Genomic DNA, 55120 nt, shown 5'->3' on the forward strand with positions numbered 1-55120 from the left:
TATATATCTCACAGGCAACATGACCATTAATTTGTGAATTATAAAGAATGGATAATACGCATGAGTGCTATTCCTAGGCACAGAGGGGAAGCTAACGGAACGGTATGCTACGTACCAGATTTTTATTGTTGTGATGCCCAAATCTTAAAAAGAGTTCCCCAATCATTGCCTGATTACAGTTACGTGTAGAGTCAAGCTCCATCTCTGAACATTAAGCCCATTTTTCTCACCAGAAGCAACATTTGTTTTTTCAGGTCAAAGCTTGTATCTACAGAGAAAATGCCAAGGAGACAAAGCACAGGAGCTTGTTACAGGCTCAGCGTTATCTGACAACTGCCTCTTAACCTGAATAAACTGAGGAATTTATTTTGTCTCTTTCTACCCCTATGACTCCAGCAAAACACTTAATTCTCCTCAAGATTTTGCTTTCAGGAGCTAAATAGAGCCATATTTCCAGGCACTAGCTGTCTGAAATCCACGTAGCCTAATCTTCAAGGGTTAATCTTCACTTCAAAGGTTTAGAAGCTCAGCTGACAGTCCAGTGTCTAATCAATTCAGTTTGCAATCTCAAAAAGTAATCCAAAAGAAAAAAATGAAAAAGATGTCTCATTTTAGGAGGGAAAAAAAGGAAGATTTGATGCAAATTAATTAAAATGTTCCCCCCCCAAAAAGTAATAATAAAATATTCCTTCCTAAAATGGTAGCTTTTTCCAGAAAGACACAAACCTGTCACATCTTTGATGTGGAGAAGTACATTTTCTTCTTAAATGGATCAAAGCCCTTCCAATTTTGAAACATTAGTATTAGAAGACCCTCCTAGATTTGTGTTTCTTTTAAGTTTTGCTTTAATATTTAGATTACAATGTACAATTTATATGAAGTTGAATTAAATAGCAATCACATTTTATATGAGTTGAATGGAAATGAGTGAATGGAAATCTAAAGATGACCTATAGTTTTCACCAGTCTTTTGCATTGTAGAAGCCATTCTTAGAACTCTAGTTACGTATTCTTTCTCCTTTCAGAAGAAAGTACCTCAAAATTGTAAATTCTTACTTGCTATCTATTCAGATTTAGTTCCCAGAGCTCTAGTACAGTGTTTCTCAATCTGGGCAGCTTGAAGATGATTTCGATGCTGGCTGGTGGAATTCTGGGAGTTGAAGTCCATCCATCTTCAAGTTCTATGGCTGAGATACACTGCTCTAGTACAGGGGTTCCCAACCTATGAGCCATGGCCTGGGACCAGGCCGTGGGCTCTTGACCAATGGGCCACAGAAATGGCTGGCCACTGTGCACACACATGGGCACGCATTCACCCCCACTCGTGCTAATGCCTTTGGCTGGCTTTATGCATGCACGTGGGTGTGAATGGGGACACTAACATGGGGTGGGTGTCTGTGGGCCATTTGTGCATGTGCTGCTAGCCTGGTTGGGTTGCTTGGCCCGTTTGCAAATGCGCGAACGGGATGCTAGCTGCTGCATGTGTGAAGGGGGCTGCTAGTGCCACGCCAATATGTGTGGCCCTTGTATGTGCATGCGCACCAATTTTGAAGCTGCTCTCCTTCCCTTTGGTCCATGAGCCTGGAAAGGTTGGAGACCTCTGCTCTAGCACAATTGATGATGATTCGACTAAGGAAGCTCCTTTTAATCTAGGAGAAATTTCAATTTCCAAAATCTATTGGGTGATTCACTTCCATTTTTCTTCCCCTACCATTTCATCTTCTTTGAAATTCTCTATTCCTTTTTTTCAATGTCATAAGAAAAGTTACCTTTATGATTGGCATGTCTGTACTGACAAAACTGTGCAAAATAAGAATAATAAAATCTTATTTGTTATGAGTTTTACCTCAAGGTTCTTTTTGTTCAGTGTTATACATGCTATAACATAATATATATAATTTCAAAATCATTGAAAAAATTACTCTCTCTCTCTCTCTCTCTTTTTTGCAGCATGCCTTCAATATGAATGTGAAACAGTGGTAATGTGGAAGAAAGAGAATTATTTTCATCGGCTGATTTTACAGAATACAGATGGTGCAAAGGAACCAGTGCAGAATTTAAAAATTTTCATTTGAGGAACAAAACCAAAAACAGAAATAGACAAGATTTGAGAGGGGAAAAAAGGGAGAAATCCAAAACACTTAAATTTTGTAGGCCTAGTTACAATTCATAATATTTAAACTTTTTTTGAAAACACTATCAATGAACACCGTGTGCCCCAATTGTTTGGATACTCAAAAGACTGTTTTACCCATGTACACATTAACCTGAAATTACCATTAAAGACATACCATTTATGTTCCTTAAGATCAAAGCAGGTCTTTCAAGTGGCCAGGCCACCTTTGGGAGTGCCCTCCTGAAGGATACCAATCACACCTCACTAGCATATTTCTAGAACATCAGGAAAGTCTTCAATTATATAGTCCTGCTTACTGGTTTATCAACTATTTTTTTAAATTTTAAAAAAATATTGAGGTTTTTTTTGCTGCTGGTTTTTATTTTTTATTTTACTCTTTTAGAATGATTTAGCTTTTATTTGTTGTGAGTTATTCACACCATGAGGTGAGAGATAAATTCCTACATACATCGTGGCCATGGCTAGAGATGCTGCTTGTTTTCTTTATGGGTCTTAAATGCAATTGACTCTTTTCATGTTGACATTAGGCTATTCCAAACATTAAAAAAAATCATGATACAGATTATCGATCCAGTCAATACCATTTTACTAGATTTATTACTTACTCAATGCAGGCAAAGAATAGATTGTGATTTTGGGGTAAGGAGAAAGGTAAGTGCATGATGTGATCAACATGACAAAAGCAATTTTTCACAGTTATGCCTCAAGTCACAACACTTGTACAAAAGGGCAGAATTTACAATAACAATGGTGTGATGCTGCTTTTATTATTTGTGCATCCTCTCCTGCAGATGCTTCTGTAAAGGAGATCTGTCAAGCCCATGTGTGCATTCATTTGGAGGCAAATTCAATTCAGTATAGTAATAATTGATGATAATTGCCACTAAATTTTAACCGAATCCCCTGGCATTCAGTATCCTCTATACTAGAGTCAAGTATAATGATCCTTCAGTGTAACTTCTGCAAATTCCACAGTATTGAGTACTGGCAAATTTCTACAGTAAGACTTAGTAGGCAAAGGTGTTTTTTTTTTCCTACAGTTTTCCACTAGAGGACGAGCTAAGCTAGCTTTAGTTGCATTAGGATTTTTCAAGATATTTCTCCACAGCTTTGGGGGAGGGGAAAATGTTCATAGTGTTTATTGATCTTCAGGTTAAAATTAGACAAGGTGAATAATGACAACTTTTACTGAAGCAACTTATTATTTGCCAGACTGATGGAATTTTCTGCACATCTAATAATTCTCCTCTCAGTAATTTTTAAGAGAAATCCTCTCAAACAGAGCAATAAAACATTGCATTGTGTTCTCAGCTGCTCCAGTTTCCCACCACCCGACTTGGTGGTTTTAATATGCTACTTCTCTACAGATTGGGCCAGGGGGTCTGCAAACTTGGCAACTTTAGGACTAGGCCAGCTGAGAAATTCTGGGAGTTGAAGTCCATAAGTGTTAAAGTTGCCAAGTTTGCAAACCCATGCTATCTTGTTAAGTTCAGTCTCTGTGTTGAAAATCATTGGATCACTTTCTCTCTCTTGGCTTTCTTTCATAGGTATCTCATGCGCTCCAGGGTTTGTTTAGTGAGATACTATTCCACCACAGGGTTAGTTTTGAGACATGTGGCGATGCAAAGATTGACTTCTTTTGCCTTTTGCCTTTAGTGTGGCAGAGTGTGCCAAATAACCCAGATGCTGGAGCAGCTCCAGTGAATTGCCCTCCAGAATTTCCAGCCAAATTCAGTTTTGGCTAGGAATGCTGGGAGCTGCCATCCAACACATGTGGAGAGCCTGAGGCTAGGAAGAACGGCTGTTCTTTGGGGACATTACCTTGAAGGTCACTGTACCCGCTGATCAGCTTGAGAATGTAGGGCCCAACATTTGTTTGCAGCTCTTTTACTTTCTAATGTTGATGCATAGGGGAGTATAGTTTTTAACCATCATTTTAAATATATAACTTCCTGCTACATGAGATGTGTTTTATTCATCTGTGATATGCTTTGTGTCTTGAATCTCTCCAACCCCTTTCTACTTTCCTGGCTGACAACACAACACGCTCACTAAAGTGGCACCTTCTCTTTCGGAAATTGGAGATGTGCTTGATTGTTTTATTTCTGGAAGAGCCACAAATAACTTTAATCATATGAAGTGCATTTCCGATGCCACTGTCAGCACAGCTAAAATAGATATAATGCTTCAGTAAACTCGCTAGATGCTGAGAAGGAAAATATTTGGCCCTTTGTATTAGAGGATGGTCAGGCTTTGGGTTGGAGAGATTCTTGGTGGGTGGTTTACGTGGTTTATTAAATTAAAGAAAGATTTCATATTGTCGGTTACTTCTTTCTTCTCTCCAATTGCTTCAGAAATCAAAGATTTAGATCCTAGTGATGCAGTGACTGAGTAGGCAAACATGACAGCCAATATGTGCTAAGCAATAACTCACTTTGCTTGGATGCTGGAAACTATTTTATTGTGACAGACAATGGGGGAAAATGAATTGCCATTTTCTTTAGGGCCCTATGCGGTGTATATTTTGTTTTCCCTAAGTGAATTTGTTGGTAGGTTCAGCATATTATTTTCTAAAGCTTTGCCACACAGTGAGATCTGGCTTGCAAACTTCACTTGAACAGATGGTAAGAATGGCTGAATTCATATAGCCCAAAGGAAGCCCAAACTGAGTTTGTGTCATCTTCATTGAGGTTACTACTATTCAGTTCTGTTTCCATATTTTATCCTGTTTTAAATCTAATCTTAGCAATGCTTAGCTAAAGTTCAGTCAAATCAAATCTTTATTAGTGATAGACAACATAAGGGCTCAAATCTGCTTTATGACACCATGGAATATGACAGAGTAATAATTATTAAAAAAAACATCTTTGCTTATTTATTTTCTCAGTCTACTCCCTAGAAAACTGGCTGAGGCTTCTAGAAGACATGGCATTAAATCTGGCAACATTAACCACTGGACACATTGGCTGATGTAGAATGAGCAACTTTTAAAAAGTTGTTTGTTTTTATATGTTAAGCTACTTCTCTGTTTTATTCTGTCAACTGTGTAAGGGTGTTTTTGTCATGCATTAGTTCAAATATGTCCTAAAATTATCAACTGTAACTATTTTCTATAAGGCAGATGCATGCTGCACTGTAGCATTGCCCCATGTACTGTATATTGTAGAATACCAAACCAGGGAAATTCCTACTGGATTCTTACCACCTGCTCATTAAAACATAAAGTTGTAGCTTACAGTAATTTATTCTTAGATTTCTGATTAAAGAAAAGTAGACCAAAAAAAAAGTAATGAGACACTCTGCTTCCGACTGAATCAGACAACCCAAATTCTGATTCTGTAAAATATCATTACAATAGGCTGGCTGAAGAAATATCAAGAGTTCATGGAAAACAAGTCTACCAAGGCTAATTCATTTTGAAGTCCCAATATTATTCCAAGTTGGGGAGAGCATGCTTCTAATTACCCATTACAGAGAAACAATCAGATGGTATATTTTTGTCTCCTACTTGCAAGCACCACGAAGTCATCTGTGTGGTATGATTCAACCTATCATAGGTCTGTCTGACTTGTACATATATATCAGATGAATGCATTGCTACATATGGCCAGGTTTTTTTCCTAGTCAGATTTACACCTGTCAAAATAGTGTTAATATTAGTGATAACCAGTATCTATATCTGGAAACATCCCATATGTTAAATGTTGCACTTTGAAAAAAGGGAAAACCATTGGAATAAATTTTATGTTCTTGATTGTTTTGACTTTTCCCTTCAATAATGCTGTCCTTATCTCCTAAATATCACAACCTCATGTAGATATAACAAAAAGTAATTATGTTCATGTTCTTATACCTTTCTAACATAGGGGCTTCATATCAAAGAGTTCAGTTCTATTAATCAAACTTAATGGACTTTGGCATGAACATAAAAGCTTGCTTAAATATGTCCATCTATCTTGAAATGTCTGCCATTGAGAATACAGTCCAGCTGAGATTTTTCTCTCTCCATTTTGTTTGTTTTTCTTTTTGTCAATGATTCACAGTACCAAAGACCATTCTAGACACAAAATACACTCTTTAAAAAAAACACACCCTAGATCACTCCCAAGTAGGTACTCAAAGGTTTTCAAACCAAAAAAATGAAAAGCACTTGGTTTCGCTAAAAGAAAATGAAGATCCACCCAAATAAGATACTTTTTCCTATAATTCTCTCTATAGCTTACTTCCTATTATGTCAGAATACAGATGCGGCACAGAGTAAGCTAACTGGATTGCCTTCCCAGAGGTAAGTCTATCTCCATGCAATTTAAGATATGATCTGTCGTATAGAAATTGCTAACTGGTCAATGCATCAATTCAAACTCACATATGAGCCATGTGGGTACTATTATCTTAAAGCACCTAACAAAAAATGGTTGATACGATTGTCCCATCACTATGGAGCAGTAACACAAATCATTCTGTGAATCTCATAATTACATCTGTTTAAGACATTTCCTTCCGAGCCACAATTTGTTTTTCAGACAATTCTGTTCTTCATTCCGTGCATGCTGCATCAAAACAAACTTGTAGCCATATTATTTAACAATGCATTTGATAGATATTCTATATAATTTTGCAGTGGTTAAAAAAGGGGCACTTATGTTAATATCCTCAAAAGTTAAACTCCATTAAATTCTGTGGAACTTACGGTAGTTCCAAGTAAAAATATATAGGACATTTCCCTTAATTTGAAAGCTTATTCAAGGAATCCTTACTGAATCTAAAGGAAGAACAGAATGTTTTTATGCTAGATAAAGCGATCACATCAAACAAGGGAAAAAGGTAATGAAGGTGACCTTCAGACGTTTTTGGAAAAGAGAAAGCAAGAATACTATGTTTGGATTATTAATATATTTCTAGATTTTCAGGATTTATTTATTTCTGCAATAATTACAGATGGCTTATTTTTGTCGTTGCATTCATCCATTGCACCCCCTTCCCAGCCAAATGTTTAGTAATTTCAACATTTTCTGCTCTGTGCAAGCGATAAGTGGAGAGCAAAAAGTGGAGAGGAGAGAACAAAAATAAGCAATTAGATTTTATTTTTTTAAAATGATCCTCGCTAGCTGCCTGGTTCTGAAATTGAAATTGACCTATAGAAACAGTGATGTATAATCAAGTATAGCCCACTGGTATCTTTACATACATCTCCTGGACTTTAGAGTAACATTTTTTTCCAGCTCTGGAAGAATTCTTCCATTGTTCTAATTATTAGTCTTCCTCCCTACAAAAAATAAACTTTCTATGTAAAATATCTGCTTGCCATCTGAAATTGTGGATTACAGTCTGTCATATTAAATTTGTTGGTCTTCAAGGTGCCGAAGCACCTTACATTCTCCTAGTCTGTCAGTCATAACGATAACAAAAGGTAAGTGATAATGACAGGTTCTTTGTTAGCAATGTGACAATAACAAGCATTGCTCAGAGCTTCTCCTTCAATAAATAATCAAATTGGATGTATCTTATTAAGGAATACATTGGATATAGATCAGCTTCCTATCTCACCCTGTGCTCTTTCTAGAGATCATACCCTAAAGAAATCCACACACCGACTAGGAAGTTTTGAATCATTGAAATATATATATATATATATATATATATATATATATATATATATATATATATATATATATATATATATATATATATATATTGCTAAAAAAAATAAAGGGAACACAAGATAAGACATCCTACTATTAAATACAGTACATTCTGTTGTTTAAGTGTTCCCTTTATTTTTTTGAGCAGTATATATAGAGATCTTTAGCAAGATTGTCTTAACTTTGGAGTTTATGTTATTTTGGATCAAAAGTGACTTTGGAGTAAATGCTCCAAGAAGTATGGGGTTCCAAGTGAAAACCTGGATTTGTTTTCTTTGAATTTATATAAATAAGAGTGTTTTTTTCAAGAGGAATGAGATGCACACAATTCTGAATCAGAGAGGAGCATATATTTGTGTTTAATTAATATACAAGGATGTTTATTTAATCAAATATAAATTAATTCATGTGAGTATAATTATATTTAATTAAGTACAGTATTCAGAAAAACAAAATAAAGGGTAATAGTATGCATCTTATAGTTTCTCTGTTTTAGCACATCAAAATTTATTATTTTGTAGCAACTTTTGAAGGACTCTGAATCCCACAACATTTTCAAGTGATTGCCCACTTCCTTGGGGCCTTTGGCAGTGGTCTTCGATTTGACAGGAAATTCTGAGATCTTCTGTACTGATCTATAGTCCTTCCAATGCCAACTGATTTTTAATTTTTTTTGTCAAAGTATAAAAAGCTGTTGCTTATACAGTGTACAAAGGTAACTGAGAGCTATAATTGTAGCTACTCAAGAAACACAACCATGCAGCTTCATATACATCCACATTCATATGCACATACCCTCACTGTTAAGTAATTAGCTCTAATTTTGAATTCAGTCTGATTGTTACATAACACATGTTTCTTTGGAGAAAATAATAATGGGAATTGGTTATCTATCCAGCTTTCCCAAGGTCGTGCAAGTCCTAATTGGCCTGGATCTGGAGAATGTTGTAGGTTACCATGGCATAGAAAGGCTTAAATAATCATTACTAAAGCATTTTTATGTTAAAATTCCTTTAATTCTGACTAACCTTGAAAACTATGTTAGAGGTCATGTCTAATACTGTAAATAAGTGGACAGGAACAAGACGGAGTGAGAAGTTGGGCTGCCCTGGAAGACCACCCGGAGGCTTCAGCTGGTGCAGAATGCGGCTGCGCAGGTTGTGGTGGGAGCATCCCGATACTCCCATATTACACCCCTCCTGTGTGGGCTGCATTGGTTGCCAGTTGCCCTCCGGGTGAGGTTCAAGGTGCTGGTTCTTACCTATAAAGCCCTAGATGGCTTAGGCCCGGGATATTTACAGGACCGTCTGCTGCCAGGAACGACTTCACATCACCCTGTGCACTCACACAGGGAGGGTCTCCTCAGGGTGCCGTCGGCCAGACAATGTCGGCTGGCGACCCCCAGGGGGAGGGCCTTCTCTATCGGGGCACCTGCCCTTTGGAATCAGCTCCCCCGAGAACTTCGGACGGCCCCAGATCTCTGGTCCTTTCGTCGCGACCTAAAGACATACCTTTTCCAACTGGCCGACCTGGACTGACAATGGGGGTTTTAATTTTGTTTTAATTTTTATTGGTTTTTAGTGGGGCTTTGTAAAATTTAATCTCTTTTAATATTTGTATTCATTGTTTTTATTGTTGTTTTATTGTTGTTAGCCGCCCTGAGTCCTTCGGGAGATAGGGCGGCATACAAGTCCCATAATTAAATTAAGTTAAATTAAATGGTCCATATCAGAGTGGACAATCCAGGAATCACATTTTTAAGAAGTTATTTCTAAGTCTCCAAGAGACACAGAAGCCATGGTGGTGACATGGTGATAAAACCAGAAGGAATATAATAGTTTTTTTTTAAAAAAAATCCTTTCTTAATTATGGGGATATGGTATTTTTGTTTTGTTTCAGTGAAACCACTGTGATAACTTCTTCTGATTTTAGATAGGGCAAACTATGGACATACACCATTACTTCAAATATAACTCAGGTGTAGAGAAAATAAACAAGTATTTTCAAATTAGTTTGAAAATATTTTGGTATTCAATTTTGGTATTATGATGCTGTAAGAAAGTACTTAGAAAAACAATCACATTATTTACTGTAAATTTATTTATTTGCTAATATTTATATCTCACTTTTGCTCCAGGACTTTACAGCACAGTACAGAGCGTACAATCCCTGCTCAACTTAATCCCACAAATACTACCTTGGGAGGTAGTTTATTGAGAAAATGCTTCCAGGCCATAATCATTTAGTGAATTTCTATCACTGAGGCTGAATGTATCTGTTATACTGTATGTTCGCTCTAGTATTGCCACCCTAAAAGGCATAACCAAGATATGAATCTAAAATTTTCTAAAATAAATTTTGCTTGCAATGATGGTAAAATAAATTTTCTTAAACAATGTATATGGCCATTCACTTGTGGTTCAATCAAACACAGACAGATGGAATTCCCTTTCTCCTGAGCATATTTTTGTTGTTGTTAATTGCGAAGTCATGTCTGACCCATCAAGACCCCATGGACAATGTTTCTCCAGGTCTTCCTGTCCTCTACCATCTTCTGGAGTCCATTTAGGCTCATGCCTACTGCTTCAGTGACTCCATCCAGCCACCTCATTCTGTCGTCCCCTTCTTCTCTTGCCCTCAATCTTTCCCAGCATTAGGCTCTTCTCCAGTGAGTCCTTCCTTCTCATTAGGTGGCCAAAGTATTTGAGTTTCAACTTCAGGATCTGGCCTTTTAAAGAGCAGTCAGGGTTGATCTCTTCTAGGACTGGTTTGATCGCCTTGCAAGTATACAGCCTTGTCAGACTCCTTTACAGCATTGGACTTTCCTTTCACCACCAGATACATCCACAGCTGAGCATCCTTTCGGCTTTGGCCCAGTCACTTCATTCTTTCTGACGCTACTAGTACTAGCCCTCTGCTCTTCCCCAGTAACATATTGGACGCCTTCTGACCTGAGGGGCTTATCTTCCAGCGTCATATCTTTTTGCCTTTCGGTACTGTCCATGGGGTTTTCATGGCAAAGATACTGGAGTGGGTTGCCATCTCCTTCTCCAGTGGATCACGTTTTGTCAGAACTCTCTGCTATGACCTGTACATCTTGGGTGGCCCTGCTCAAAGATTCAAGCCCCTTCGCCACAACAAGGCAGTAATCCATGAAGGGGCCTGAGCATAATAGGAGAGTATAAAAGTTTTTTTTTAACTTAACAGAGGTCTTCACTGTTTTCTGTCAGGGTGCAGACAAAACACAAGTCGGCAGCAAGCATCTGCACACATGATTCCTTGAACATTTGAAAACAGTCCTTGAAATTAACTTACCCATGCTTGAGCGTGACACACTTAATAGATATTAAATCTAGCTCCATGTTGCAGTAAAGAGTATATTCTATTGAAACTGCTTTCAACAGAGTAGATGTGCAAAATGGACACTATTGTTCAGTATTGCTAATTATTTTCATTCTATTACAAGATCACAAAGACAAGCTGCGGGACCTCTTCCCATTGATTGTCACCTGAGCACATGGTCACAATGGACACAATGCTTTCCTTGCCAAGAAAAACGAGTAAGAGGTTCCATTCTTATTTATGCAACTGTCTTCTTGCTATATTTTGCTTGCAATGATGGTAAAAATATAGCTTAGTATAGGGACTATATTCAACCCCATGCCCCACCCCAAAAATCCAAAAAACAAAAACCCAGATTTAGACTGAATGAAGGACTTTGAAAATCATGTAATTCTGTTCTGTTTTGGATTAGGTCTTATGTGCTGCTCTGTACAATGAACCAAGATGCCAGAAAAGAATATAGGAAATACTCTGCTGGGTGTGTTTGTGTGTGTGTTTGTATACTTGCTTGCATGCGTGCCTTTGAGTCAATGTTGACTCCTGGCAATTGCCTGAACTAGTCCCTGCAGTTTTCTCAGCAAAATTTCAGAAGTGCTTTGCCATTGCCATTGACTGAGAGAGTCATCCAGTTGGCTTCATGTCAAGGACAGGATTAAAACTTACATTTCCTGGTTTCTAGTCTCATACCTTAACTACTACACTAAAACTGTCTCTCTTTGCTGGATTGATGCACTATATATATATATATTTATGTGCCAGTCATTTCATTTATATTATGCCCAATCTGCCTAGTACTCCTGGCAGTTTATAGCCATGGACAACAGTTAAAATGTCCAGGTAATGTAATAAACAACTAAGTAGTTACAAATCCCTGACAATGCAATTTACATTAATAATAGTGTAAAAACTATTATCATATAAACCAGACATGTCAAACTCACGATGTCACGTGACATCACGCAACGTATTGGGACAGTTTCGCCATTGCCGGCAATGGGGTAGGCACAGCTTCCAGATGATGCATCCGGCCCGTGGGCCAGCAATTTGACACCCCTGATATAAACAATCATAATAATTGTATTGCCATGGAGCAATCATAACCTTAAATAATATATTATGGCAATGTTAGTCACTACTAAATGCAATCAAGAAGACCTCTCTCTTAACTAACCTCTTGTAATGGGGCAAGCTTTACCCCCAAGAAAAAGCTGTTTTGTAAGGCTCAGACTGCAGAAAAGTATGGTTTCATTTCACAAAAATGAAGTATAAGCAGGAATTTCATATGCACCAATTGTTTATATAGAATTCCATGTCATGGAAAACTGATCCCAGTTATTTGTGCATTGTTGATGCAGAGTTATTTTTCCTTCTTGAAACAAGAGAGCAATTGGATTTGAAAAAAGCCCCTACAATTTATGTTGACTGCAATCAAGCTTTACCTCTGTTTTTTTAAAAAAAAATTATCTCTGAATGTTTCATCACCACATACTACAAGCTGTGCTTTAAGTAATTTCCACTGTATTGAGAAACACTCAATTAGTTCTACGTTTTTAATGGCTACATAATTAATGCTTCCCCTTCTTGGGTGAAATTATTTTGTGGGAGTCTAAATGTTTCACTCCACATTTTTAATGGATTTGTATATAACTGTTTTAATGCACTCTACAGTTCAGATCAAGGCAACTGGTACAACCAGCCAAATATAAAGGGAGAATGTGTAATGGTAATATGTGGGACAGAGAAGCATGTGAACCAAGAGTACCATGTGTTGTGGAACAAAGCTGTGGAAATGACTTTCAGTGTCAAGATTCAGGTGAGTCTGGTTTCATTTCAGTCTTTTTCAACCTGATGCTCTTTGCATGTGTTTTGTTTCTATAATTTCCATTAAATGAGGCACTAGTGCCTAGAGGTGACCAGTCTCGAAAAATACAGTGATGGTGAAATGACTTTGAAGACAGATTTTTGCTGTTTGCTGTTGAAATGAGAGCAAAGAATAAAACTTTATATTTCATTTTTGTACACTTCATAATCTAGTTCAGTGATGATGAATTTTTGGGGCCTAAATTGACTCTGCTGATGAAAAATTCAATCCAATTCAGACAATGTTGTCTTTCTGTTGACAATGCCTGTGGCGCCCACTAGAGGCAGCTACAGGTTGAAGGAGGCCTTCATTCTTGAAGCGGCTTTGGAGAATGCTTGCATGGCCTGTGCAGCCTCTGAATACTACACAAAAGCACACCCCATTCTTGTATGATTTTCAGACACTCCGGAGGTTGCACAATTGCAAGGCCCTTGATTTTCAGAGGGTCCAGAGGCCATTTTAGAGCACACTTATTTTCATGTGATTCCTGCAGCCTCCAAAAATCACGCAAAAATGGTGTGCTTTTGAGAATAGTCATATTAGGGTGTTTTAGTCACCCAAAACATTGTGCAGTGTCACTTTTGACACACATGGCATAGCTTCACCATCACTGGTCTAGTTCATTCATAGTACTGAGCCATAATATTACTGGTTTTCTTTTGGCTTAGCATTATATATACATTGTGCAGGCCCATTTATATAAGTGCTAATTTGTTATTAGCATGATATCTAAGTCAGGATATTATGATTTGGTCACAGGCCACAGTTAAACAACCTAGCTTAACATTATGTGCAAAGTCCAATGTTTCTTAGTAACCTAGGTTACCTCTTCCGAAGAGGAGCAGCTATTGCACTTAAGATATTCTTCATAAACACCTTTGGCTTATGTCAAAAGTGTTAAAGTGTAAGGTGAGCAAGAATGTGAAAAATCTGTCCCAAATATATATAGGGGCCGGTGCTCATCTCCGTTTCAAAGCCGAAGAGCCAGTGCTTGTCCGAGGACGTCTCTGTGGTCATGTGGCCGGCATGACTAGATGCCAAAGGCGCACGGAACGCTGTTACCTTCCCACCGGAGTGGTCCCTATTTTTCTACTTGCATTTTTATGTGCTTTCGAACTGCTAGGTTGGCAGAAGCTGGGACGAGTAACAGGCGCTCACTCTGTTATGCGGCACTCAGGATTCGACCCACCAAACTGCCGACCTTTTGATCGACAAGCTCAGCGTCCTAACCCACTGAGCCACCGCGTCCCTACATACATACATACATACATACATACATACATACATACATATATATATATATATATATATATATATATATATATATATATATATATATATATACACATACATATATATATAACAATGTTTGTATTTCAGGGCGCTGCATTAAACGTCACCTAGTATGCAATGGAGAGCCGGACTGCAGGGATGGATCTGATGAAGCTGATTGTGATGATGCTGTAAGTACATGTGAATATCCAGATCCAGTCCCAGGCATTGAACAAATTTCAAGTGGGTAAGTTGAATTTGTTCTCCCTAGATCATGCTTTTTAAAAAAATCAAACAGAACCAAAAATCTTACTTCTGGTTTTGGTAAGTTTGCTTCCAATATGAAAATGTTTTCAGTTTTTCTACATCCTTATCTTGGTGCCTGTGAATTTAGAATTTATTCTGATGCTGTATAAAATAGTTGCAAGGTGGATGCCCAGCCTTTCTGTTATAAAAAAAACTCCAATGGAAGGAATTCCCTTTGTGGGATTTAGTCTGCTGACTGTTTAAGACAGGGTCCCTAACCCCTGGACCATGGACTGCTATTGGCCTGCAGCCCATTGGGAACCAAAGTGGTGGGTGATCATGCAAAGCTTCTTTTCCACATGCACAGGATTTATGTTGTGTGTGTGTGTGAAACCATTCCTTCCTCCATACCACCGAAGCCACTTCTGCTACCAGTCTGTTGGAACTAAGAGATTGGAGACCCCTGATTGAAGAGATGACTGCATAAGGAAAAACAATACATTCAAATATGCCATTTGGCCACTTCCCAGCTATACACAAGATCTCTTATCCCACCCATCAACATTTCCATGGCAAGCCAAAAGGTTGTTCCTCAAATTAAGAAGTAGTTGAAAAATTTCAGATTTTTTTTTAATAGAACAGCATTATAGCACACACTAATTTGTGCCAAATGGAAAACATTTCAAAACTATGCTTGAAAATGTATCCACCCTATGACACATACTTCAAATGCATTATCAAATATATTCATACAACTGCACCCCAAAGACAATAATGCTATAAAAGTGTGCAAAGAATAAAAAAAAGTAAATATGAACAATTGACACACTTCATCCACTCAGTATTAAAAAGGCCTTCATTCTAATCTGCTTTAGTGCAAACTGAGAACTTTTACAACTTGTACCAGTTTATTGTGTTATCATCTATGACAAGGATGAGCAGAGCAACTCTTGAGCGAAAGAGAGCTTGCACAAAAAAGAGGATACTGAGAGTAGTTAAGTTTACACAGCAACCACACAGATACACTGAGGTGTGTACAAAGGTTTTACTTGTGGGATAAGACAATAGCACAGTCCAGTGAAAAACAGTCCAGGCCATACACAAGTAATGAAAAAAATAGCAGATAACAACAGTCCAAGGATTATCCGATACAGAGTCTTCTTACCAGTCCGTAAGTCAAACACAGTTCTACAGGTTTAGCAAAAACAGTAGCAAACCCACAAACCACAATAAACAGCAAGTAACAGCAAGCGAGAGTTAACGTAATAGAAAGAGAGAGAAGCTATGTCTCTAGCTCCCTCTTATGGCCATAGGAAACAGCGCTGGCCAATCATTAGAAGGTATAATGCAATGCATTACATAGTTAAAGTGATACATTACAGTTCTATAACAATGATAGAATCGTAGTTCATATATATTGCCAACCCAACCAGTTAGGCCACAGACATATACCTAACAATCTATGTGTCTAGTCAGAAGTAAAAACCAATTACACATATTTAGAAGTAAGGAAATAGAGAATCACAGCTTTAATTGGCTTGCCTCTGAATCACTCCCCAGATTTATTTATTTTTTAGACAGTTTCTAGGATGCTTAAGAAGTGGAACACTCTTTGCCACAGAACACACCAACCCTGCTTACCTATCTGCCTTTCTTCTTTTTCTTTATTAAAGATTCAACATCCTTACACAAAAGCCAGCACTACTAGTCTATGATCCTAAGTACTTTGGAGGCCAGTGTGAAACTGTTTATAATGGAGAATGGCGAGAGCTGAAGTATGATTCGACGTGTGAACATTTGTATTATGGGGATGATGAGAAATATTTTCGAAAGTCCTATAATGTTCACTTCTATCAATTTCTAGTAAGTATGTGGGCGTATGTGTGTGCTTAATGGTAATGATGCAATAGCACTGGATCTAGGCAAGGAAAGATCTAATGCAGTAGAGTTATACGTTGAATGGTATTAGGCAAGTTAATTGCTTGGAGTTATATAAAAAAGCATCATCAATGTCATCCAAGAGACTAAGAAGAAGACCTATTCTGGATGGAACAATTGATTTTAAGTGAGATAATGATCTATTCATGAGTATTTGTTTGCTTCTAATGTGGTAACTGAGGCCAGGGTTTGGTCCCCTACTGCTGAGGCCAGAATGGAAACTCTGAATGGTCTATTGCAGGAATTATGTGAGTTTTCTGCCTTGTGCAATTTCACTTAGAGTACTGCAAAGTCTAGCCTATTAGCACCGTTGTGGCATTGTGTACTATTAGATCCAGGTGCAGTATAGTATCACTATATTCTGCACTTGGAATACTGCATCTAGTTTTGGTCACCACAGTACAAAAAAAGATGTTGAGACTCTAGAAAGTGCATGGAGAAGTGCAACAAAGATAATTAGGGGATTGGAGGCTAAACCATACGATGAACAGTTGTTAGAACTGGGAATGTCTAATGAAGAGAAGGACTAAGAGGTGACATGATAGCAGTCTTCCAATATTTGAGAGGCTGTCACAGAAAGGAAGAGGTCAACATATTCTCCAAAGCACCTCAGGATAAGTAAGGGATGGAAGCTCAACAAAGAGAGGTCCAACCTAGAATTAAGGATAAATTTCCTGACAGTGAAGACAAAATCAGTGGAACAGCTTGCCTACAGAGGTTGTGGGTGCTGCATCACTGGGTGGGGGGATTTTAAGAAAAGATTGGACAACCATCTGTCTGAAGTGGTATAAAGCTCCCTGGCTGAGCAGGGGGTTAGACCATGGTTCCTTCCAACTCTGTTATTCTATATTCTCATCAATATATCACCCAGGTTTGTAGATGTGTGAATGTGCAACGGGCCTTTAATTTTAATTCCAAGTTCAGTGGAAGATTAACAGTATATATAGAGACTGGGAATGAGATGGGGCAGGGGCATCTACAATAAGGATAAAAATGTAAAAATTACAACCTCTCTCTCTCTCTTTCTCTCTCACACACATACATAAACACACATCTATCTATCTATCTATCTATCTATCTATCTATCTATCTATCTATCATCTATCTATCTATCTATCTATCTATCTATCTATCTATCTATCTATCTTCATCATCATCGTCTATCTAACTATCTATAAAATTTATTTGCCACCTAGTTTATATCCAACAACTCTGGGTGGCTTACAATATAAAAACTTTGAAAAACATTAAAACCATCCATTGTAAAAAACACAGCTGATAAAAACATTAACAGATAAAATCATAACACAAGTTGGCAAAGAAGGGAGCTGGACACAAGGAGGAGGGAGGTGGCATAGAATTTTAATTAGTTAACCACTTCCAGTATTAAGCTCTCCCATTGAATCCCCAACCCATCGGGCAGAGCCAGGTCTTAAGGTTCTTAAGAAACATCAGGAGGGTCCTGCACAGCCATTTTTATGGGGCTTTGATCATGTAGCTGCTACCACTATCTTGAGTCCTGGTGGCGCAGTGGTTAGAATGCAGCATTGCAGACAAACTCTGTCCTCAGTTTGGAGTTTGATCCTGATGGGCTCAAGATTGACTCAGCTTTTCATCCTTTATAAGCTGACATTGTAAACCTCCCAGAGAGTGCATAAAGCACTATGAGGAGGTATCTAAATCTTAGGGCTACTCCAGATATTACCCCTCCAGAGGTCCCAACGAACCCCATAGTAGTTTGCATGCATATGTGTTCATTTAACAAAGGACTCTCACTCATCAAAGATTAATTCCAGAGCGGCCCGACATCATCTGAATAACATTAAGGCAATATCACATTGGCTGGCAGAAGCTAAAAAAAATGAAAGGGGTTGCCTTTTTGTTTATTCTGTCCCAAAATAGCTTAGAAATTGACCCTGCAAAGATTTCAGAGAGGATAAATTATTTATTTATTTTTTATTTATTTTAATAATATTTCTATACCGCCCTTCTCCCGCAGGACTCAGGGCGGTGAACAGGGCAAGAATTAGGTGTGCATATGCTGAAATTTGGAGCTTCTAGCTAGGACAGGGGTGGGGAACTATGGCCCCTTTATGACCTGTGGACTTCAACTCCCAGAACTCCTAAGTCAGGTCCTAAAGGGGCCATAATTCTCCACCCCTCTTCAAGGGCAAAAGAGAATCCATTGATGTTAATCCAACATATTATCTTTTCATTTCAGGCTCAGGCTGATACTGGTGTCTCTTCAGAATATTATGATGATTCTACAGAGTTATTGAGGGCCATCAAAAAAGACACCTCTAGAAATGGTGGTTTTACAGTTGGCATAGGACCTGCTAAAGTTCCTGTGTCTCTGGAACTGGGCTTAACTTTATCAAAGGCTTCAGGGACCCTGAACAATTTTACTCAATACAAAGAAAAGGTAATACAACAGCAAAGCTCATCTTTCTCGGTCCTTGTTATTATTACTTTTTTACTCAAATCACTCGCATGTCCCTCTTGAACCAGGAATGCTCATATCTTAATTTATGTGTGTAATTGCACATGTGAGATGATCAACATTGCTATTGCTCTTCTTGCACTGGAGTAAAAAGCATTATAATGGAGAATAAAATTGTGAAAAATGTTGCCTACTACCTCCCTCCAATCCTCCTTCCTTGATCTTAAATATATAAATGATAATGGTTGAAAAATATTTAGAATTATTCATCAGGCAGCAGTTGTCAGAGAAAGTGTTCCAACAGCAAATCTGTCTTTCCTACATTAATTTAAGAAAACCGGAGTTGCAGGAAGCCACTATTATGCTTATGATTTAGGAAAGCTTGGAAATCAAGAAATGTGAACAGCTTGGGGTTGATCAGTTTTTAGCAGGCTTGTATAGGAACTGCTTACAACCCAGGACTTTGGAATAATTTGCTGAGGTTAGAGAAACAACGAAAGAGGGAATTTTTGCCAATGGGCCTGGGGATCCCAAAGTGGGATGGCCCTGTCAAGTAGCTCATTTGATTGTTGACACTAAGGAGGTGGGTGGTAATGATTTTTATATTGTATTTGTGTTGTTGTTGTATTTTTGTAAGCTGCCTGGAATCACTGAGAGTAAGTTGGGCAGCCATATAAATTGTCATAAATAAATAAATAGATAGATAGATAAATAAATAAATTGAACTTTACATCTGATTATAAGACCATGTTTCAAAAACTCAGTTTAACTTGTTTCTGACTGCTAACTAGCTTTCTACTTACCTCCTAGAGAAAAACTGAGTATAATTTGTCACTGTCTGCTAACTAACTAGTTACTTATCTCCCATGCAAAAACTGGATATACAGGTAGTCCTTGACTTATAACAGTGACTGTTCAAAGTTACAACCGCACTGAAAAAGTGATTTGTAACTATTTTTCATACCTACAACCGTTGCAGCAACCCCAAGGTCATGCAATCAAAATTAACACGCTTGGCAACTGATTCATATTTAGGATGGTTACAGTCAATAGGGAAGTCAGATTCACTTAACAACCATGTTATTAACTGAACAACTGCAGTGATTCACTTAACAATGGTGGCAAGGAAGGTCATAAAATGGGGCAAAACTCACTTCACAAATGTCTCAACTTAGCAAACAGAAATTTTGAGCTCAATTGGGGTCGTAAGTTGAGTACTATCTGTAACTTCTGTCTGTCTGCTAACTAGCTATCTAATTACCTCCCAGAATGTAGGATTTATTAGAGTCAAAACCAAAGTACAAACAGCACGTTTCAAGATGAGACGTGATAATATATACTTGGATGAAGACATGTTGCAGTCTCTGATAGAGCTCCCAGAGGAATACAATTATGGGATGTACAGCAGATTTATTGATGATTATGGCACCCATTTCATGACATCTGGAACCATTGGAGGCATCTTTGAATACATCCTTGTTGTGAACAAAGACAAGATGACGAGCTCAGGTTTGCACGTTTATTTTATATACTGTTCAGTGAGGGAACTTTATATATCAAGCCACACCTCTAGGCTTAAAGCCATTGGTTCAGGATTGGTATCTTATATTTCTGTCTGAAAATGCTCCCCGCCCTCCGATTTACTATTAAAAAAGATGCTAAAATGAAGGAATGGAGGACTGGGAAAGAAAAAGAAAATACAGATATAAGGTCTTAATATTTGATGGGCAGTCTGACTAGTACTAGGGAAGACACTTGTTCTGCAGATCTATGTATGGAAATGTAATGCACATGGATAGCTGTACTAATGATTTTTATCTTTGCCAAAAGAGAAGCAGTGTTTCCAGGGATCTCACAGTGCAAAGTGCTCACCTGTCCTGTTTCATTATGTGTGGGAGAAGAGAACCCTTATTTACTTACGTAATCTAGGCCACTACATTTCTTTCCCTGAGACTGTCTTGCCTCCATGAACCCAGAAGGCCTCGGAGTTGGCAGTCCAATAATTGTCTGCCTCCCTTTATTCTTGGAATTGTTCTGACCAGCTGCAGACCTAAGCAACATTTTTTTTCGGGGGGTGGGGGGACATAAACCCCATAGATTCTGTCTGAATGCATTATGCCATGGCCATCAATTGCAGATCTGAAGTCTTTGTACCTCTAAACTTTTACAGATTAATTCAAGGCAATCCAGATTTGAATTACAGCATTTTAGTATAGATTATATTTACAAGGGCTGTTAAATATGCTGATGATACCCAACTTTTTATTTCGACCCCAAACCACCCCAGTGATGCCCTCGCTGTGATGTCCCGTTGCCTGGAGGCGGTTCGGGTCTGGATGGGGAGGAACAGACTTCAACTCAACCCTGACAAGACTGAGTGGCTGTACATTCCGGCTTCCCGAGACACCTGGGATGTTCCACCTCTTTCTATGGGGGGTGAGCTTTTACCCCCTGTGGATAGGGCTCGCAACTTGGGAGTCCTCCTAGATTCACGACTCACTTTGGAGGATCACATAGTGGCCGTGACTAGGGGGGCTTTTGCCCAGGTTCGCCTGGTGCGCCAGTTGCGGCCCTATCTGGACTGGGAGGCCTTGTGTACGGTCACTCATGCGCTCGTGACCTCTCGCCTAGACTACTGTAACGCTCTCTACATGGGACTTCCCTTGAAGACTACTCGGAGGCTCCAACTGGTACAGAATGCGGCCGCGAGAGTTGTCTTGGGAGTTTCCCGGTACTCCCATGTTACACCTTTGCTCCGTGAGCTGCATTGGTTGCCAGTTGTCTTCCGGGTAAGGTTCAAGGTTTTGGTTATGATCTTTAAGTCCCTACATGGCATGGGTCCGCGATACCTCGAGGACCACCTGCTGCCGGCGTCGACTCCCCTCCGCCCTGTGCGCGCCCACAGAGAGGGCCTCCTCAGGGTGCCTCCTGTCAAGGAATGTCGACTGGTGGCCCCCAGGGGGAGGGCCTTCTCTGTGGGTGCTCCGGCGTTATGGAACCAACTGCCGGTTGAGCTCCGGATGGCATCAGACCTCCGATCCTTCCGTCGCGGGTTGAAGACCCATTTATTTGAACTAGCGGGTCTGGCCTGATGTGGGTACTTGGGTTTTTTATAGGTTTGTTTTATTATTCTGGTTTTAACTTGGGCATTAATTTAATTATCTTTTAATGTTTGTACTGTTGTTTATATTTATGCCCTGTGAACCGCCCTGAGTCCCTTTGGGAGAAGGGCGGTATAAAAATCCCAATAAAACTAAATCTAAATCTAAATCTAACTGCTTCCAGAGTTACATTAACAATGAGAAATTGATTGTTGGTTGATTAATGCATTGGAGGTAAACGACAGACTGAATTAGTCAAAACCTGCGAATTATTCTACACAAACAAAGGAAAGTTGCCCAAATCCAGGGGAGGCAAGCTGTGTCCATAGCAGGAAGCGTAAGCACAAGAGAGATACGCACCAAAATGCCTCAGTCCTCTACTCAGCTTGTATTATTTTCAAAAGGGGATATATTCAGTTTGTGCAGCTGGGAATATCTGGACTTCAGCTGAATAGTATAAACAATTTCATAAAAATATAAACCCCAGTCTTATCCTTTTATAATAACTTGAGACAGATCTCAGGTGGAGGTAAATCTGTTTTGCTGTACGATTTTTGGACAGATGAGAAAAACCATTATTGATCATAAAACTCATGTTCTGAATTACCACACAGGTAGTCCTCGATTTACAATCATTTGTTTACTGCCCGTTTAAAGTTACACCAGCACTGAAGAAACTGACTTATGGCAGGTTTTCACACTTACGACCATTGCAGCTTCCCCATGGTTCATGTGATCAAAATTTGGACACTTAGTAACTGGCATGTACCTATGACGGTTGCAGTGTCCCAGGCTCATGTGATCACTTTTTGCAGCCTTCTGACAAGCAGAGTCAATGGGGAAGCCAAACTCACTTAACAAGTACAGTATGTTACAAGCTTACCAACTGCAGTAATTCACTTAACAGCCATGTCAAGAAAGTTCGTAAAATGGGGCAAAAGCTCACTTAACAACTATCTTGCAAAGCACTGAAATATTGGGCTCAATTGTGGTTGTAAGCCGAGGACTACATGTATATGCATTAAGAGGTTTTGCAGTAGGAACAAGTGGAGAAATGCATTGTCTAAGTCTCACATTTCCAAGCAATGCATCAAAGAGCTAAGATGATTATGAGATTATGAGTGACCTTGTTTCCTTGCATGGAATACTGCTTTTCCCTAAAGAGCATTTTTTTAAAAGGGGAGGATAGCCAGAGCAATAGCACTTAGATTTATATACCACTTCACAGTGTTTTACAGCCCTCTCTAAGCGGTTTACAGAGTCAGCATCTTGGGGTCCTCATTTACTGACCTCGGAAGGATGGAAGACTGAGCCAATGAGGCTTGAACTGTTGAATTGCTGGGAGTAGGCAGTCAGCAGAATTAGCCGGCAATACTGCACTCTAAGCACTGCACCACCATGACTCCTGGGTGTGGGGAACGAGGATGCAGTAGAGGAAGGAATGGCAGTGTGGGATGGCGTTAACTGGAGAAACTTCTGCTTACACTTAAATCTTGAGTATTATTCCTATGAGCCTATACTAGTCCCCAAATTCATATCTAAGCCTCACCTTCTTTGGTTACAGCTGAGGTTATCCAGAAATGAAGTTGGCATTTTTTCTATACAAAGCATGTAGAGGTACTCCTCAACTTATGATCACGATTTTATGATTTTTTTTGCCAGAGTTGTTAAATGAATCATGTACTCTGTAAGTAAACCTGACTTTGCTTGTCAGCTGGGAAGGTCGCTGGCGATCAAATGACCCTGGGTTGCTGCAACTTTTGTTAAATACACGCAGAGCATCCAAATTTTGATCATGTGACCATGAGGATGCTGCGATGGTCATAAGTGCAAGGACGGTCATAAGTCACATTGTTATGTCTGTATACTTTTCTGCAGACACAAGGATGGCTGCTGAACTTTTCTGAGCAGAAGCGGGGAAAGGCATTTAAATGAGGATTGTACTATGTCAGGGGTCTTCAAACTTGGCAACTTTAAGACTTGTGGACTTCAACTCCCAGAATTCCTCAGCCAGACAGGGCTGACTGAGGAATTCTGAGAGTTGAAGTCCACAAGTCTTAAAATTGCCAAGTTTGAAGACTCCTGTACTATGTGGATTTGTTTGCATTTTGAGCATTTCTTGGCATGCCTCTTCACTACTCCAGCCATCCACATAAATGATATCTTATTAAGTGCAAGCTGTCACACAGCAAAAAAATAAAAAATAAAATTCAGTGCATACATACGGTACTGAAGTGTTACCCCCTATGGAAAAGGCTATTGTGTTTTTCCCAGTAGCTGCCCAGAGTTATCTTGTGGTAAGATGGGTAGCCTATAAATTTTATAAATAAGTAAATAAATAAATGGTAATAAGCTCGGAGCTTGCAATATTGAATAGTGTCCATCCAGTCAGGCTGTGGATTCAGTCAGTGTTGGGATTCAGCCAGTTCGCACCACTTCAGCAGAACGGGTAGCTAATTTTTTGTTGCCCAGGTCCAGAATGGACGTCTGGAAGTGGCATCCACACAGAGAACTGGTTGTTCACATATTTGAATCCCGCCACTGGATTCAGTGGACTTTAATACTTGCAACCTTCTATCTTTCCTGGTCCCAAAGTGTGACCACTAGAGAGACCAACAGGCCATTCAAGGCTGCAGAAAGCAAGGTTATTGAGAGAAGAAGACCAAGAATACATCAGCCAGCAGTATCTCAACAGAGCCATTCTTTTATTTATTTTACATTTTGCTCCCTGCCTTTCAGGAAGGGTGTGATTTATACAAGAAGGTGGGCCCCTTGGAAAGAGGAGGGGAGTCCTAAAACAGACAACAAAAAAATGCCCCCCTGGGAGAAAAATAATTTTTTTCTTTTATGTAGGATACTTGTATAATTTTCACCCACAGCAGCAGACTATAAAAAAAGAGACACATTTATCAAGCCAGTGCTATAGTTAAGTGCCTTGTTGAGTCAGGAGAAGCAAATCTGTGGTTCAGTGAATGTCAGCCCTTTGCTTTAGTGCTGCTCACGGTGTCTGAAAGCAAATGTTTCTCTAGAATTATGGGCTTGTTTCCCTTCTGAAAAAGCTGGTGAGGGATGCAATCACTGTCACGTATGGATGACTCAATGAAGGCAGAAATACACTCTTAAGGGGTAGTTTCGCACTCTTTGCCTTGGTGGGCACGTTAATTGCTAAATGATGCTTAAAGATAGGGGCATGTTTTAACGAACCCAGTATGCAAGTTTAGCTTTCTAAACTTGGAGAGAAAAAAAGTTTTTTTTCTCTTCAAGCTTAACTTTCCTGTCAGTTTGACTTATTGTGACTTGTCTTCAGTGTGCCATCTTGGCACCATGAGCCCTGGTGGCACAGTGATTACAATGCAGTATTGCAGGCAAACTCACTCTGCCCACAGCCAGGAGTTCAATCCTGACCAGTTCAGCCTTCCATCCTTCCAAAGTTGGTAAAATGAGGACCCAGATTGTTGGGGGTCAATATGCTGACTCTGTAAACCACTTACAGAGGGCTATAAAGCTCTGTGAAGTGGTATATAAGTTAATGTGCTATTGCTATTGCTATTGTCCTTTGCCTCAGGCAGCAGAATTACTTTAGCATGCCTTTTGAACTCGGGAATAAAGGAATTGTAACATGTTTAGTAGCCACAATAAGCTAGGAGTTGCTGAGCTATGGAGGTAGCTTTCAAAAGCATCATATGCAGATCAGGTAGGTCTTTATTGGAATTATCGATCCTTGCTGTGCATGGTGTTCCAATTTCTTACAGAAGGGTATAGACAGTGACAAAAATTGGTGATCTAAATGAGTCACTGGTCTGATCCAGCAACACTTTTTTTTAATGTTTATGTTATGTTGTAATATCTTACAATCTTCTTTATGGATGTGATGCAATTAAAATTGGACAGAAAAGTTTTCTAAAATACAACACGAGCAGTTGGCTGGTTCATGTAGATCTTTCATGTCATTATAGGCATTATATGGTATTTTTATTATTAATAAATTTATGTACCACCCCTCTCTCTGTCCAAAGCCACTGTTTATATATCAGTTATTGTAGGCATCCATATACAATCAGTATATGTTAAAGAAACTAAAAGTGTAAATCAAAATAACTAGAAAAGTATGTAGGTAAATAGATAGAGGGACAGATAGACGGACGGGTATTTCATTTGGACCTCCTGACTAAGGCGTTGCATTTAAAAAAATTGTTTTAATCCATATATATTGAGGCATATATAAATACATTTGTTTTAGCATTAGTGATTTTATTGCTTGTTTTGTTTAATTTGTTTTATTGAAATTTGGTTTCATTATTTTTTAAGGCTTCTTTGGGGAGAAAATTTTTATGGGAGAAGAAAAAGAGAGAACAAAGCAAAATATGCATGTTGTATGTAATAGATTTTGGACTAAGTGTAAAAGTTAGCTACCTACATTTATCTATCTTCTGATGAAGATGCAGTTTTTAAAAAAATAAAAAATAGGGTTACAAATCATTGGGAATTGCACAAAGATTATCTTTGATTTTTTTTCAGAGGAAATCATTATTCTTGTATGGTTTCACAGAAGAGCAATGCCATTTATTTGTGATTTCTAATTATACAACAGAAAGAAACTTTCTCACACTGTGATTAATTCTAAAATTAAAAGCAGAAATCTATCTAATTTGTGTACCCTATTTAACCCCCTGGAATTGCAATAAGACAATAAGTAATCTTGTTTTCTCTTTTCCTACACTGGCAATATATTTTGTATGATCATTTTATGACATCTACTACATACCATTGATCAAAGTAGGAGGAATCCTCTCATGACTACCAATAACAAATTGTATTGACAGGTCTTTGCTGGAACTAATTACTTAAGAGGTTCTAGAATATATTGTTGAAACACTGAGAAAAGAACTAATCATTTCTTTTTGTTTAAAGTAAATAGATTTCACCCAGGTGTGTTGTTAAACAGTGGTGGAGAGTAGTTAAATACAAACAATACTATGGATTTATTAATATTCTGTCAGTTGGCAGCAAATGAATATAAATTCAGCAGTAGGGAGGCTTTGTTCTATTAGGTATGGCAAAGTACAGTCCGAGTCATAGCTTTATTGGGACTTTCTGCTCATTGGGAAACATTAAACTTTAGTTCCCTAATTACATGAAGCAATAGTGATACAATATACTTAGTCACAATAGAAAGGACAGCATAGTGTGCAAGCCAGCCCAATTAAGAAACACTGCTTTATTTTGCCCACAAAGTCTGAATGTGAAACTCTGGTTCGTCTTTGATTTATGAATCCTGGCTTTATGAATCCTGACTTGTTTTAATCCAAATGCCCGAATTCCAATTTATTCTTTGTTCTTGTACTCCACCTGTATCTTCTGGGTGCCAGTGGAAGAAATTGAGAAAAGTAATGAGGCATTAGTCAAGCAAGCAGTAACTTCAGCTGCTCTTGGCTTGTTCAGAAAACCATGGTTAAAATAAAAACTGGCTGACTATTATCTGCAAATGCAAACTTACCAAAACAAATCTTAAACATATATGGATTTTCCTCACTGAGAAAGATTTTTTAAGAAAGAGATCAGTCTGATGTCTATTAAATAAATTGTTGAAATACTGAATAGAATTTAATAAAATTTGACAAAGAATACTTTTGGGTATAAAAGGAAATAGGCAAGATTCCCACAGGAGAAACCTATCATGGTTTCTGTCTTTCCTAAGCTGATGCTATTCAAAAATGTTGTATTACAATTTTACCTCTGAAAGTAGCAAGTTAGGAAAAACTGCTGCATTTATCATATCTTTGGTATTACTATGTTTCTAGCAGTCTGGACTTACAATGTATGTAAAAAGTATGGTGGCTTGCAATTAATTTCTTATGTACTTTATTCATTGTACGAAGCATCAAAGGAAGTACGGCAACCTTCAAAATTGGTAGTCTTTATGGGTTTAGAAATCTTATTGGATGGTATGCCAAGTTCTCACAACTTTTGAGGTGACAGAACTGAACCATAGTTGGTTCACTGATATTCTCTGCTCCTCCAGGCATTTTTTATTACTGGAATGGAGATAGGTTGTAGCAGAGAATACTGGGCAACAAGGCAATATTTTCTATTTAAACCCAAGTTTAGAAGGTTTGGAAAATGATTTGGAAGATGGTCTTGAACCTTGATCCACCAAAGTATCTTCTTGCTGTTTTTTATTATTATTATTATTATTATTATTATTATTATTATTATTATTATTATTATTATTATTATTATTATTATTATTATTAATAATAATAATAATAATAATAATAATAATAATAATAATAATAATAATAATAATAATAATAATAATAATAATAATAATAATAATAATAATAATTGTTAGGTAGATGACTATGGCCTAACTGGTTGGGTTGGCAATATATATAAACTATGATTGTGGTGTTATAATAGAAACTGTATTGTATCACTTTAAATGTGTGATGATTGGCCAACGCTGTTTTTCCAACGGCCATAAGACGCAGCTAGAGACATAGCTTCTTTCTCCTTGTTATCCTCTCTGTAACATTTGCTGTTACTTGCTGATTATTGTGGTTTGTTGGTTTGCTACTGTTTGCTAAACCTGAAGAACTGTGTTTTGACTTACGGACTGGTAAGAAGACCCTGTATTGGATAATCCTTGGACTATTGTTATTTGCTATCATCTCTTTACTCGTGTATGACCTGGACTGTTTTATCTTGGACTGTGCTATTGTATTATTCCACAAGTAAAATTGTTTACACGCCTCAGTGTATCTGTGTGGTTGCTGCGTAAACTTGACTACTCTCAGTATCCCCTTTTTCTGTGCACGCTCTTGTTAGCTCAAGAGGTACTCTGCACATCCTTATCATTGGTTATGGGCCCAGTGACATACTGAGAGCTAGTGTACGCAGTACCACGTTAAGACAGCTGAGTTTGTGTTATCTGTTCAACTGAAAATGGCACAAGAACAGTCAACAAGTATCTCCTGGATAACCTGGTTAGATGGAACAAACTACGCTTCCTGGTCCATGAAATGTTGCTTGCTCCTGCGCAAGGAAGAACTATGGGCTGTAGTTAATGATCCACCGAATGTGACTGCTTGGGATCCAGCAGATGAGGAAGATGCAAAGAAGATATCATCATCATCATCATCATCATCATCATCATCATCATCATCCAACTTTTTCAAGCTTCCAATGGTGCTGCTGCTTTGAGAGTGCCTTCTACAGTCTGCTTTAACTTTAATGAATGGATTCCTTAAAGCAGGGGAACTTATTTTTTTCAGGCTTACTTTATGTAGAATAGGGGTGTCAAACTGCCGGCCTGTGGGCTGGATGCGTCACACAGAAGCCACTCCCACCCCATTGCCGGCAATGGCAAAACTGTCCCAATACATTGTGTGATGTCACGTGACATCACGAGTTTGATATTTCTGATGTAGAAACTTTTAAAAAGTTTGACTCCTTTAAGAAAGAATAGAGAAGTTTTTCTTCAGAATAGTTTTCAAAGTGTTTCAAAATATGGCAGCCTTTCCAGTCTTGAGGGGAAGCCAAAGAAATTTCTTGGACATTTCCTCTATTTCTTGAAGGACCAAAAATATGAACAGAACCTTGGCTATGCCTTTGTTTGTAGCAACAGCAGCATAATTGAATATAGGTTGACTCTGATAAATGTTTTCAAATTATTTTTTTTCAAAAATACGTAATTTCAGTTACTTTTACACATCTCTTCTTAGACATTCTTATTTTTCAAATCCCATGTATGGCTTACACAGTGGCAACTATGGAAATCTAATTTATATTGTGTTTTTTAAAAGCAGAAATGCATTCACTTAGTTTCTGTCAATATTTTTCCAAATACCAGCTGCCAGGGATGGAGTAAAAAAAAAAGGAGCTACAACTATGCAGTTGAATTCCCACCTTTGTTTATGTCACAAAATAAGGGTGAATTCTCACCCTTTTTAATGTTGTGTTGCCTGTGGAAAAGGACAGGGCTTTTATCATATGGCTGTGCCTGCCATCTTGGGTTTTTTGTTGTACCCTTGGCAGACACTGTTTTAGAGACAATGACCAGTGAAAAAAATGTTGAAAAGCAAATACGGATCTTCTTACTGTGCTTCTGTTGGTTATTAAGACATGAAGGTTCATCAATTATCCATGCATATAAACATGCTAATGATATTCATGATTTCTTCCTTTACTTTAGAAATTAAACAGGATTATGTAAATAGCTGTTTTGGGGCATCGATTGGCTTAAGTTTTCCATTTCAAGAAACTCTGGAAGTAAATACCAAGGTGAACTTCAATAAATGTGGCTCAGAGGGAGGCATGGATGGAGGTAGGAAATAGACTTCCTCACTTGTGTATTTAAAATGTTTTTGTTTCCATGAGGGGACTCAGGCACTAGAAATTATTCTTCATGGAGCAAACTAGACGAAACTCTATTTTCTTATTGCCAGTCCTTATTCTGTTTGATAAAACAATTTATCTTAGAAATTAAGGATTATTTCAAAGGAGAAAAAAGTCTTGGAGAAATGTTTATGAGGGGCACATGGTGGTCTTGGTCATAAAATGACTAGGCCGTATATAGGAATGTCCTCAAAGTCATTTGAATGTCATAAGACTCATTCCACTTTTTGCTAATTTCTTGCTGTTAATTGATTTCATTCATAAAGATGGATGGCAAATTAAAGGGGGAAAGAAAAATAACGGGGGGGGGGAATATTTTGAATTCACTAAAAGGAAGTCAACTTTATGTTGCAGTTTTGATATCCATATTGACAAATGCTGTGCATGTTAACATTATGTATTAAAGATGAACAGCACCAATAGAGGTTTTTTTTTAACTGCCTGTTCCAAATTCTTGTAAGACTTATCCTCTTTTAAGTTACTTCAATTAATGAATGCCTGTAAAATGAGGGGAATCATAGAAATGAACCCTAATTCTTTCAACTCTTTAACTTTCCAGGGGACACAGAAGAAAAGTCAGTAATAGAAGATATTATTCCCCGGGTTGAAGGTGGAGATAGCTCATCCATTGCCAGAATCATGGAAATTAGAAGCTCCGTAGCATACCGCTACTGGGGGAGGTCATTAAAACTTAATCCTGCCATTATTGATTTTGAGGTAAGCCTTTGCTTTCACGTGTAAGAATGCCACATTTCTAAAGGATTGAAAGTGTACTGGAGCAGATCATTTTATATTTTGATAGCGATTCCATCTTAGAACAGGCTTAAATGTAATGGGCTATAGATACGCTGACCTTCTCCCCATTTCACAAGGATACAAATGTATTTTAAAAAAGAAGAAGAAGAAGAAGCAAAACAAGACTTTCAAAGTAAGGGAGAGGTAAGAAGAGGACTTTAATTCTTAATGTTTAAGGTTATGTTTATTGCACCATGGCAACTAAATTGCCAGAAGGTGGGAATAGGAGCACTCATTTTATAGGAAATTGAGGATCATTGTTCTTCAACAAGGAAGAATGAACTGCATTTTTTTCCACATAGGTACTGATATCATTATTCCTGACGTGAAGCATTGACAATCAGGCAGTTTAGATATCCTGTCTCAGATGAGAAATAGAGGTGGAAATAGTCAATTGCCTTTTTAGATCCTTCTAATTGTTTCCCTGGTTGATAGAGACATTTGGAGCAGAAGATGCCTTAGAAGGTGTGCTAGCTAGATCATACACATCATACAGTTTGTTTAAAATGAAATAAATTGTGGACATTTTGTCTCAAAAAATAAAAGGAGTCATAAAAAGCTTGTTTGGCTTTCTTTTGCATAGGTTTTCTATCTGGCAGCATATTTAGATCACCAAGAAATATAATAGGACTCTGGTTTTGTCCAGAAGGAGAGAGTTCTGTACCTTTGGTTACTGAGCAATGCAATTAAGACTTCTCTAAGTTAACCAGATGAAATGATTCATTTGTCGGGTTGCTGTATACTCAGCTCTAGCTACAAGTATGGCATCAGTGCATTATATGTCTTAAAATAGGAGATAAAGCAGTTCTAGAATGCTTGTGATTCATCACTCTCTCGCCCCTCCCCCCACACTTTCTAATGATAGTAGGTCAGTTGGAAGTGGAGGATTGAAAAGGATTAAAGCTTATGAATTGTCTAATATATGATGTAGTTAGGCATGGAGCCAGGAATATTTGCCAATTAAAACAATTTGAATTTGATCTTTAGTTTACACATTATTAATGTACACTATCAATCAAGAGAGAATGAAGATATTAGGATTCCAGTTGACCACCTGAATTACATAAAACAGTAGACTATGGTGTGCAAAATCCATGACACTTTGCTGGTATCTGGAACCCATCATGTAATCAATCTTACATTCACTGAATTAACAGACAATAGAGAATGTAATGAGTTACTATGAACTACTTTTATAGTTTTTCATTGCTGTAAGGTTTTTATATTGTATTGAATAGGTATATTGCATAGAAAGGGATGCGGTGGCTCAGTGGGTTAGGACGCTGAGCTTGTCGATCAGAAGGTTGGCAGTTTGGCGGGTCGAATCCTGAGTGCCGCGTAACAGAGTGAGCGCCTGCTACTCGTCCCAGCTTCTGCCAACCTAGCAGTTTGAAAGCATGTAAAAATGCAAGTAGAAAAATAGGGACCACTACGGTGGGAAGGTAACAGCGTTCCGTGCGCCTTCGGTGTCTAGTCATGCTGGCCACATGACCATGAAGACAAGCGCTGGCTCTTCGGGTTTGAAACGGAGATGAGCACCGGCCCCTAGAGTTGGAAATGACTAGCACGCATGTGCGGGGGAACCTTTACCTTTACCTTTAAATCTAAGCACAAGTCTCATATATTTTCTTTAGCAATATTTATTAACAAGAAAGAGATGAGGTTACAAGAATTCTGGCAACTGAACCATTTTCCATCTACAATCAATTGATCTGGCATATTTAGAGTAATGTCCTCATTGTTTCCCTTTTCTACTGCCTTTCCATGAAGATGTGAATTAGCAGGCATCTTCATTGTTCATAAAGAAGTCTGCAGATAACAAGAGAACTTTACAAAAGCTTCTCCTGAATCTGATAATTGACCATTATAATCACTTTAAACCAATAAAAAAATGCATTTTTCTTCTTTGACATAGTAGTAAGGATTATCTCCAGTTTTAATCCCAAAAATAACTGTGACCTAACTATCAAATATGTGGGATAAAGTTGTAAAGCATAGAAACTTATTCTGACAAACTTAATTCCATGGTTTGCAGTAACAAAATTGTAAACAATAAGTCAAACTTATTATTCACATGCCTGAAATTGCTGACCCAGCCAGACATCAGCATCTTTTCAACCTAATAAATTGGTCCTCCAGGTTGCCAGTTTATTTTTTGCTGGGGCTTCTGAAGTTATCATTTCTTATGGCACAATTGTACACGGGATATTTTCTAAGGTGGAATGCCATTTGTGGGGGGGAAAATGATGATACACCTGTACGATTAAATGGCTGCAGCTACATATCCAAGAAATTTAAGCTGTCAGGCAAAAGTTCCTAGAACGATGTTGTTATGCATTTGTTCAGGGGACAGGCTGGTTGTTACTTTGTACATTTGGAAGAAGACGCCATTTAACAACATTTGAAACGACATACCAGCCTCTTAAGCAATGTTGTTTCTTCCCCTGGAGTTTATCACCCTAAGCTACCATTCATTTTAGCTTGAACATAAAGTATTCAGAATTTATGCTCTGAATATAACTTGCTGTCCCCTCCAGCTGCTTTTCTTCCTAGAATTTTTTTTTAGGGCATGAATAGCAATATATGTGCGGTAGCAGAGAGATATTCCTGTCCGTCACATTCACTGTTAGAGATTTTATTTATTCAAAAACTTACATAGCTGACTACCTTATACAAAAAAAATCTTGAGCAGCTAAGAATAATAAATTTTGGAGATCGTCTAATTGCCAGTTTCTTGCAGAGAACCTTTATGCAATTCCCTTTTTGGGATCATTGTATAATTCAGCTCCCCAATTCTGGCATGCTCAGATGTTTTGGAACTGTAAAACCCTCACTGGTCTTTAAATTCTGGAGTTTTAATCTTAACACATCCAGAAGGTACTGATTTAAGGTAATGCAGGTACCATATGTTACCCCATTTCCTTTTTTTTTCTATTTAACTGAAGCAAGACCAGCTTTCCCATCCTGGTTGGATAAATTTCTATGAATTCTGAATGAAACTGTTTGCCTGTCACCTACTCTATAATCCTTAAAAGACTCTAGGAGCATTGCAAGTGCTGATGGCTTTGGAGTAGATTCAGACATCTAATAATTACTAATGTCCACTTGAATGCCCTCTCCATTTGACATACTGTTGTTTGCTAAATATTTCTTGTGTAACTATTGCTTTTTTTAAAAAAAAAAAATCTTTTTTCCCCCAAGGCTGTGGAGGAGGTCTTAGGCAGCAATCCTCTAATTCTCTTGAATTACGGGAAATCTCAGTAAACGGACTGCCCCTCTACCTATGTCAGCATTCCTCATAACTCTGCACACTATTTGTATTTCTGTCACTTGATCACTCTTTCCACACTAAGGCTTCTGTGCATTGGGCTTGCAGAGCTCCAAGCTACCAGTAAAAAGTAGCAAAGAATTAGAGGTTCTTGTGTGTCTTTGTTGTCGTCTGGGGCTCAGCAGGATTTTTGCAGCCCAGATGAGCTAGAGACCTCCACCCCATATGAATCTCAGAGGCCACCTCCTGTACGGTCTCCAACAGCCCATTTTGATCTCAGCCAATGATTGATCGGAAAGGTTCTTGAACTTGCAAACTGTCACTCTGTGAAAATATTTATCCAGCATGTAGCTGCTGTGTAAAAGGCAAATTCCATGTTGGGTAACAATTAGAAAGTCTTGGCATATGGCAGACCTGGTCAGAAGCTCAGTAGTTAATAAATGGAATAGAGAAGCAGAAAATTTAAGGAGTGTTGTCTGTATTGAGAAACTGGGGGGGAAAAACCCAATAACCCTTAGATGGCAATGACAATTTGTCCTTATTCAGTAGCAAGCTTGGATGAAAAAAGACAACTTTAAACATTGGGGGAAAGGGTCAATGCGTCTGTTTGTCTACTCATGTCAGAAGCATCACAATTAAAGCATATTATAGGACATAATATTTAAAATATGAAGTACAAGGTTAAAATATGTACAAGCTTATTCAGTGTATATCTTGTTTTTCCCATTTGCACAGAATATTCAAAGTAGATTATAGCAGGGAAAAGAATGCGCACTGCAAACAGTGATAAAATGTTAGAAGTATAAAATTAAAACTGATGGTAGTGCAAATGTCTATTATACAAATCAATGAGGGAAGCCAGCTTCTTCTGGCATGCTGCGTATAGTTCCGTTCATTGCAAAAAGATATTACAAAAATGAAAAAAAAACCTATAGAAAAAGATGATCAGCATGATAAAGGGAACTAGAACAGTACCTTAGGGCAAGCAGTTGCAAGGTTTACGCTTTTAGCTCAGGAAAGATGGTAGGCTGAGAAAGGAATATAATAAGCATTTTTAAAATAATGCAGAGCGTGGAGAAAATGACTGGTGAGATATTTCCCTCCTACAGTCATCAAAATAGTTGGGGAAAGTTCTCCCACTGAAGATGTTGAGTGGAGAGAAATTCAGATAGAGAAGAGGCAAGCATTTGTACTGCAGCCAGATGATTATGGACATTTCTCCCATAGATGTAAATGTCTGTGTATTATAGATGTTCATTGGGTATAAGATTAACAATGATAATTGGCCATGATGATTCCAATGTTGCCTCCAGACATCAGTGGAAGACACATCTGATTAGGAAAGACCTATTGTCTTCATCTTTGACTTCTGAGTTACCCAAAGTACAGTAAAAACAGAGTCTGATCCAGCATAACTTTTTGAATAATGATTAGATGAATAATTATATTTAAGATATTTGGAGAAGGGGGAAATCCATATTTCATGCTATAGGGCAACAATCTTGCTTTCCCTTGACTTGGTTTTTGCTTCGATTTGCAGTGCGTACTTTCATTTGTTGGGATAGCTCATCTTAGCAATTTGCCCTGTAAGCAGCAAAGAGAGCAAATAGATTGAGCAATCTTTCACTCAGATCTTACAGCCTCAGAAATGAGATCATCCTGAACTCTTTCAAGGCTATATTTGTATATACTTATTTATACCTTGGCATGAATTCTACTTTCCCAGAAAATAAGACAGCAGTCTTAGCCAACATTGTATCAGAAGTCACCAGATTGAGGAAAGCTGCAGAAACAGAATGATTCATCCCTTCTTTTCAAAAGCTTCACTGGGTAGTACATTGGTATAAACAGAGGCTTCATATTCTATGTAGTTCCAGGAAGTGACTTGACTTGGGAAATCAGAATGGATACAGATGAGGAACCCATTTTTTAATGAACTTATGGCTGCTCTCATGGAGAAACATAGAGGTTAAAAGACCTCATGGCATGTTGCTTGATGCCTTTTGTCCCACATATAATGACTAGAAGTGCTCTACAAATCTCTGTAGTCACACTGACTTGAAGTCAGTAAAATGTCAGTTCGTAAAGTCACCATAAGGCCTTTGGTGCTACTATTAATGCTGCCACCTGTCTGTTGCTCAATATCTTCCAGGTCAGCTAACAGCTTTATAGAGAAACTTGGAGAAATTCTTTTCTGAGATTCTTTTGAAGATGATCTCCTTTATAGAACATCACCATTTCCTTTAAAAATACAAGATTCAGGATAAGAAGTAGAACTAAACCTACCTGAGGATTAACAGACTGACTATAGCAGGGCTTTTTTTCTCATAGAACGCTCAGAACGGAGTTCCGGCACCTTTTTTGGATGAAACCTTGTAGGGTAGGCAAGGCAGGTTGTATGACGTGTGTGAGTTCTGGCACCTTTTTCTTTTACAAAAAAAGCACTGGACTATAGTATCACCAGAGTCTGAAATCACTAAATAACTCTTCCTTCTTTATCCCTGTTTCTAAATATAAAGATATATGATATCTTTATGTAATATAAATATAATAATAGACATTTTTAAAAAGATATTGACAATGCACCGCTCACTACTTGTTTTCACTCTTGTTCCCCTAATGGATTCTTATAGCATTAATCCCAGTTGTTTCCAACACAGTCCAAGCTATATTAAGAGAACTTCAGTTATCTGACTTACTGTAGACATTATCCACATTTTTATATCTACTTCTGTATTTAATCCAATTGTTTCAGTTATGGGAGACATTTGCTCAATGTCAAGATGTCTTTGGCTTCTATATCACAATTGTTTCCTCCTCTATAAGAATCTCACAAATAGATTTTACACTGCTTCTTGGGAATTTTTTTTTAAAGTCCATATAGCAGTTTAGAAGAGAGAGGAGAAAATTGAGAGAAAATCCTTAATAAGCCAGACAGGGCCATTCATACTTTGGAAAAATCTATCAAGATGATTATCAAAATAAGTATTTTGCTATTCCATCCATTCTGTACCTGCACCATTTAAATTTATTGGTTTACAAATCTCACCTTCCTAAGATAGCCTAATACTTTTCTGGGCATTGTATTTCAACATTCCAAGGTTGAGATCACCCAAAACAACCACAATGTAAAAATAGTTTTCTTTTTTCTGTTCTTTCTCAGCTGCAGCCCATACATGAATTATTGTCTAGGACAAGCCTTGGTAATATGGAAACCAAGAGGAGGAACTTGAAAAGGGCTTTAGATCAGTATTTAATGGAATTCAATACCTGCCGTTGTGGCCCCTGTAAGAACAATGGTGAACCAATCCTCCTGGGAGCTACCTGTGCCTGTGAGTGCAAGCAAGGCTACCTAGGCCCAGACTGCGGAGAAACAAAGAGGACAGGTAAGACTACTGAGAAAACATTGTTAAATGTGAGCTCCTGAGATCAGTAGACTGTAAGTAACATTTACCTTCTTGGATCACCTTGGATACCAAGCTACCAAAGGAGTTTTACCCAGGAATCAGACTGTCATTTCAAGCCAGTGTGAAGGGTTAACTAAAGACCTTGTAGAAGTAGCCTACAACAGTGGCATAAATCATATCAGAAACCGCAAGGACAGAGCTGAGGAAAGCCCCCAATAAATATTAATGGGGATATCCAAGGCTTGCAGATTAACCCTATGCAGATTTAAGTGTAGTTAAATTGATTTATTTTAGTGGATCTGGGTAACACTTAATTCCTTATGGGATTGTGTCAGGTCTGTTCAGTCACTTCATCCTCAAGTTCTCCAGATAATTCCCTAATATAGATGTGGAATCTCTCTCTCTCCCTCTCTCTCTCTCTCTCTCTCTCTCTCTCTCTCTCTCTCTCTTTCTCTCTCTCCCCCCCCTCACACTGTACCATCAAAAACCCATTATATACATATATAGCAGAAGCTGATGTTCCCCTATTGTCAGTAATTTGCTTGCCTTCAATTCTTTCAATCCACGAAGAGAGGTGGGAAAGATATCTTGCTGCTACAAATCTAATACATACATTTATGGTGGTTGTGCAAAAATCAGCATTTATTTTGGAACTTTTAGTATGGCATTTACATTCAGCTACAGTCTATTTTAGCTGGGTTGCAGAGGAGAGAGCTAAATTGCATACACTATGTACAGTATATATAGAGGGAAAGCACAAAAATAAAAGGAGGTACAGCTGGTTAGGTATAGTGCTTAAGTACTGGATTAAAGAGTAGGAAAACCTGGTTTATAGTGCAGTTGCAGACTCTGACTCAGCCCAACTTTCATCCCAGGTTTTTTGGTCTGAGGAAAAATCAGAATATAGAGTTGCTGGCAGGTAGTATGTGAATCAAATAAATAACCCACAAGCAAAGCCTACACAGAAAATAATGCAGCAGATAGCACTCTAGAGTACCCATCCCATTAAAATGCTTGGCTACATAACAATGTATTTTCTAATGCCTAAGGCAGGGTTTCTCAACCTCAGCAACTTTGAGATGTGTGGACTTCAACTTCCAGAATTCCCCAGCCAGCACTATGGCAGTTGAGTTTGACACATCTTAAAAGTTGTTGAGGATGAGAAACACTTTTCCAAAGGGGGAAAAAATGCTGCTGTGCTGTTGTCTTTTGAGATTGTTTTGGATCAGGCTGAAGCAATCCTAACAAATTTGTCACTCCCATCAGGCAGAGATGAAAATGAACAGGCGGGTCTTACAAAGAACTCTTAATGTAGCCTCTTTGTCTTCATCCATTGTAGTTTAAAGTTGAAACTTCAAAGAACCTTAAGGGTCTGTTTTGAAGGACCTGAAAGACAAGAAAGAAATATTTTATACCTTTTTATGACTGTGAATATGGCAGGCAACATGTGATTCACACAATGTGCAACAGCCCCAGATCTCTCTTCTGGCTGCTTCTCTGTAACATTCAATACAGTGAAACAGAAAAGGAGTTATATTGTTAGTATGTTTTGAATTTTCCCACCTCCCATTCATTTTACAGGCTGTTCCTTGCCTGAGAAGGGACACAAGGAATATCCTGCTGTTTAGCAGGATAACGCTATCTTGGCTTATGGCCTTGATGGAATATATGTGTGTGATGCTTCAAGTTCTAGAAACAGGATACTTATCTTTTTTCCCATTGATAGAGACCTATGGTGAGAGGAGTTACCATCCTTAGTTTCACTTTCATATCCTACTAATAAATTCCTAGAGGAAGATGGCTACTGGATTAGGAGAAACCTTGTTTGGTTCAACAGAACTCTCCCTACATACTTATATCCAAAAACTATTGGTCTTGCTTGCCATACAATAGCATTAGTTCCTTTCTGGAATATATTTCTTTTAGATCAGGGTTCCCCAACTTGTGGGCCATGGCCCACTACTGGGCTGTGGCCTTTTGGCCACCAGAGTGCGTGAATAGCTGGCCAGTGTGCGCACACTGCCCTAAGTGTTTCATGGGCACTAGCCCTGCCCCAAGCATTGCCCAGGGGCTAGCCCCACGCCGAGCGTTGTGCAGGCACTAGGCCCACCCTGAGTGTTAAGCAGGCACTAGGCACACTCCCAGTGTTGCCTGGGTGCTAGGTCCCCTCCCAGTGTCACGCAGGCGCTCAGCCCACCCCCAGCATTGTACAGGGGCTAAGTCCATTCCTAGCATTGCATGGGCACTCAGCCAGACCCCAGTGTCATGCGGGCGCTAGGCCTGCTGCCCCTGTTTGCATTACGCACGTACGCGGCCCCATGCCTCCCCCTTCCTTTCCCTCTGGGCTGCCAACCTAGAAAGGTTGGGGTCCTCTGTTTTAGATCAAGGATGATCCAACTTTTCAGAACTTAGTAAGCGGCAGCTCCAGCAATTCCAGAAATATACAAGTATTGCAATGCTATATAATGCTGCTGGTGTTCTTACTGATGTAATAATTGCCAGCAATGTCCAGTCTTATCCATAAATTGGAATGGATTTGATTTCTTTGCTTTATCCTAAATCTCGAACAAATCTGAAACTAGCTTCATCTGAAAGTTGCTAATCGTGATGTATTATGTTACAGGATATCCAGTCCAAGGTAGCTGGAGTTGCTGGACTCCATGGGCAGCTTGTCAAAGTGGATCAAGAAGCCGCACAAGACAGTGTGCAAATCCACCTCCTGAAAATGGTGGAACAACATGCCCAGGGAGGAATATTCAGACAGAGGCATGTTAATAACTAGTAACACTATAAGTGGATTAATGGATTGTGCGACCAGGCAGAAAAATATTGGGAGCTCTGATGCAAATAGAGTCAAAACAAATGGGCCATAAATACTTATTTTCCTTTAGGACAGTGGAAAATCCCAGTAGCAAGAATATAAAGAAAAAGAAATTTAATGTTTTGTACACTTTGTGCACAAGAATTGTAACTATAGTAATTATTTTTGTTGAATGCAGAAGTCCATCACAAGAAAGATATTTTTGTTCTGCACAAAATTTAAAGCAAAAAATTGGTCCTATAATATTACTGACTAACATGTTGGGACTATTCAGAGAATTCCTCTTCATGCGTATGATACAAAATAGAATGTGCTTCCTTGCCAGAATTGTCTATTTTACTACCAAGGCAACAAAAATGTTTTTTTTTACTGGTTACTGGAAAAAATTGTTTCCAAAGTAAGATGTAACAATTGGGTCCAAAATTATGAAGATTCTTCTTCTCATCATTGTATATATATTTTTTGAAGCTCACTTCTACAGCTACATTCAAGAGCTGATCATTTAGAATACAAGTTTTTTTTCTTCAGATAAACCAGTTTCTAAAACAAAGCAGTCCTTTCTGTATAACTAAGATGATAAATCGCCTCTGGATATAAATCCTCTATAAATTCTGTTGCTTAGGTAGCCTTAGCTTTTTAAACAACAGCAATAGTAATAATACTTTGGTGTAACACTTTTCAAACTTCAGGAGTTCTAAAAAACACACCTGTGGGTCAGAAATCAAGCAACTGTTATAGCTGTCAAATCAAAGCACAAATATTAATTCAGAGATCCAGCCATGAAATATTAAGGAAAGTTAGGCATTTCTTTAACCATAGTAGATCTATTCAAATTGTTACAAACTAAATCAAATAAAAGCATTTTGGCAAACAGTCTGAACTTACTGCCTTTTACTTGGAACATCCAATAACAAAAGATATTCTGTTAATCTGTTTAATTATGTAATGGAAGATAGAATAAGGATAACAACACTTCTGGGAACAATTTATGCTGGGGAGGGGGAAATCCTCATGGTGACTTCTGTAGGGTAAACAAGTTGTGCTCTTTCTGAGAATGGCTCCTAGGCTGGAAAAGAAGCTATTACTGTAGTAATGTGTTATATACCTCTAAATGAAGATATTTAAAATTTCTGAATGAATCTTTTGCACAATCCATAGTTCCCTTTAGATTTCTACAAAATTCTTTATCCAATGGAAGAGATAATTACAGAAGACGATTTTACAGATGGACAGCTAGCTATAAATATCTACCTGAACTTGATCCTTCTCACTGTGATCTAGAATATCATTTCCTGCTAGGAGGATAGGTTTGTCAATTTCTCATAAGAAATAAATGGTGCAGTCAGAAATGTGGTTTATGAGTGTTCTAGTGAGTTATTTCAGGTTAAGGGCAGACGGGTATCTGCCTGTGAAGCTGTTTCAATCATTATGTGGTCCCTCTCCTAATGCAGAAATAGAGAAGTTTTGATTTCATTAGGAGGGGGATAGGCAGAGGAGGGCCGGTTGATCAATTGAAGTGTTCAACAAAATTAATCTAAGCATTTATTGACGGGCAAGTATGGTGATGAATGGAATCCAGTTTGAATTAGAATAGTCTCAAAGGTTTCTCAGACAGAGATCTGAAATGGGATATCCCTTTTTTTATGGGAGTCGTTCTAATTTCAAGCCCCACTAGCTAGCATTCATGTTTCATATCAGCTTTGCTATAGATCATTCCATGAAGCTCCAAAGGAAAAATTCAATATAGAATAACAATAGGATACAATGTAGCACACTGAGCATGCTCCATACTTAAAGCTGGTGGATAGAAAGGTCTTCCACAGACAACCTATGATAACTCCATGTTAGGCATCCAGTTTGAGCTCCATATATTAAACAGAGAATCAATTATGAAAATGGGTTTGCACATTTATCTACAGAATAGAGACTAACAGAGTTGGAAGGGACTGTGGAGGTCTTCTAGTCTAACCCTCTGCTCAGGCAGGAAATCCTATACCATTTCAGACAAATCGTTGTCCAGTCTCTTCTTAAAAACTTCCAGTGTTGGAGCATTCACAACTTCTGGAGACAGGCTGTTCCACTGATTAATTTTTCTAACTGTCAGGAAGTTTCTCCTTAGTTCTAGGTTGCTTCTCTCCTTGATTAGTTTCCATCCATTGCTTCTTGCCCTGCCTTCAAGTGCTTTGGAGAATAGCTTGAGTCCCTCTTCTTTGTGGCTGCCCCTTAGATATTGGAACACTGCTATCATATCAGCCCTAGTCCTTCTTTCATGAGGCTAAACATACCCAATTCCAGCAACCGTTCTCCATATGTTTTAGCCTCTAGTCCCCTAATCATCTTTGTTGCTCTTCTCTGCATGTAATATGTAATCTTTTGATTACATATTAGAGTTTTTTTTAAAAAAATAGCATGTTTCTAAGTCGTAGAGCAAACAGTGAAATAATAATAATGGACGCAAGAAAGCTAAATAATATGTCATTTGTTTCGATGAATTCTGTTTAGTTGTGCCAATGTAAACTTCAAACTCTCTAAATACCAGCTTGGTATAATCTTTGTACAACCTGATGATGGATAAAGGACTCATATCCACACACACACAGCCCTTCCCCCAGAGGACAGTGCTGCACAAATGAGGCTATTTTCTGTTTAAGACTAGCTATGAATCATCTATTAGTACACCAGCATTTTATCTCCAAGGATCCCAGAACTGGAGATGTTAACAGTCTGGTTGATTTAAGACCTCTTTTGTAAATGCAGGACATAAATCTCAGGATAAGAATATGCACAGGACTGAGCTAAGTTGAAAGACTGTGGTGGGGAGTTGGTGGAGCAGTGGGCTAATGCCTCCTTAAGTAACACCAGCTGCCTGCAATTAGTGCAGGTTCCCGTCCCACCAGGCTCAAGGTTGACTCAGCCTTCCATCCTTCCCAGGTAGGTAAAATGAGGACCCAGATTGTTGGGGGCAATAAGCTGACTTTGTAATAATGCCGCTTGAGGTGTGTGTGAAAGCCCTAACAAGCAGGCATATACATAGAATGAAGGCTACTGCTAAGCTTGTAAGCCGCCCTGAGTCTTCGGAGAAGGGCGGGATATAAATGTAATAAAAATAAAATAAAATAAAAATAAAATAAAATAACATGTTCCTAATGAACTGTGGTGAAAATGGGCCCAGGTGAACATAGGCAGACCTAGTAAATATGAACCAAGATGCATCTGAGTGAGCTAGCTTTAACAGGCAAAGGCTACAGGACTGTGCTAATAGCTTAAGTGGCAAGGATGAATTAAAGGACAAGGTGAAAGGCAAAAATCAATCTCAGATTTGCCATGCATGAAACTTCCAGACACGCCTCTTCTTTGCCCGCCTCTCTCCCCAGAAAGTCAAGGGGGAAGCAGATTGTGATGCTTCACTGCAGCGTAAATGGAGAACATAGACAGGGCTTCATTACCGAGGCATTACACCATCTTCTGGGTGGGGTTTATTTGGGCAGACCAAGTGTAGGCACCAAATAAATACATTGCCTGCAGAGATTGGGCCTCAGATAATTACATTCCTCCAGAGATCATGATTGAAGCACAATGATTCAATCTCGCCCTGAGCAATAAAGCAAAATAATCCTTTAGTGGCAGCAGTGCTGCTTCCATATTTGATTAAGCTGGCTGGAGAGAACAAAAGCAAGACATGATGAAGGTCCCTTGACTTGAATAAATGAAATGCTTTTTAATAGCAGCAGGTTGGAGATACATGCTGTAAAGCACTGCCTTGATGGACATTTCAAGTTTCTTGTAGATCCACTAACCTGATTTAATACTGCTTTACACCCTGGAGGATTAAAACAATGCCTCATGTGACCTTTCTGTAAATACTACCCTTTCCCCCATGTATTTTTTCAACTGTTGTAGTTCATGAAAGCAATTTTCTTCAGTTTGAACCACTAAAATGCTTGAGCTGTCTGTGGAGACAGAAAACTGCATAACACTTTAAAAACGATAACGACTGGCCGATGTTTTGCTATTTTTAATTTAAAAATGGATGTATGCTTTCAGAAAAAAATACGAAACAACCCGTCTTAACTCCAGCTACGCTTATTTGATTGCTTAATTTCTTTTTTTTTCCCCAGCTTACACGTTGTTTTGGTTGTAACCAATTCTAAGTGGCTTACAAGGCCAGTATACAGCAAAAAGGATTAAAACAATAAAAGCAGCAAACACAGCATTCTGGCTCATTTTTGAAAGCATTTATACATTTTGATACTTGGAAAGGATCATAGAGCAGTTTACAGATGACAAAAAACAAAACAAAAAGGTTCTCTAAGTGTGCCTTGTTTGCACTACTCCTGGATCAGCTCCCAACCTCACAATATTGTCTTGTTTCAAGCTTGAGTTTTTTGCAATTGTTTCAAAATTATGATTTTAAAGAAGTGTCCACATTTAAGCCTCCCATATAAATTCTACAGCTATTTTATTCTTAATAGAATTCTGAGCCAAATATTTCTAAGGAGCCTTGGTTATTCCATGATTTACAATTATGGGCAGTATTGTGATACAATATGCATGTCACAGAAATGGGTAATAATGCATTTCTTTATTCTCAAGTCTGTACAATATATCCTAACAATATGGTTGTCATGGTTCTGACAAATGGAACTCTTCAAAGAACTTCGAGGCATTGTTTACCTTAAAGAATCTTTATTCGAGTAGCATAACTTTGGCACTAACATAATCGAAGCCAAAAACTCCCCTCCCCTGAGCACATAATATCAAAGCACAATTCCTTCCTCCAATTAACAGTCATAAATCACATTCCCCAATTAGTTTGAACCTTCCCCTCCAGTTCTCCAGCCCATCAATTCTTTTATCATCTCTTATTTCAACAACCTTGGTTCTCACGCTAGGTTCAGTATTGTTATGTCTAGCCCCCCCCCATCATCATCTAACGCTAAAAGTGAAAAGAAGAAAACGGCTACGTCTTCAACTGTTGTCATTGCAAAAACATCCGATGTTAGCAGCGTTGACAATGGTATTTACAGCCACTGTCTTGGTTTGCTTATATTACCTGCATTGGCTACCAGTTTCTTTCTGGGTGCAATTTAAGGTGCTGGTGACTGCCTTGAAAGCTTCACATAGCCCAGAACCAGGTTATAGAGTACCTATATAGGTCTCTTAAATATTGCCATCTACTTAAGAAGCATGCCTTTTCTGGAACAGCCACTGCTCTGTGTAGCCCTCTTCCAAGTAGCCCAGCCACTAAGACAAAGATGGTAGCCTGGGAATGGTTGTGTGAGAGGCATCTAAGGATGATGCAGTGACAGTTGAGACACCGGGTTTTTGCTTTTGCCTTTTTTATTTTTATTGTTTCTTGGTTTTAGTGTTGTTGTGAGCCACCAGAGTTGTGTTCTAAGAAGGGCCGCCATACAATTTTTAAATATAAATATAGTGAATAATTTTCTAAATGCTGAAAAAGTAAATTTTTCGCTTGCATGAAGAATATAAAAACCTAAGGGCCCAAAATAGGAACTCAAGCAAAATTACACACAAGCTACAATTATTAAAATAACAACTTTCTTTTTTAAAGGTAATGTTAATTAAATTTTCAAAACTGTGTAGCTTATACCAGGTAAATATTTACTGACATATTGACCCTGTTAATTCAAGGTTTAGGATTACTTCTATGAACTTTAGCTGAACCACAAACCACAATGCATGAAGTAGAAGAAATGAGAGAAAAGGACTTCCCTGGAACTACCTTTAGACTGAGAAGGAAATGGAAGGTGAGTCTTGCCTCACCTTCCAAGCACAGCAGTCTGGATATGGATTGAAAATGTTGGTCCTGATATTCAATGATCTTCTTACATCAATGGCCACATCCTTTATCATCATGGAATATTTAAAATAATTATAATAAGGTGAGTCCCACACTTGGAATATTGCTTCCAATTTTGGTTGCTACAATATAAAAAAGATGCTGAGATTCTAGAAAGAGTGCAGAGAAGAGCAACAAAGATGATTAGGGGACTGGAGACTAAATAACATGAAGAACAGTTGCAGGAATTGGGTATGTCTAGTCTAATGAAAAGAAGAATTAGGCATGACATGATAGCAGTGTTTAATATATCTAAAATATCAATATCTAAAGGGTTGCCAAAAAGAAGAGCCCCTCCTCTTCTTTGTGGCACCCCTTATTCTACAAAGCACCTGAAGGCAGGACAAGAAGCAATGGATGGAAATTGATCAAGAAGGGAATTAATCTAGAAATAAGGAGAAATTTCCTGATAGTGATAACAATTTGTCAGTTGTTGTGGGTACTCCATCACGGGAGGTTTTAAAGAAGAGATTGCACAGTCATTTGTCTGAAATGGTAAAGGGTCTCCTGTTTGGACTAGAAGCAGTGGTGGGATTCATCTGGTTCGCACCGGTTCGGGAAAACCAGTAGCTAAATGTTGAGTTCGGAGACCTGGCTGAACCCACATTGCTTCTGGAAGTCCGTTCTAGGCCTCAGAAGCCTGGAGGACACCTCCCAGGCCTAGAACGACCCATAAGAAGAGCATGGATGTCACTTCCAGAAGTCCATTTTAGGCTCAGAGGCCTGGAGGAGGCCTCCCAGGCCTAGAATGGCCCACAGGAAGTGCATGGATGTCACTCCTGGAAGTCCATTCTAGGCCTCGGAGGCCCAGGCCTGCATCCACATAAAGAATGGTTGTTCAGGTATTTGAATCCCACCACTGACTAGAAGACCTCCCAGGTCCCTTCCAACATTGTTATTCTGTTGACAGTTTGGTCACACTTGCTATAGAGTTTATTAAGTAGCGACATACATGCTTGATTTTAGTAGTATACAGTAGTTTAATATAATCTATGTAAAGCTTTAAAACTAGCTAACAAACATCCAGTAAGATAGAAAGGGTAATATAAATGTTATCTCTAGAGAGGCTACAAAGAAAAAGTAGCAATCCAATCTAATTGTGGGCTCCTTGAATATCAGCGCATGCAGCTTTGGGAAGCTGAAGGCCAAACTTAGATATTATGCTAGAGTTGCTATATATGGATTCTATGAAGGATGCAGGACCAGTACCAAACAATAAAAGCAGATTTAACTGAATATTGTATTTCATGTAAAATAATGCAAATAAAATTAATTAAAGAGTAATATTACTGATAGTCTTCATTTAATGCCTGTTTGCAGTTATGATAGTGATTAAAATAACTTTTGCAACCAACTCTCACATATATGACATTTGCAGGTCTGTAAAGCAAAGGAAAGCTGAAGTCAAATAATAAGCATAGCTGTGGTTTCATTTAGTGAATGCTTTGCTTAATGACTAAGTTGTGGGTCTCAATTGTGATTACTACACCAGAACTACTTGTACTGCTTTCAGCTACATCTACTTACAATTAATGTCTTAATGGATGCATTCTCAGACTGTAATAAGCTTCATTTGTGCTTAGATTCAGTGGAGAGAATTTTGGGAGCAGCTCATGATTAGTTGATGATGACAATATATATTATATAAAGCATAAAAATGAATTAATTCATGAATTAAAGGATTTTGCAGGAATGCACCTTCAGTGCATTTAAACATTTCTATTTTGCCCCGTTAAAAATTATATATTTATAGCAACTTCCAAAAATTACAAATTAGTAGGCCACTGCAATATCTAGGGCTGGGGATTGGGTGGGAGATTGTTCATCTGAGTTGTCTGTCAAGTTCAGGGCCCTGGGTTTTAACCCAGAGTTCTTGCTATATTTGCATTTTTGGAATTTGTGGACAAGCATGAAAAATAACCAATTCATGGAGTTTAATTTCATGATGTGTTTTGTGTATTCTAAGAGAAAATAAGTTTCAAAAATATGGTCAGAGTGCAAAATGCAAAATTAGAGTTTTAACAGAAATGGCAAATCTGTTCGCCCATAGATTTCTCTAAGCACAGTAGAACCTGACAACAATTTTTTAAAAGGAACTAATTAGCAAGGGTTGGGAAAAAAAACAACAAGGAGAGATATGGTAATGACATTGCCGCAGCCTGCAAAGCCAGACAACCAGAAATCAGCCCGGCAAAGATGTTAAATTCATTCAGTGGAATTTAGCTCTTTTATTTTCCTGAAAAGAGGGCAATGCCTGACACCCATATAAAGGCAAGGAAACATTCAGCCAATCTGTCTACTTTGGTTGTGTAGCACGTGGCAGCAAAATACAGCTTTTGAGGTTCTCTTCAAATGTGACAGAGAAACCATCACGAGCCCCAGGCTCCCCCACTTCATCCTCAACAATGAAAAATGGGAATTTGTGCAAGGAAGCTGAAGTGCAAAGGAAAAAGGAGAAAGAAAAAAAAAGCTGCAGGAGGAGGAGGGAGAATCTTGCCTGCCAGGCCTGTAAAAGATTATGAACAATTACACAGTTACTGTGCTAGTCAAAGAAACTAATATAAGCACCGCTGAAGGGCTCAGCGTGTAAGCCATACCCAGTAAGATAAAGCTCCAGTCATTTGCTGGCCTAAATTAAAAGCTCATAATGGGGATACACAAGCGCACAAACAGAGGGTGGGTGTGGGTGGGGAGAGACAGTACATACTACCAGACTGTCTCTTTGAAATAAAGGAACTTTATCCTGCATGAAAAGATGCTTATTGTATGTGCATGTGTGTGTGTGTACACACTCTCTTTCTGTACTATGCAGTCTGCACATGTACACCCTACAGTTTTATATGCATACATGCATATGTATGTATACAAGCGTGCACACATATACACAAACATATGCATATCTACCGTGCTCTCTTGCTTTCTCTGCAATGAATATGACCTGCAGGATCTTACTACCTTCTGGATTCATTTAATGGATGGGTGGTGCCTTGGTTAAAATGCAATGCTGGAAAAGTATCAGATGCAGATGTGTGTAGGGATAGGAAGAAACAGCTTGATTAGCAAAAGCAGGGGATCTGGATAATGGAAACCAGCCCAGAAAATCTTCAAATTTCAAGGTGCAGGCGCGCGATAACAGCACAAAAGGGATTCTGCAAAATGGTTGACATGAAAAAAGAAAATGCTTCTCGCTTTTCCCCACCCTAAATACTTCGCAGGCTTGGTTTTCGTGATCTCCTTGGAGTCAGGCAACAGCGTGCAAGTAAATAAATCAATTAGTCACATTTCACTGAAAAAATTGGTACCGATCCCCAGGAGGTTGCACTCTGCGTTAGAAATATGTGTGGGCACTGGATCTCTTCTTATATATGCTCCTAGCAGGAGTGCTGGAATGCTTAGCTGAATGGCAAAAACAGTCATTCTGTTTTCAATTCCAGCTGCCACACAGACTAGGCCAGTGATGGTGAACCTACGACACATGAGTCAAGGGTAACATACCATGACGTTTTGAATGACATGCCAGTTTTCACCAACACCTGACAGCACACACACACACACACACACACACACACACACACACACACACAGCATTTCCACGTGATTTTGGGAGGCTGCAGTGGCTAAACGAGAATGGGGTGTGCTGCTGTGTGGCTTTTGGACCCTCAAAAATCACATAAGTACAGAGTATGCTCTTGCATGGAGGATACAGAAGCTGTGGAAAAGCATCCACATACCTTGGGGAATGGATAAGGCGGCTTTGAGTGAGGGCAGTAAGGGTGATGTCAAGGCCTGAAGCCTAGCCTCAGCCTCAGCCGCAACCACTGAATGCTTTTATGCAGGGGGGTGTAGATGAGGGGTAGATATAGAATTGTTTCCTTTGCGGGGGTGTGTGTGACATGCCAGCAGGTCAAATTAGGCATTTTCCAAATTTTTGCCATCATAATACTAGGCTGCTTCTTGAGATTGACAACATTGACATGAAGGCCTCCATCAGCTTCAAAGATACTTCAGATTGCCCAGTCCTGCTCAAACGTGTGGTAGGGTAATGTAGAGTGAGCTTAGAACAGGTAGTCCCTGACTTATAACTGCTACTGAGCCCAAAATTTCTGTTGCTAAGCAAGACAGTTTTGAGTTTTTCTCCATTTTACAACCCTTTTTTGCCACATTGTTAAGTGGATCACCGCAGTTGTTAAATTAGTAGCACGGTTGTTAAGTGAATCTGCCTTTTCCATCGACTTTGCCTGTCAGAAGTTCACAAAAGGTGATCACATGACCCTGGGACATTGCAACCGTCATAATATGCCCCCGCTGCTAAGTGTCCAAAGTGGGATCACGTGACCATGGGGATGCTGCAATGGTTATAAGTGTGAAAAATAGTCATAAGGCATATTTTTAGTGCTGTTGTAATTTTGAACAGTGGTTGTAAATCAAGGACTACCTGTACAATGTTTCTCAAACTTGACAACGTTAAAGCAGATGGACTTCAGTAAATCCAAGTTCTATCTGGTCTAGGCTGCAAAACTGTCTGTGACCAAATTGTGTGAGACAGCAAACAATCAAAATCTTCTCAGTCTCATCGCTGCCAAGCCCTGATCATATCCAGTTTTGAAATCCAGATCATATAGCCCTAAGCAATTATTTCTATAAATTATGTTTCAAGCTATTATCAATCACTGTTTTTATTCCCCTGATTTTTGCAGAGAAAGCAGGATTGTCTTCATGTCTGCAAATGTTAAATGTTGAAAACGGAGGCGGGGATGGAGATGGGGGGTGGGTGGGTGGGAGCCCTGAGCTTCTGAAGTTTATACTCCAACAGCTCATCTTTTTTTCTTCTTCCTCACCTTCTTTCTCCCAGCATTCCAGAGAAAATGAAAGAAAGACAAAGGGGAAAAATGTTGTCTGGGGCTTTAAAAGCTTATTCAACAGAAAAGAAGAAGGGAAAAAAAATACTTGTCAGTTTCAAGATTGCTCATTTTTGACCAGGCACCTGCAGAGAAGTTACAAGCAGATAGTCCTTGGTTTACAACCATTTGTTTAATTACTGCTCAAAGTTACAACACTAACACTTATGATCATTGCAGCAGCCCTACAGTCACATGATCAAAGTTTGTATGCTTGGCAACTGACATGTATTTTTGATGGCTGCAGCATCCCTGGGTCCTGGGATTTTCATTTGCAACCTTTCCAGGGAGTTTCTGACAAGCAAAGTTAATGGGTGAAGCTGGATTCACCTAATGACTTCATGATTCACTTAACAACTGTAGTGATTTGCTTACCAACCACGACAAAAATGGTCAGAAAATGGGACATGGTTCACTTAACAACTGCCTTGCTTAGCAAGGAAAATTTGGGGCTCAATTGTGCTCCTAAATCAAATAAATATGTGCTGCTGTGCTCACTAGGAGAAACAAACAAGCATATATTTGACAAAATATCTGCTATTTTGATTGCTGTTTGCAAGACTAAAGTGGGATAAACCAAGGGTGTATTTGTGAACAATTCAAAATTGATTTTGTCTGACTAATTAATCTGCAAAATGTTGTGACTCTAGAAAGACTGCTGCATGTTAAAGAGTACCCTACAAAACACTTTGGTTATCCTTGTCCTTTGGGCTGTTCCCAGCCCCAGCCCCAACCCCCACACTCACACAGTATACATCTAATGGGATAAATGCTTTACTGATCCTTCAAAAGTTTCTTTGCTGTATTTCTGCCCTCCCACCCAGCTCCCCAGGGCGGCCCTGCTGTCAAAAATCCTGATTTATTTTAGCTCAGCGAGGCATTCAGCATTATGATGTGGCATGTGTTTCAAACATCGGATGCAACTGATAGGTACTTAATGAACCCCTGAGTTCCTAGCAGTCCTGCTTCATATTTATGTTAGAAAAGATGGGTGAATTTACATGAGACTTTACTCTTGTCCAACTGGGCAGTTTTGAGTTTCTGCTTGAAAAGTGATGAGCATCTCTGAAATGGAGGAAAACTAATGAGAAAGTAGAGAATTTATTTGCTAAAATAAATTCATAGGAAATGGCGGTTTGGAAGCGGATTCTACAGGAGCAGCATTTAGATATCTCGATGCATCTTGAAAAGAAAGGAAGTATATTGACCATTTGCTTCAGATACGAAGGCATGTGTGATTACCGGTAAAAAAAAGAAGTTTCTTTGAGCACCTGTATTTCATAAAGTAAGTTTCAGCATCTTCCTAACCTTGTTAAGGTTCAGAAATTAAGCAAGGTCAGATCTGGTGAATAATCAAATGGGAAGCTATAGGCCAGACCCTGAACTTAAAAGAAAAACCAAACAGTAAACAGTAAACAGTAGACAAGTCACTGTGTGTCTCCATGCCATCATCAGGAGGTAACCTTAACCTGAGGATATGTCTACCTTTTTATTTCATAACTTGATTCATTTATATTAATGAGTTAGTCATTAACTTTCTATCCTGCCTTTTGACCAAAGTTTGTTCCCTGTGGCTAACACATGCAAAATAAGATTCAAAACAACAAAAAACATTAAAATAATAAATGTATTTTATAATACCAGTAAAAAAGCAGTCATTAATGTAGTGCTTGATAACTTTTAAGATGTGTGGACTTCAACCTCCAGAATTCTCCATATAGCATGCTGGCTCAGGAATCCTGGGTGTTGAAGTCCACACATTTTAAAGTTGCCAAGTGTGAAAAACACTGTATGAAAGCAATGGTATTCTAAGCTACATTTCTGTAAAGACTAACAGGTCAGCATTTATGAACAAAATGCATTCCCAAAATTCAAACAGCTGGGAGATGAAATCCAAAAATCCCTCACTCTGGTTCTCACTAAACATGTTTTGAATATAGGTAACAGTTTCTGTCTGTTGTCAAAAGCCGATGATTTTTTTCCCCTGGCACTCTAAGGGATATAAGCAGGAACATTCAACACGGAAAAAAGAGTAATTCTTTTTCATAATCATCTGGAAATCACACAGAGGAAAATGCTCTAGGTAAGCACTTGAGAACAGGTAGTATATGGGACTGTAATGGTATGTGGGAATGGCCTTGGGAGACAGGGGTTAGAGCCACAGACTTTGGAAAACTACCCAATTAGAGACAGCTTAGCCCACAGAAGGAATGGAGCTGGGGCAAACATCTCAGAATGTATTTCTTGGGCTATAAAGGTGATGGGGGATGTAATATACCTTCAGTTTTTGTTAATGTAACCTTACAATAAAGCAATTACAATTGTCAGCCATGACAATTAGTCCATCTGGGTGTGCTTCCTGTCTAGACTACCTCGCAAGGCTGACAACAATCTTGTAAGTCTGGAAGTACATTTCTCCAGCGTCACATTTATAGCCCGAGAAACAGAGTCTTGTCCAAGATGTTAGCTACATTCGTTCCTTTTGCAAGCTAAGCTGCCTCTTATCCAATGTATTCCCACATACCATTAAAGGGACAGAATGTGCATGTGTGCGTAAGAGAGAGAAAGTGAGAGAGAAAGAGGAAGGGAGGGAGGGAGGGAGGGAGGAAGGAAAATAATCATATTTTATTGTTTATAAGGAGGAAGGGAGAGATAATCCACCAACTGAAATTGCCATAAAATAACAAATAATGATCAGAGTAGTACCCCAACCCAGAACCTCATCCTTTATTGTAATACCTAAGGTTATTCTAATCTTTGCTATTCTCTCTCTCACATGTGATGGATCCGATTTGTGCTACATAATGAATGTACATTCTCACCAGAACCTATGAAACAGATGAAATGAGCAATTCCATTAAAAAAAAAATTACAAACTGACACGCCGAAATAAAACACAGTGCAAAGGATGATGACAGATGGAGACTTGTGCTGTTTTTAAATCAGTGACCCAAATGAATGTTAAGAATGGTTAAGACATGCAGTTCATTAAGCTCTCAAATGAGGGTTTTGCAGAAGGATGGCAATAAATATGATGGAAGCTGCTGCAATTGTGTTGCATGCATTTAAGCCATTGTGGTCTAAAAAAGTCAGGAATCAGCATACATTCCACCTAGGTAACTACATGCCTTCTAAGCATTTAACCGCACATTTTGATCTCACTTATTTTGATGGGGCTAGTAGCAGAAGTCAATTCCTCTAAAAAGAAGGCAGTTTGGATGATAAGGAACCATAGTGTTGGCCCTACAGATCCACCAAAAGATTAGATGCGCTGAGATAGACAGGAAAGATTTCCTATGCAAAGGATATGGTGAGATTATATGTATGCAGTGCAATGCAAACCCTAAACTTCCCATTCATATCTCTGTATCCATATATATTTGGATATTTCTCTGTGTATTTCGAATGCTAGCAGAGAAATACCTAAAATACGTTGGTGATTGAATTGACCCCAAATACAGTATTTAGGTGGGACGTGGTGGCTCAGTGGGTTAGGACGCTGAGCTTGTCGATCAGAAGATCGGCAGTTTGGCGGGTCGAATTCCGAGTGCCGCATAACAGAGTGAGCGCCTGTTACGCGTCCCAGCTTCTGCCAACCTAGCAGTTCGAAAGCACGTAAAAATGCAAGTAGAAAAATAGGGACCACTACAGTGGGAAGGTAACAGCGTTCTGTGCGCCTTTGGCATCTAGTCATG

General features: G+C 38.6%; 1 protein-coding gene across 1 annotated transcript; it reads left to right on the forward strand.

Moving 5' to 3' along the window:
- Window positions 1-6306: 6306 nt before the first annotated feature.
- C8A (complement C8 alpha chain) lies at window positions 6307-40621 on the forward strand (the record flags this gene model as incomplete). The annotated part of the gene is made up of 11 exons (XM_081323564.1): window positions 6307-6422; window positions 11246-11339; window positions 12790-12934; window positions 14363-14501; window positions 16174-16363; window positions 18660-18860; window positions 20147-20387; window positions 30174-30305; window positions 30936-31093; window positions 37603-37825; window positions 40470-40621. 11 exons carry the CDS (start codon window positions 6307-6309, stop codon window positions 40619-40621), a joined length of 1791 nt encoding a protein of 596 aa, XP_081179690.1.
- Between the last annotated feature and the right edge of the window lie 14499 nt (window positions 40622-55120).

Source organism: Vipera berus (genome assembly GCF_964194415.1).
Source record: "Vipera berus genome assembly, chromosome: 3".
NCBI classification, from domain to species: Eukaryota; Metazoa; Chordata; class Lepidosauria; order Squamata; family Viperidae; genus Vipera; species Vipera berus.